This window comes from Pongo abelii, chromosome 1 (genome assembly GCF_028885655.2).
Source record: "Pongo abelii isolate AG06213 chromosome 1, NHGRI_mPonAbe1-v2.0_pri, whole genome shotgun sequence".
NCBI lineage: Eukaryota > Metazoa > Chordata > Mammalia > Primates > Hominidae > Pongo > Pongo abelii.
The window spans coordinates 107,074-177,022 of NC_071985.2; the positions used below are offsets into that span (position 1 = coordinate 107,074).

The 69,949-nt window shown below is 48.1% G+C and overlaps 3 protein-coding genes across 13 annotated transcripts; 2 read left to right on the forward strand and 1 right to left on the reverse strand.

Moving 5' to 3' along the window:
* The first annotated feature begins 2,259 nt into the window (after positions 1-2,259).
* Positions 2,260-11,408, forward strand: ZNF692 (zinc finger protein 692). 6 transcript variants are annotated; one of them, XM_063724147.1, is made up of 12 exons: positions 2,260-2,334; positions 3,027-3,217; positions 3,489-3,520; positions 3,848-4,111; positions 4,803-4,851; positions 4,943-5,074; positions 5,412-5,633; positions 5,723-5,800; positions 5,900-5,978; positions 7,351-7,465; positions 10,634-10,733; positions 10,898-11,408. In XM_063724147.1, the coding sequence occupies exons 2-12, from the start codon at positions 3,039-3,041 to the stop codon at positions 11,202-11,204; spliced, it is 1,557 nt and encodes a 518-aa protein (XP_063580217.1). In that variant the 5' UTR covers positions 2,260-2,334; positions 3,027-3,038; the 3' UTR covers positions 11,205-11,408. The 6 variants fall into 6 exon arrangements, with proteins under 6 accessions (XP_063580217.1, XP_054416463.1, XP_054416456.1 ...); XM_054560481.1 differs by having other exon boundaries at positions 2,270-2,431; positions 2,918-3,217; XM_024246296.2 differs by having other exon boundaries at positions 2,270-2,431; positions 2,929-3,217.
* Positions 11,409-11,892: 484 nt separating this feature from the next.
* Positions 11,893-23,338, reverse strand: ZNF672 (zinc finger protein 672). Its single transcript, XM_002809177.6, has 4 exons — positions 22,970-23,338; positions 16,779-16,932; positions 15,746-15,843; positions 11,893-14,356 (listed from the first exon to the last, which is right to left on the reverse strand). The coding sequence occupies exon 4, from the start codon at positions 14,130-14,132 to the stop codon at positions 12,774-12,776; it is 1,359 nt and encodes a 452-aa protein (XP_002809223.2). The 5' UTR covers positions 14,133-14,356; positions 15,746-15,843; positions 16,779-16,932; positions 22,970-23,338; the 3' UTR covers positions 11,893-12,773.
* An 8,747-nt stretch (positions 23,339-32,085) lies between these two features.
* Positions 32,086-49,662, forward strand: SH3BP5L (SH3 binding domain protein 5 like). Of its 6 annotated transcripts, none has more exons than XM_009241434.4 (7): positions 32,086-34,358; positions 34,828-35,441; positions 43,257-43,319; positions 43,479-43,607; positions 45,538-45,699; positions 46,976-47,149; positions 47,736-49,662. In XM_009241434.4, the coding sequence occupies exons 2-7, from the start codon at positions 35,259-35,261 to the stop codon at positions 48,204-48,206; spliced, it is 1,182 nt and encodes a 393-aa protein (XP_009239709.1). In that variant the 5' UTR covers positions 32,086-34,358; positions 34,828-35,258; the 3' UTR covers positions 48,207-49,662.
* Positions 49,663-69,949: the final 20,287 nt, after the last annotated feature.

Below are 69,949 nucleotides of genomic sequence, written 5' to 3' on the forward strand. Positions count from 1 at the left end.
GCACTTGGCACACTTGAGAAACAGCAAAAAGGTGGGAGGACAAAGTGGGAAAAGTTGGGGGATGATGCCAGAGAAGAAGCCAAGGGCCCAATTAAGTAGGGCCTTGAGGCCATGATAAGGATTTTGGATTGCACCACTCACAGATTTTAAGCAAAAGATTTGATCTTTGAGGAAATTTTCCCTGCTTTGTGAGGGTACAAGTTAAAGTAGGAGGCAGATCCATAGACCAGGTGAGAGATGATAGTGGTATGGTAGGCTTAAAAATAGTCCCAGAAAAGATACCTGTGTCCTAATCCCCAAAACATGTGGAGATTACTTTATTTTATTTTAGATGGAGTCTTGCTCTGTCACTCGGGCTGGTGTGCAGTGGTGCAATTTCGGTTCACTGCAACCTCCTCCTCCTGGGTTCAAGCAATTCTTCTGCCTCAGCCTCCCAAGTAGCTGGGATTATAGGCCCATGCCACCATGCCCAGCTAATTTTTTTTGTATTTTTAGTAGAGACAGGGTTTCACCATGTTGGCCAGGCACATCTCGAACTCCTGACCTCAAGTGATCCACCCGCCTTGGCCTCCCAAAGTGCTGGGATTACGGCGTGAGCCACCGTGTGCAGCCGATTATATGGCAAATACTTTACACAAGTAATTGTTTCAGGATACTGAGATGCAGAGATTATTTGGATTATAAGGATGGACTCTAAATGCATTCACAAGCATCCTTGTAAGAGAGAAGCAGAGGGAGATTTGACACAGAAGGAGGCAATGTGACCTCAGAGACAGAGATTGGAGTGACGTGGCCACAAGTCAGAGAATGCTGGCCACCATTAGAAGCTAGAAGAAGCAAGGAAAGGATTCTCCCCTAGAGCCCTTACATGGCCTGTGGCCCCACCGATGACTTGATCTGGATTTTTGGCCTCCAGAACTGTGAAAAAATAAATTTGAGTAAAGGGAGCAAGTTTGTGGCTGAAAACAACACACAACACAATTTGTTACAACAATTACAGAAAATTAATACCAGTGGCTTGGAGTAGGGTTTCAGCAATTGAGAGGGTCAGAAGTGATTGGATTTAAGATAAATTTTTGGAGACAGGACCAACAAGATTTGCTGATGCATATGGTTTAGGTGTCATAAAAGGCAAAGAATCAAGTCTGATTCCCTTTTTTCTGAGCAAGTGGGTGGATGATGACATCGTTTACTGACATAGGGGAGGGTACAGGCGTTATTGTTATATGTTTGCCATATTTATGTTGGAGAAAATATCAGCTATCATGTGTCAGTGCTCTCTACATGCCAGGCACTGTCCTAAATTCTTTACATGTGTTAGCTCAGTTAACACAGGTAAGTCAAGTGGGCAGTAAGATATATGACTGCAGTTGAAAGAGGGCTAGGCTAGGAGCCATCAGTGTATTTAAAGCCACAGAACTAATTAGATCACCCAGGAGAATATATGCAGACCAGAGAAGATCTGGTTCAAGGCCTGAGCCAGGGCACAGTTCATCTTTTGGCAGAACAGAGGGAATGGATCCAGAAAAAGGAAAGAAGGAGCCAGTGAGGCGGGTGGAAAACCTGGAGCATATGAAGTCACAGAAGTAAAACTGGGGCCCAAAAATGTAGAGGGAGCCATAAGGATGAGGACGAGAGCTACATAGTCGCGCTCTTTCTAGGGCACAGAGGCGGACAGAACTGACAGCTGCTATGTAGCAATATGACCGTCCCAAGTGACCTTGTGAAGCGCCACTGCAGTGGCTGGGTGGGGAGGAAAGGCTCCATCAGAGCCAGTTGAAGAGAAGAGGATGGGAAGTGAGCGTCCACAGAGAATGTAGGCAACTTTTAGGAGGAATTCTGATGGTAATAGAAGTGGGCTGTAGCTGGTGGGACTCTGCGGTCCACAGAGGGCTCTAGCTGGCTTTCAAAGTGACTGATTCTGCATCATGTTTGCGGGTGGCAACTGTGAGGGGGGAAATCGAAGGTGAATACAAAACGGGAACAAGTGAAGAGGCAACGTCCCCATACAGGCCGGGTGGGCTGGGGTTGGAGCACAGGAGGCCTGACCCTGTCTCTTCCACTTTCCCTCAAACCGTTGGTCACCAAGCGCAGACGCTCACCACAGAAGCCACCCAACCACAATCGCCGCGGGGCTCCGCGACACGCGGGGGCGACTTGAGTCGGGGAACCACGATTCCCGGCGGGCGTTGCGCGGGGCACCCAGTGCGCAGGCGCACGCCGTCGGCCTCCGACTCGCCCCTCCCTCTGGGGCGCGGGCCTCAGTTCCCGGCTACAGCAGCCGACGCCGAGAGACACCGTTTCTTCTTAAAAGAGAAACGCTGCGCGCGCGAGGTGGGCCCCTGTCTTCCCCCAGCTCCGGGCCTGCTCGCTAGGCCGGGGAGGCGCAGGCGCAGGCGCAGTGGGGGTGAGGGCGCGTAGGGGCGCACAGGTAAGGCCGGGGTGGGGGTGGGTCGCGACGGGGGCTCTGGGCAGCCTGGGAGCTGCCATTGGGATTGGTCCGCTCCACTCACTGTCAGCATTAAGTGGGGGTGCCCAAGACGGGGTGGAGGGGGGGTGCCCTCCAGACCTCTGACCCCGGCCTCACCGCCACTCGACCCAACTATGAAGAGCGCCCCCATCTGCACGCCAGGACACGACCTTTCCTTCCCCTAGAAACCAGTAAAGGCCGCTGCCCTATTCAAGATGAAATGTGTGGACCCCCCCAGCCCAGTTGAAATTTCCCGTGAAAGTCTCTCGCCCCTTCCCCACAGCTCCACTTCAGTGGACTGGAGGGCGCAGGCCTTTGTTCTGACTGCTTCTGTCTGCCTGCCTCCCACCCGACGACACCCACATGGTAGCGCTGAGCTTCAACACCCTGTATCATAGAAGGACGGGGTTTGGCTCCACACCTGCCACTGCTATTGAAATAGTTTAGTCTTGCCCCAGTTCACTGATGAGGAAACTGAGGCCCTAACGACAGATGGAGCCGGGTCCCCGACCCCCAAGATCGGCAGGGCGCTGAAGACGTCCCTTCCACCCTCCAGCCTCTGGTGCACATGGCTTCCTCCCCGGCGGTGGACGTGTCCTGCAGGCGGCGGGAGAAGCGGCGGCAGCTGGACGCGCGCCGCAGCAAGTGCCGCATCCGCCTGGGCGGCCACATGGAGCAGTGGTGCCTCCTCAAGGAGCGGCTGGGCTTCTCCCTGCACTCGCAGCTCGCCAAGTTCCTGTTGGACCGGTTAGGGGCCGGGAGAAGGGCTTGGGGGAGGGTACCCAGGCAGCAGCCCCTAGCCTCCTCTCCAGGGCCTGTCCTGCTGCTCTTTTCCACCCTCAGGTTTCTCACTTTACCAGGACGGCCTGTGTGACTTGTGGCCTCCGAGGGTCCTGCTCCCCTCCTCATGGTCTCAGCGAATAGCGGCCCTTAGGGCCGGCCCCTTACATGTGTGAGTGCCCAGGGCTGAGGGTGGCTGGCCACCTGAGTCCTGACCTGCCTCTTCTCCTGCTGGCAGGTACACTTCTTCAGGCTGTGTCCTCTGTGCAGGTAGGTAGGGGATGGCAGGGGGTGAGAGCCAGAGGGAAGAGGGACCACAGGGTGACCCAGAAACACCCTCCTTTCAAAGGGAGCCCTGAGTAAGTTTGGGAAGGGTGGGGTAAGTTGGGGAGCACAGGGTAGTTTGATGGAGGCAACCTCTGGGTGGGGAAGGGAGCAATGTCTCAGGATCTAGTGTGTCTAGGTTCTGAAGAATGATAAATTGGACTGGGGCTGAGGTTGCCCTGGGGTTTGAGGGAACGGGGCTCCCTGGGTATGGCTCTCCAGGGTGAGAGGAGACTTCCCAGTTCAGCCTGACTGCTTCCCCCACCCCTCCAGGTCCTGAGCCTTTGCCTCCAAAAGGTCTGCAGTATCTGGTGCTCTTGTCTCATGCCCACAGCCGAGAGTGCAGCCTGGTGCCCGGGCTTCGGGGGCCTGGCGGCCAAGATGGGGGGCTTGTGTGGGAGTGCTCAGCAGGCCATACCTTCTCCTGGGGACCCTCTTTGAGCCCTACACCTTCAGAGGCACCCAAGCCAGCCTCCCTTCCACATACTTCTCGGAGAAGTTGGTGTTCCGAGGCCACAAGTGGGCAGGAGCTTGCAGGTAGGCTGGAAAAAAGCAGAGTTGTGGAGAAAAGGGAAGAAAAAGGTTTCCCATTTTCTGTAGCTCAGAACCCTGTTCTCTAAAAATGATCCTTTTTCAATGGAAAAACTCTATGTTGACAAAGAAATATATCATCAAATACACTGTTGGGCATGAAAAGCAAAACAAAATACAGTGTATGGTATGCTATCATTGGTGAAAAATACAAATAAGGGGAAAGTGAATGTGTGTGTGTGTGTGTGTGTGTGTGTGTGTGTAAGTACTTGCGAATGTATGACATATCTCTGGAAGGCACATAGGAAACCAGGTTGCCTGTGGGAAGAAGTAGGTGATGGGGGACAGTATTGGAAAGGAGGTTTTTGACTGTATAGTTTTGTGAACTATGTGAATATCATCTCTAAAACAGAACAACCCCTCCTACTCCAATAGCCTCTGCTCCCTCCTCCTCCTCCTTAAAAGTCTCTGCCTGGGTGCGGTGGTTCACACCTATAATCCTAGCACTCTGGGAGGCTGAGGCAAGAGGATTGCTTGAGCCCAGGGGTTTGAGACCAGCCTGGGCAACACAGTGAGACCCCGTCTCTATTTAAAAAAAAAAAAGAGGAGTCTCCCATCACTTCAGACCTTAGAACTTTACGTGTCCTCATCCCTTGAGTCCAGAGTTCCTTCTCTTTTGACTTTGCCTGTCCCACAGATTTGGAATCTGAGCATGATGAGCGGACTCAAGAGGCCAGGTTGCCCAGGTGAGGATGTGGGTAGGAGGGAAAAGGCGGAATTGCATAGGTGGGAGGATGAGGGAGCAGGACCTCAGGCTTGCCTTCTTTGGGCCTGCAGGAGGGTGGGACCCCCACCAGAGACCTTTCCACCTCCAGGAGAGGAAGAGGGTGAGGAAGAGGACGATGATGAGGATGAAGAGGAGATGCTCAGTGATGCCAGCTTATGGACCTACAGCTCCTCCCCAGATGAGCAAGTTGGGGTTGAGGGAGAATGAGCAGAGCAAGAGAGGGAGGCAGCTGGCCTGGCAGTTCATGGCTTTGCAGACTAGAGGGAAGGGCTTGTTAGTGTGGAGGGAAGGGTGGGTTTTGGGGAAGGCAAAAAGAACTAGAGGCTTTGAACTGAGAGGGTGAAAAGGGGTGAAGTCAGGTGCAGGGAGATTGAGGGCTGAAAGCAGATATGAATGGGGAGCCTAGGGTGGGGGTAGGGTTGTTTCAAGTTTGAGATCTTTTCAGTTTAGGGGCTAGGGTCGGGCAGGGGATGGCTGACTGCCCAGAAAGTTAATGCCATCTTCCTCTTCTCTTTTCAGTAGTGAGCCTGATACCCCCAGACTACTCCCTTCCCCTGTCACCTGCACACCTAAAGAGGGGGAGACACCACCATCCCCTGCAGCACTCTCTACTCCTCTTGCTGTGCCGTCCTTGTCAGCATCCTCATTGAGTTCCAGAGCTCCTCCACCTGCAGAAGTCAGGGTGCAGCCAGAGCTCGGCAGGACCCCTCAAGCGGCCCAGCAGACTGAGGCCCTGGCCAGGTAACCTGATGGCTGAGACAGAAAGGGCAGGGGCGTCCTGGGATGTGGCCCTCCCTCGAGGCCCTCTGCTCCCTCTTTGCTGCCCATAGCACTGGGAGTCAGGCCCAGTCTGCTCCAACCCCGGCCTGGGATGAGGACACTGCACAGATTGGCCCCAAGAGAATTAGGTAGGACTTGGGGAGATGGGGTTCTGGGGAGGGCCTAGAGGAGGGAGGCAGAGAAGGGCAGGCAGGAGTCATCCTGCTCCTCTCTATTCTTCTCCTCAGGAAAGCTGCCAAAAGAGAGCTGATGCCTTGTGACTTCCCTGGCTGTGGAAGGATCTTCTCCAACCGGCAGTATTTGAATGTGAGGGGCACAGGTTGGGGCCTGTGTGGCTGCTGGGGTGGGGGAAAGGGCTAAAAGAAAAACTGAGGAAAAGGATCTTAAGGCATGGGAGGATTCAGAACCAGGAAGCAGAGGGTACTTGACATGTATAAAGTCTTTTGGTCCTCACAATATCCCCATAGATTAGGTGCTGATATTATTCCCACTTTGCAGACAGAAAGGTTAGGCATTGCTCAAGGCTCTTCAGCTAGTGTGTGTTAGTGCTAGGGTTCTGAGCCTGGTGGCCTGGCTTCAGAGTCCATGCCTGGGCTGCCACATATCCTAGCTTGAGAGGGTAGTTCTAGAGTGAAACAGGCTGGGAGATGGTCCTGTCCCCAATCTCATTTCCTGAGAAATTTGAGGCACAGAAGGCGAAGGGTCCAATCCCTACAGTCAGCCAGAGCACTTGGCACAGCAGGTACCAAGGCTGGGGAGGGCCACAGACTCTGGGATGGTGAGGTGAGGGTAGACAGACAGGGGAGAGTGCTGCCCACAGAAGATGACAGAGAGGAATCAAGTGAAAAGGGAAAATGACCTGGGATGACAGGGAAGCTCTAGGCTGAGAAGAGCATTCGGCAGGGCATGTCAGACATTCTGGAGTCTGTTATGGAGGAGATCAAAGCAGCCCCTAGAAGTTTAACTGTGGAAAAATGGGATTCTAAAGAAGGGGACAGTCCATGCAATTTAGTGAGCCAGGATGCCAACTTAGGTCAGTGAAAAGAGAAATACTTTGATATTTAGGAGTTAAGGTTGAAGAGCCTGTTACCCTTAATAGTGTTCTAGGTTGAGAGCGTGTGTGTGTGTGTGTGTGTGTGTGTGTGTGTGTGTGTGTGTGTGTGTGTGTGTTTCCAAAGCAGATTTAGAAGAAAATCATATTATATATATGCCCATGGTGAACTATTAAAAAGCAAGCAGTTGGGGAGATACTGTTGTACGTGAATACTGACATCAAATAGGATAATCATACTTACCCAAACTGCTTTCCCCTCCGCGGCAGATAGTGCATTCATGATTAGGTGAACCAGGGGTGTCACCCAGAGTGATACTTTGTACAGGGAACATTGCAGGACATTGCAGGGTGAGAGTGTGACAAGGAGGTGAGATAATGGAAGTCAGGCACAGAATTGGGTGACAGGAGAGTTGAGTGGTCAGGCTGGGATGGGTGTGGTGTTCATGGTGTAGGTGAGGACTGAGCCTCAAGGAAACGAGCAGGCCGTGACAGGGAGAACTGCTGGGGCACACGGGCTAGTAAGGGGACAGAGGAGCATGCCTGCTGGGTCAGCTCAGTTGATCTCTCTGGGAAGGTGGCTATCCTTTTGCCTCTTCTCTCCCTAATACCCACTTCCTTCTCTAGCACCACAAAAAGTACCAGCACATCCACCAGAAGTCTTTCTCCTGCCCAGAGCCAGCCTGTGGGAAGTCCTTCAACTTTAAGAAACACCTGAAGGAGCACATGAAGCTGCACAGTGGTGAGTGGTGAGACTCCACCTTCCTCTGTGGGACCTTTTACCTTCCTCCGTGGGTCCCATCACCCCGGGCTCTGTGGATTTCTTCACCTCCCCCTCTACGGGGTCCTGTCACCTCCCGCTCTGTGGGTTTCTTCACCTCCCTCCGAGGGATGTCTCTCCCTCATCCTGTATGCCCTGTGTGTTGAGCACCTGCTTGTTTTAAACTGTTCTGGGTACTGGGTACAGCAGTGAACAGAGCAGGCAGCGCTAACCCTCCTGAGACATCCACTTTAGTGATACAGGGCTATGAAGAAATGTGGAAGCAAGGGAAAGGAGGAGGGCATAAGGAGGAGTTGCTATTGTAGAAAGAGAAGATGCTTTGAGCAAAGACTTAAGTGAAGTGAGGAATGGAGACCTGTACCTTACAGACTACGGACAGCGCCTATGGAAGGGCCCTTAGGTGGTATCTGGGTGACATGTTCCAGGAATAGGGAAGAGGCCAGGAGCTGAGAAAGGAAGAGAAGTCACATAGTTGGTGGAGGCCTCTGAGACCATCCACAGGACAGTTTGACGTCTGCTTTAAGTGAGATGGGTGCCATCGCAGAGTCTTGAATGGCAGAGGGACATGGCTGACTTTTTAAAAGATCATTGTGGCTGCTGTGTGAACAGGGGGACCTCAGATGAGCAGAACCAGGCACTCAACTGTGAGATGACTGCAGAGATGCACAAGAGGGCAAGGTGGTGCCTGGATTTGCTGGTAGCAGCTGAGTCAGTGAGGAATGGATGGAGGCCAGTGTGCAGATGGAGCCAAACGGGCTGCTGTGGGAAGGATGGGTTGGCTACAGTCGAGTCGGCAGGGAGGAGTTGGGTAACTTGGAGAATTCCAGCCTCAGCAACTGGGCAGAAGGTGATGTGATTTTTCTGAAAACAAGGGAGAAATGGGCTTGGGAAGGGAAATTTGATTTGAGACATGCTAATTAAACATCCAGGAGATGTGAATCTGGAGATCGGGGGAGATGTCAGGCAAAAATAGAAATATAAATGCGCGAGTCATGAGCATATGGGTGGCATTTAGAGCCATGAGGCCAGAGTGTCCCTACATAGAGGAAGTGAGCGTCGTGGCACTGTAGCCATCAGAGGGCAGGCCAGGTGAGCAGTGAGGAAGATGAAGAGAGCGGTATTTGAGGAACTGAGTATAGAAAATGCTCCAGGGAGGAAGGGGGATGATTGCCAGTGCGACAGGCCAAATGTGAGCTGAGAATAGCCGACCAGATGTGGCAGTGGTGAAGCCACCAGATGACAAGATGGAACTGACAAGAGGGGCAGTGGAGCTGTGGGGATAGCCGGAACGGAGTGCGTTCAAGGCAGAGTGGAGACAGCAAGTATGGACAACTCTGTTTTGCTGTGAAGATAAGCAGAGAAATGGAGTCCCAGCTGGAAGGCTGTGGGCTCAGGGCATGGAGATGGGAATGATTCCATAGAGAAAGGCTTGCTGCTGATGCTGGAGTGGGGTGGGGGACCTCAAGTGAGAAGGGGTTGGTCTTGAGGGGCACAGTGGAGGGCTCCCAGGGGGGAACAGTTTGAGCAGTTGTTTATATAGGCACAGATGCAAGTTGAATAGTGGATTTGGTGGGCAGAAGATGTGGGTGTTCTAGTTTCTTGGCGACTTTAGAAACAAGAGCACCGCTGAATAAGGCTGGTATGCTGGGGGTGTTGGAGGCTGGTGGAGAAAGGAGGTGGTGTGAAATGTCTTCTGTATTTCTAGAAAGTTGGAAAAGTGAACTGATGAGGGAAATGCAGACACAGTAGGGCAAGAAGGGGGCCTTAAGACTTGTGGTTTTAGATGAAAAGAGTGGCCAAGAGGCAGATTGTGCCCCCTACAGTACACACGTGCAGGCCCGGAGCAGACCAAAAGTTGTGTCTATCCTGAGTTGGGCTTTAATCAAGCAAGTACAGTTGACGGAGAGAGGGACAGGAAGATTGGTAGTGTGAATGAAAGAAGGCAACAAAGATGGCTGTGGAAATGTAGCTGAGCGGGGAAGGGGCTCAGAGGGAAGATGGTGGGGCCAGTGGACTGGCCTGGAATCATGGGATTATCATAGCAAGAGGACAAGATAGGAGGCCCTGGCATAAACCAGGATGTTTGAAATCACAATTTCTTTTTTTCTCCTCCTAACCCACTGTATCTTAGAAGAAATAGCAATTTCTGAAGTGGTGCAGTGCTTGGGTGTGACCTGAGACTGGTGGCTGAGGAGGGTGGGCGATGAGGTCAGTGAGGTCAGGGAACAGAGGGCTGGAGTGCTGACTGACAGCAGGAGTAGTGGCTGACAGGAGTAGAGGGGCTGAACCTAGAGTTGTGTGGATGGAGGGGGAGTAATGGGGCCAAAGGAGGAGGCTGCAGGTGTGTGTTCGTGTGGTCTGATGGTGGGGTCTTCAGAGAGGTGGGGATGTTAGAGGTGGTCTAAAGGGCACCATGAAAAGCAAAGACACCTTTTCTACTGTAGACCCTGAGGTTTGGTGGGTTAGAGAAACCACAGCAGCCTGTGAGAGCTGCTGCCACACAGTGACCATGGGCAATAGGCAGGTGCTATTGGAACAAGCAGGGAGTGCAGGCTCAGGGAAAAAGAGGAGAGGGGACTGGCTGCCTGCAGACAGGTAGTTCCACAGGGCACTGATAGGGTCTGGGACAGGTGGGATATGCAAGCCTGAATAGGTGGTAGATGATTCCAGGTGCCAGGGTCTGTCCTTGGGCCTTGAGCTTCAATACTAATTCCCATCGCTGACTCCAAGCTTCTGCTTGGCTGCTGCCCAGTGCCTTCAATTCATACATAAGGACCCAGCTCTCCATTCCATGTGTCTCCTTTGAGAAAGAACCAGCCTAGACGCTGAGGTGGGGTGGTGCACCTCCATTGGGAGTTCATTGGTTTGAGTGGGATTGGCGGGCAGGGGCTGGGGTGAACAATAATGAAGTCTTTTAGCTGGGTTCGTATCTTACTTGGTTGTCGTGACCCATCAGGTAAGGGAGGTCCAGACGGGCTCCATGATTTGGATAACAACTAATTAGAACCTGAGCCTCCTGACCTCCAATACTGGTGGCACTCCGGTGAGGGATAGTGGGTGGGGTGGGCCGGGCCAAGGAGGGGCCACAGGGTGGGGGCAGCTGCTGGAGTGTCCCTCATATGCCTGCAGACACCCGGGACTACATCTGTGAGTTCTGCGCCCGGTCTTTCCGCACTAGCAGCAACCTTGTCATCCACAGACGTATCCACACTGGAGAAAAACCCCTGCAGTGAGTGCTGGGGTGGGGTCTGAGGGCCAGGGGCCAGAAGGGAGGAGGTGGAGTCTGGAAGCTAGGCATATAGGACACCTAGGTAGTGGGGAGCAGGAGGAACCCCCTAGGGAAGTCATGATGGCCTGAGGCCTGTTCCTTCCCTCTTCTGTCCCTGACTCCAGGTGTGAGATATGCGGGTTTACCTGCCGCCAGAAGGCTTCCCTGAACTGGCACCAGCGCAAGCATGCAGAGACGATGGCTGCCTTGCGCTTCCCCTGTGAATTCTGCGGCAAGCGCTTTGAGAAGCCAGACAGTGTTGCAGCCCACTGTAGCAAAAGTCACCCAGCCCTGCTTTTAGCCCCTCAAGAGTCACCCAGTGGTCCCCTAGAGCCCTGTCCCAGCATCTCTGCCCCTGGGCCTCTGGGATCCAGCGAGGGGTCCAGGCCCTCTGCATCTCCTCAGGCTCCAACCCTGCTTCCTCAGCAATGAGCTCTCCTCCAGCTTTGGCTTTGGGGAGCCAGACTCCAGGGACTGAAAAGGAGCAATGAGGAGAGGGTCTGCTTGAGAAACGCCAGATGCTTGGTCCCCAGGAACTAAGGCGACAGAGTGCAGGGTGGGGGCAAGACTGGGCTGTAGGGGAGCTGGACTACTTTAGTCTTCCTAAAGGACAAAATAAACAGAGTATTTTATGCAGGCATGTGTGGGCAGAGCAAGTGTTTTGGCACCTGAGGTGCAGAAATCCTGGATCCCTTTGAAACCATGTACCAGAATGCAGCTTAGGTGCAGGCCGTTCCTCTCTCTGCAGGTCCTCACCTCTGACCCGTTCCAGACTCACTTTGACAGTTTGCAGCCCTTTCCTGTGGAGTAAGACACCCATCCTTACACTCAAAGCAGGCGGAGATAATCTGGAGAGTGCTGGGTCACTCCTGGCCGACTGGCTGGAGCAGAAATAGAGGCATATGATCCTGAGCCATCTTGTACTTGCCATTAACAGAGAAAACCCAATATGTAGGCCTTGAAGTCTTACCTTTTAGTGTGGAATCAAGTGGTCCTCCATACAAGATTACTGAGCTGCCTTGGGAAGGTACAAGAGACCTTGGAACTGAATGGACCTGCTCTTGGATCACTTCCAAACTCTGGTCAGCAGCCTTAGGTTTGACAAAGGGGGCACTTGGCATCTAGTACTCAAACAACTTTATTTCACTAGCCATGAGCAAAAAGTTGTTGACCAGCTCCAGGGGATTTTCCATCCTGCCCTCTCCCTACTGGTGGCTCCCATGATTTGGAAATAACCTCATGTTCCACTTGGCAGTGCCTGGCTTTGTGGACCCACATGGTTTTGGCCTGGGTCCCAGTGAAAATGTTCCTCACCTGGCTGGGGAACACTGTTCTGAGAGGCCCCTTGATCTGCCCTGGGGACATGTGTGGCCATGCTAAGGGCCCTGCCCACCTTCACGTGACTGGCCACCTCTGTCAGGGTGCAGGCAGCTCCTAGCATGGAGACATCCTTCATAGAAGTGAGCTTTCCCATCTCCATACCCACATTTCTCAGAAGCAGAGTTAACAGGGAACCAAGAGTCAAGAAGCCACAGGGCTGGTAACGTGCCTACAGCCAAATCTGTGACCATTACCTGAAGAGGCAGGACAACAAAAGTAATCAGGAAAGGAGAAGATGTGGGCTGGAATGAGATGGGACAAGAGAAGACAGAACAAAGGCAGGAAAATCAGAAACACCAGAGAGCACAGTAGCATTAAAGGGACACACCAACACCTGGGCTCTTGCACACGGGAGTCTAAGGGTTCCCTGACTCCCTGCACCTACACCTGAGGAGAGAATCCGAGTTATACGAGGACAGGATGGCAAAAGGGCCGACAGGGTAGTAGGTGTAGAGGCGAGGCAGGAGGCCAGGTGAAGGGTTGCCAACAGAAACTGGGAAGGCAGGAGGCCACATCGTCTTTTCCCAAACCTCCATCTACGAGTTGCCTCAACTGTCCCCGTGATACTATATAGGTGCTTGCCCAACCACGTTTAGAGAAGCCTCAGCAAGCCTCCCTCAACTAGGACACAGAGTACCCTGGCTTTTCCTGTTCAGCCGGCCCCTCAAAGACGAGGGCAGTGCCCACTGCGGACTGGATGACAACGGCGGCAGCAGTGCGGGCGCGCGTGTGGGCCCGCTGATGCTGTGACAGCGAGCGGCTGTGGCTGAAGCACTTGCCGCACTCTGCGCACTCCGCTGGCCGTTCGCCCAGGTGCGTCTTGCGGTGCAGTGCAAGCTTGGAGGCGACGCTGAAGGCCTTGCTGCACTCGGGGCATTTGTGTGGCTTGTGGCCAGCATGGTTGCGCCGATGCACGTTGAGATTGGACACGCACGTGAACCGCTTGCCGCACAGTTCGCAGCGGTAGGGCTTCTCGCCCGTGTGCGTGCGCCGGTGCTTGGTAAGGTCTGAACGGTCGCTGAAGCGGCGGCCGCACTCGGTGCACGCGAAGGGCTTCTCGCCCGTGTGGATGCGCTGGTGCACCACCAGGTCGGAGCGCTGCCCGAAACCCTTGCCGCAAGTGGCGCACGCATGTGGCCGCTCGCCCTGATGGCTGCGCCGGTGGCGCAGCAGCGTGGAACTCTCGCTGAAGCAGCGTCCACAGTCGCCACATGCGTACGGCTTCTCGCCCGTGTGTGTGCGCTGGTGGCGCACCAGCGTGGCGCTCTCTAGGAAGCCCTTGCCGCACTCCGGGCACTTGAAGGGTTTCTCCCCCGAGTGCGTCTGCAGGTGTCGCGTCAGCGTAGAGCTCTTGCCAAAACACTTGCCGCACACGCCACACTGGTGGGCGTCTGAGGCACGGGGTTGCATGGGGCTCCGGGATACGTGGATGCGCGCGTGACTCCGCAGCCCGGCACCGCTTCGGAAGGCTCGCGGGCACTGCGCGCAGCGGTGGGGTGGGGCAGCAGGGTCAGAGGTTGTCCCCGAGGGGTGTGCCCGCGCCTGGTGGAAGAGCAGCGCGCTCTGTCGGAAGGTGCGGGCGCACAGCGGGCAGCGGCGGGGCCGCTCTGGGAGATGCTGGCGGCGCCGGTGTAGCAGCAGCGCCGGGAGGTGCGGGAAGCGGCGGCCGCATGTGCGGCAGGAGCAAGTGCGGCATCGCTGCCGGTGTGCGCCCAAGTGTAGGTCAAGGCGGCCGCTGTGGCGGAAGCTTTGTCCGCACTCACTGCAGATGTAGAGGGTCTGGCCAGCATGGGTGCGCCTGTGCGCTCGGAGGTCAGCAGCCCGTGCACAGCGCTCACCGCATTCTAGGCAACGGAAGCGGCCGTCACCGCCGTGAGCTCGTTCATGTCGTAGCAGCACTGAGCTGTAGCAGAAGCTCTTGCCACACTCGCTGCACGAGTAAGGCTTCCCCGCTGCCACTGCCCCAGATGTGGCAAACATGGTGAGGACGGGTTCACAGGGAAGCGTGCCACTCACACTCTGGGGCCCACCTCCTGACGCTGCAGCTAAGTTTTACTTCTCTTAAGGCCTGGAAAGGGCACTGTAACAGAGAGGAAAGGGGGAGGCCACAAAAACTGGTCTGATTTCAGCGTTCTTCTCTAAGGGGCAGACACTGCGGCTGTTCCAGAGGTGAGCTGTGGCCAGGTTCACCCTGCACCGTGAGCCTGTGGGGAGAAGGTCATTGTGAGCCTCTGCAGCAGCTCCTAAGGAATGGAGAGGGGAACACGAACTCCCTATTTGTTATAACTTCTTTAGGTAGTCCATCTCCAGGATTCCCTTCCCCAAGACAAAGTAAAGCCATGGGCATCCCGGAAATACGGAGGGGGTGTTCTTGAACCACTTGGAAGGGGAGGAGGGAAACTACAAGTGTCCTAGAGAACAAACAGGAATGGAGTCAAAGGGGAGCTTGCATTTAGCCTGGGAACCATCAACACTGCTCTGAGGGAAGGAAACGCCAAGCCTGTTTGCTGGCCTTAGATGGGGATCCTTGTCTGTGGATGCATTAGGAAATGACCAAGGCAGGATGGGACAGTGAGAAGTCCCCTGCGTTTAGACTATACCAACGCCTTCCTCCAAAACCCAGCTTTCCTGAGTCACTGACATGAACCCAGCCAGACTTGGGCTGGAAGAACAAAGCGGGTAATGTGATGAAGCACAAACAGGTCCAGCAGCAACAGCCTAGGCAAAGGGCTCAGACCCTGAAGTTACTGAAGGGGCTGGGGCCTGGCCAAAGGAAGGTATTTGAGAAACCCCAAAATATTGTCCCTTGGCTTTGGACAGTACTTGATAAACACACTACCCCATGCCAGTATACAGCCCCAAAGTTGAGAAAGCAACTCAGGACCCAGTAAAGGGGTAAAAACGGGAGCATAGATAATTCACAAAAAACATTATTAAAAGTTGGTGGCATTATCCAAGAACACTTTTCCCATTTTCAGGAAAGGCTGGGGAGAAGGAAGGGGCATCCATTCTATAATAATTGTCAGGATATCCAAGTTGTTTGTGAAGGTCTGAATATGATGAATCTGATCAAGAAAAACATATTGTTTATGAACATTCTGCAGCATTTCCTCACTGTCTCAGCCACAGGAATCTGAGAATCTGGAGTAGCAGAAAAACTCCTTTATGGAGACCACATCTGCTCTATTATCCTATTTGTCTCACATGATATCCCTGAATTCTTCTGACAGGTTGCTCTGGGCAGCTGTCTGGGAACAGGGTCAGCCTTTGTAGTATGTGCACAGAACCTCACATGCCCTCTAGTCAAGAGCACAATGTGTCTGCCCTCCTCACCTGGCCTCAGCACTGACGACTTCTCTCAGGGGCCACGGGTCAGTCTCCAGCCTTGCTGGAGATTAGGTCTAGTTGCTAGTACAGTATAGCCCCTTGTTGCTCAACAGATGCGGGAGAGGACGCAAACAAAATGGTCAGCTGTCACTTTCTTCTTAGCAGATGAAAGTTCATCATAAATACTCAGAACTTTGGTTAAAATACCCCCATAGACAGGGTCCTTATGTTTTGGATACAAATTGGGTAAAGTGAAAATAGCAAACCTGCAAGTCTGGGCTCTGGAGCTTCTGCTGCCCCACCACACTGGGCAGGAGTAGACAGCATGGGATGTCCTCCTCTTGTGCCTCTGGAGTAAGATGTGCTGTGCCCAGTAGAGATGAAGTAAAAGGGAAAATGTGAATTACAACTGAGCAGGGGAAGAAAGGGAGGGAAATGTTTTCTGGAGGAGGGTATTTATTTAATGGACATTTTAAAATACGAAAACCTGAACAGTATCACAGATCAGTCACCATTTTACCATTCTTGTTTCATCCACACCCCCACTCCACTTTTTTTTTTTTTGGTGGTAGGAAGCTCTAGAGTATTTTAAATCCCAGACATCTTATACAAAGAGTATGATTAGTATGATTTTTAAACAAAAAATGCAAGCAGGAGCTCTGGAGTAGACTTTCTGACAGTCTCGCCCTGTCGCCCAGGCTAGAGAGCAGTCACTCCATGTCGGCTCACTGCAACCTCTGCCTTCTGGATTCAAGGATTCTCCTTGCCTCAGCCTCCTGAGTAGCTGGGATTATAGGCACGTGACACTGTGTCTGGCTAATTTTTGTATTTTTAGTAGAGACGGGGTTTCACCATCTTGGCCCGGCTGGTTTTGAACTTCTGACCTCAGGTGATCCACCCGCTTCGGCCTCCCAAAGTGCTGAGATTACAAGCGTAAGCCATCATGCCCAGGCTGGAGTAGACTTTAGAGACAGTTCCTTGGTTCCTCCAGGGGGACTTTCGACCCAGACACTGGCTGCTGATTCTAGTTAGATGTCAGTTCGGAGGAATGTTTGCCCTCCTGAAAATAAAAACTTCCTGGAGACTCAGTGGCTGATCCCAAATGCCACAGAAAGCAATGCTCATGCCCCACTGAGTGCTCTGCCTCCTCCTCGGGTATCTGGAGACCATGGTACCTCTCAAACCATGTGTCTAGGAGCCCACCCTCTCCCAGGCCACTGCCTCCCAGGGCACATGCCCAAGGAAGGCAAATGCACAAATACCAACATGCACACTTAAACGGCATATAAACAACAATACCATTTCCTTCCATTATGGATGCGGAGTAAGACAGTCGCTAGGGTACAGGTTTGGCGCTTGAGTCCCAAGGCACGCTCTTCAAGTCTCTCTTCTGTACCTCACCCCATGCTGGAGCTCATCCCACAGGCAAAAGGGTCACGCTAGAAGTGGAAACCTGAAAGAAAAGTTATTACGGTGCCAAAAAAAAAGACTGACTTCTAGATCATCCTAATCCCCACTCTCCTGATTGAACGTGAGTTTTAAAGTTGCTATATCACCAGATTTCTTTCACTTTGGAAAAAAAGTACAGAAAAGTTTGGAAAGAGGGAAGGGGGAAATTACGTGTGAATTGGTGAAAATTCTCATTGTTGAATAAAGTATGTAAGTACCTTTCAAGCATTTAAAACAAATACTATACATATAACTAAAAAAAACCGAAACAAAACAGATACTAAGAAGGAAGATAAGCTAATGGAAAAACCAACATTTATAATAGGGGCAAGACAAACTTCTGAGTTTCATATGTCATTTTTTTCCTTAATAATAATTGAAAATAAAATAATTGAAAATCCTTATTTTCAATCAGAATAAAGATTTTTCTTCCCTGGTTATCTGTTCTGCCATGCCAGCATTTCTGGGGTGGGACAAAAGACCTCAAAAAGTCATGATTCACAAGAAACAAGTGGTCATCTTGAAGTCAGAGTTGGTAAACCTGGTCTGGGCAGCAGGGAATAGGGCTGAGGGGAACTGTTCCCTGCTATGCTGTCTACTACAGTGGCCCAGAGCCACATGTGGTGACTGAGCACTTGAAACATGGCTGGTTCAAACTGAGTTGATTTGTAAGAGCCAAATACTCTCCTCATTTCCAAGACTTAGTATTAAAAAAGAATGCAAAATACCTCATTAATAATGTTTAGCACTGATTATATGTTGAAATATTTTTGGATATATTAGGTTAAATGAAATATATCAGAATATATTTTACCCATTTTTAAAGAAAATTTAAGATTATAAATGTGGCTTATATTTTATTTTTATTGAATAGTGCTTGTCCAAATGGCCTTTCCAAATCCTGGAACATTTGAAGGGAGGCTGGCCCACCTCAGTCCTTGGAGGGCTTTAGTTGAGAAAAGGTCACTGACCCTGTCTGACCTTCAGAGCTTCAGTAAGCACAGAGGAGAGCTGTTCCTCTCATTTTCCAAGGCCCTAGTTCCTAGCTGCCCTCTCCAGAAAAGTCCACCTGCTGTTTTGGAAACTGGACACCTAAACCTGGTAGGGACTTGGGGTTGTGACTTACGCAAAACCTTCTCTCACTGCAACTCTCAGAAGGTGAAACCATATATACCAGTTGTTACTGCTATTAACACACAAGAACTCTCACATGTTTGTACATGTGTTTCCCTTTCGTCCTCCCAGTAGTCCTTTGAGGTGGGGATTATTAGTAACCCCCATGTGACCTGGGCTTCCTATACAGGCTTGTCCAGTCATCCAGCACAAGTGCACAGGTGGGTCTGGGGACAGGAGTAAGTCAGCAGGCCACGTAGCCCATCTCTCAGTCTCCCTAGGGCAGCCCCGCCCCTTCCTAAAAGCCCCAGGAGGCTTGCAGCAGCTCAGCAACCAGCAGGGACAGACCTGGCTGTGAAATTCACAGGGAAGCACCAGGCAGCCAGGGGACAAGGGGGTAAAATGCCAACCCCAAGAACCAGCACTTGGCGCCCCAGGGAATGCTCTGTGTGCGCTGTGTTAATCGTGGGGCCCTGACCCAGGAATGGAATGGTTTCCATGAGAAGAGGGACAGGAACTGGCGGTGGGAGGGTGGGAGTTGTAGCTGCATCAGGAGAGGTGATTCTTCTGCTGGCTTCTCCTTGTATTCTTACCCCTCAGGATCTGAGTGATGCTGCTGTCTCCAGGATTCTGTGATACCCCTAGACTGCCCTGAAATCCAGATGAGATAGAAGCAAACTATCCATTCCCCACTCTAGATAGGGTGTGGAGTAGAAGTTTCCCTGGCCTTCAGGAGGCAGTTTTGGGGCCTTGCCACTTAGTTCCTTCTACCGGCAAAGCTCTCTCACTCCTTCATTCAGGACTCTCCACCCTTTCTCAGAGAGGCTCCCCCTGCCTCCACACCTCCCTCCTACTCATTGCTCAGCTTTATTCTCCCTGAGCTGGGGTGCTCTGGCCACTCTGGGCTTCAGTGTTGCCCATGTCTCAAAGGGACAGGATAAACTCCTACTATGTATGTTCTCTCCCTGTTCACATCCATACCTTCTGTACACTCCCCAGATTTCACAGGAAAATCTTTGTGAAACCAAAACTTTCAAAAGAATGTATCTGGATCACGATCAGACTTAGGCACTTGGGGTAGGAGCAAACTGTTATTCCTGTTTCCACCAGCTCCTTAGACGTGTCAGACTGAATCTGAAGCTGGAAGGAGCATATATTAATCAGTGAATGTAACAGGAAGCAGGGATTCCTCTCCACTCTGGACAGATTTAAGCCCTATTCTAGGAGGTGCGGATGGGGAATGGAATTCAGAGCACCAGAATTGCCCCTCCTTGCTTCCTTCCCCCATAAAGAAACAAAATCCAATACTTCAAAAGAAGTTGCTCCTTCCAGCTTCAGATTCAGTCTATATCTAAGGAGCTGGTGGAAATAGGAATGACAGTTCGCTCTGAGCCCAAGTGCTCAAGTCTGATCATGAGCCAACACATTCTTTTTATTTTGGAGGCAGAGTCTCGCTCTGTCTCCCAGGCTAAAGTGCAGTGGCGCCATCTCAGTGTGATCTGGGCTCACTGCAACCTCTGCCTCCGAGGTTCAAGTGATTCTTGTGCTTCAGCCTCCCAAGCAGCTGGGATTTCAGGCTCGAGCTACCACGGCTAATTTTTGTATTTTTAGCAGACACAGGGTTTTGCCATGTTGCCCAGGCTGGTCTTGAACTTCTGGCCTCAGTTGATCCTCCTGCTTCAGCCTCCCAAAGTGCTGGCATTACAGGTGTGAGCCACCATGCTGAGCTCAAATACATTCTTTTGAAAGTTTTGGTTTCACAAAGATTTTCCTGTGAAATCTGGGAAGTATAGAGAAGGTATGGATGTAGACAAGGAGAGAACATACATAGTGGGAGCTTGTCCTGTCCTTTTGAGACACAGGCAACACTGAAGCCCAGAGTGGCCAGAGCATCCCAGATCAGAGAGAATGGACTACAAGGTCTTTTGCACCTTCCCTGGGCCTAGCAAGGACTTGGGCACACAGAAGATACTCAGTGCTTTTTAAAAGTGATGTATTAGTCTGGAATCCAATTTTCCCAAATGTTAGGTCCCTGGAGGAAAGGGCCTGACTACAGTCATCATATCCTCCACAGCACTACCCACTGCATATACAAGTACTCTGACTACAGTCATCATATCCTCCACAGCACTACCCACTGCATCATATCCTCCACAGCACTACCCACTGCACATACAAATACTCTGACTACAGTCATCATATCCTCCACAGCACTACCCACTGCACATACAAATACTCTGACTACAGTCATCATATCCTCCACAGCACTACCCCCTGCACATACAAATACTGACTACAGTCATCGTACCCTCCACAGCACTGCCCACTGCACATACAAATACTGACTACAGTCATCGTACCCTCCACAGCACTGCCCACTGCACATACAAATACTCTGACTACAGTCATCGTACCCTCCACAGCACTACCCACTGCACATACAAATACTCTGACTACAGTCATCGTACCCTCCACAGCACTACCCACTGCACATACAAATACTCTGACTACAGTCATCGTACCCTCCACAGCACTACCCACTGCACATACAAATACTCTGACTACAGTCATCGTACCCTCCACAGCACTACCCACTGCACATACAAATACTGACTACAGTCATCGTACCCTCCACAGCACTGCCCACTGCACATACAAATACTCTGACTACAGTCATCATATCCTCCACAGCACTGCCCACTGCACATACAAATACTCTGACTACAGTCATCATATCCTCCACAGCACTACCCACTGCATATGCAAGTACTCTGACTACAGTCATCATATCCTCCACAGCACTACCCACTGCATATACAAATACTCTGACTACAGTCATCATATCCTTCACAGCACTACCCACTGCATATACAAATACTCTGACTACAGTCATCGTATCCTCCACAGCACTGTGCACTGCACATACAAATATTCTGCTTTGGTTTACTAGTTGAGCCTGCAACCTGTGTAGCAGAACCAGAGAGGCAGGCATCCAAATTCTGGTTCCTCCCATTACTAGCTGTCTGATCTTAGACAGTAGACTTGGAGTGTCTGATCCTCCTGGATGGGAAAACTTTAGTAAAGAAAGTTGGCCAGGCACGGTGGCTCACGCCTGTAATCCTAGCACTTTGGGAGGCCGGGGTGGGCAGATCACCTGAGGTCAGGAGTTCGAGACCAGCCTGGCCAACATGGTGAAACCCCATCTCTACTAAAAATACAAAAAATTAGCCAGGCATGGTGGCACACGCCTGTAGTACTGGCTAACTCGGGAGGCTGAGGCAGGAGAATCGCTTGAACCCAAGAAGCAGAGGTTGCAGTGAGCCAAGATCATGCCATTGTACTCCAGCCTGGGCGACAGAGTGAGACTCCATCTCAAAAAATAAATTTAAAAAAAGCTATTATTATAGTGTTTCATATGGAAAGGTCAAAATATTGCTAAATCTTGCCGGGCATGGTGCCTCACGTCTGTAATCCCAGCACTTTGGGAGGCCAAGGCGGGCGGATCACTTGAGGTCAGGAGCTCGAGACCAGCCTGGCCAACATAGTGAAACCCTGTCTCTACGAAAAATACAAAAATCAGCCGGGTGTGGTGGCGCCCGTCTGTAGTCTCAGCTACTGGGAAGGGTGAGGTGGGAGGATCACTTGAGCCCAGGAGGCGGAGGTTGCAGCGAGCCGAGATAGCGCCACTGTACTCCAGCCTGGACGACAGAGCAAGACTCCGTCTCAAATAAATAAATAAATAAATAAATAAATTGCTAACACTGAGAATTGCGGTTTCCCGGTGCTTAGGATTTACTCTGCCTAGGACAGTTCTTCTTGTTGTTGTTGTTTGTTTTTTGAGACAGGGTCTTGCTGTCACCCAGCTTGGAATGCAGTGATTTGATCACTGTCTCACTGCAGCCTCGCCCTCCTGGACTCAAGCAACCCTCCAGCCTCAGCCTCCTGCGAAGCTGGGACTATGAGCAGGTGCTACCACACACGGCTAATTATTATTATTATTATTTTTTTGTAGAGACGAGGGTTCTCACCATGTTGCCCAGGCTGGTCTGGAACTCCCGAGCTCAAGAGAGCCTCCCACTTTGGCCTCCCAAAGTGCTAGGATAACAGGCATGAGCCACTGTGCCCGGCCCTGGACAGTTCTTAAGAGGGACTCCGAGTAAGGGGGCTTAACTCCTGTCTCCACTCCAGGCATCCTAAACGGTCTGCAGCCCTTTTCAGTCCTTCCCCCTCAACCCCTAAGAATCCCTCACATGATTAGAGCAGCACAGCATGGGCCTTCCATAGCTCCACTTGCGCGAACTGTGGGCTCCAAGATGAAAGAAGGGAAGCTGGCTACTCATTTGGGGACTTGGTGCCTGGTACTTAAGAGCGAAGCACAACTAATCGCCGAATGTGGAACACGGCACCTGAACAGGTCGCTTTCCGTGACCCACAGCAGCGCAGCCAATCCTGGGGCGCCTCAGTCGGCGCGCGTCACAAGTTGCTGGGCAAACTTTCTTTGAGGGAGCCCCTTCCCAACCCCGAGCCTACCCTAGCCCCTTGCCCGTGGCGCCAGCCGACTTGGAGGGCGAGACCGGGCACCAAAAACGTAGTGGGGAGCGTTTAACGCTGCCAGAACCCGGTGGCGGCCGTTGCCCCCTTAAGTCGGCTCAGCCTGGCGATGTTTGTCGTGGTGACGCCAGCCCCGAAAAGGTCACCCGGGGAGGACCAGCGAGGACAGGCGGAGGCGAAGGCCTGGGAGGAGCAGGCCGCGCGGATGTGTCCGGCCAATCGCTCGCCCCGCAGTATCTCCGCGTCACTCGTAGCCCGGGCGGCGCTCACGACCGCCGCAGACACCAGTCGCCCGAGGCAGATGGGAGAAGACTAGCCACAGCTGAGGACTGCTGCCCCGAGCCACCCTTGCCTTCCCCTGCCCTTCATTCCCTCACCGGTCGCCGACTGGCTCCTCAGACACCGCGCGGTTCCCCTCAGCCGGCTGCCGACCCCCGCCTCCCGGACTGCGGGACTAGGGCGGGGGAGCGAGGAAGGGGCTAACGGCGCGCGCGGCCTCCAAGTGGGGGGAGCGGGAAGGCGCCCGAGCGTCCGGCCCCTCGGGATGGGGAGGTCACGCTCCTGTCCCTCTCGCCCGCGTCGGCTAGTGGTCAGTCTCGCGCGGGCAGTGTCACCGGTTGCTGGGAAGACTGGGGGGCCAGCGAGCAGCGTAGCGACCGCTCAGCCTCTCCGGCCCCAGCTGGAGCCGGGAAGGAGGCGGGGCTAAAAGAGAAAGCTTGGGGGGACTCCACTCCCGCCTCCCGCGCGGGCCAAGGCCCCACCCTCTCTCCGGGCTTAACCAATTCCTGCCTCCCGCTTTGTCTGTTGGCCCACCCCTGGGCCTCGTCCCGCCCAATCAGAGCAAAGGGCGCCGAGCCCGGCGCGCGCCCCAGCCCCAGCCGCGGAGTCCCGGGAGCTAGGCGGTCCACTGTCTAGTCTTCCAGCAGCTCCTCCCGCGGCCGCTGGCGGGACGCAGACAGGTGTACCCTTCGGTGCTTCCGGCGCGGTAGCCGGTGCCCGGCGCGGACGGGGCCGCGGCAGCCATCCCCGTAGTTAAGTTAGCGCCTTCTTATAAGTGAGGCCAGACTGGATACCTATTATCTCTCAGTCTTCACCACAACCCTGCCAGGGGAAATATGACCATTTATCCTGTATTTTAGGTGAGGACCCCACAAGTTAATGATACGCCCAAAGTCGCAATGCCAGGGATAGGGATTACTCCTGGTCGGCTTGCCAGCTGCCTCTCCATGAGCTTTCTGGTTGAACTGCCTGTCCAAATGTTGACCCTAATGTCTTCTACTAGGAAATGCTACTAGTATTGTTTTCCGGAAATGCATTTTGGGAGCCTGGCCATCCTTTAGTGTGCCTATATCATCAGAACAGACGCCCAGGGATGGCCCTCAAGGTCCTTTACTGCTGTAATCTTCCTTTGGAGGTCACTTAGTACCACTCTTCTGAGCTCTGCTCAGGGGGTCCCCTAATTAGTGTACTTAGACCTGCCATGCTTGGCCTGGAAAACTCTTACCCTCTTCTCTGTTTTAATTTGTAAAAGCTTAGTCAAATGCCATCTCCATAAACCTATGCTAGAATGCCCCTTTTTGTCCTCAGTCCTGGGGACATATCCATGCTGCAGCGCAACCTCCCGCATGTTGATACTGTTGTTATAGTCAGATGAATACTGTTCCCCCATAGCTTAAGGGACAGGCCTTGTCCTACTCATGAACAATTGATCCCTTGAAGCATGAGCACAGGGCCAGCACGCCACAGATGATCAATGAGTGTTTGCTGACCTGCATATGACAACACGGATTAAGGAAGACAGATCTGGTAGCAGCAGGCAAGAAAGCTGAAAAGCAAGACACAGGATGCAGGTCTGGAGTGATCAGGGCCTGAACCAGGAAGGGATAACATTGAGAGAGACATGGAAAATGCGCTTGAAGTATATATATTTTTATTGTAAAGAATCATACACAGATAAGGTAGTATTATATAGAGAATGATTAGTTGAGGATATTTCCAGAGTCTTTAAGCCAGAGAAATGTACTAATTTAGACATTTCTGGACTCATTGCTCAGTACTGATGTCATGTTTTTAAGGACACTGACACACTTGGCTAATCCCAGAGACATGAAGAGGATGGTGACTAGGATGGTCACATAATTAAAGGGGCTGGGGATATTTGATCTAGAAAGAGAAACATTTTTTGTGCACATAATGACTATACACAAATTCTAACAAACTTGCATGTGAAAGAGGAGTGGATTAGATGACTTTCTTCTGTGTAGCTTTGGAGGGAAAAACTCAAACAATGGGGGGAAGAACAGGAAGCTGGATTTAGGTTTCCTATGTTATGGAAATCATCACAGTGGGGGATGATAATTGTAACAGGAAGACGGAGGGTAGTGAAAGAAAGTTCAAGGATGAAGTTATGTGTATATTTGTCAACTAAAAATATCACATCCAAATGGTTTGATTTCTCTACACATCTACATCAATAAATGACAACTCTTAATGTGGTTCTGTAAATATTCAAAATGTTTATGGAAAGTCTATACGCCAGGTAGTATTCTAGACGTTGGAGATAACAGCTATGAACCTACTAGATGAATCTCCCCAAAGTTCTGATTGTATCACATTCCTGCTCAGTAACAGTCAAAAAAGTCTGTACAATCACCAAATGAAGTTTACTCTTCTGGTGTAATATTCAAGACCCTCTTTCACCTATTCCAACCTGTCTTTCCAGTCTGTTCTCTTAAACTCTCCATTAAACTGGATCACTCCCCACCTACCTTCTACATTTCTCTTAGCTTGACATACACTTCTCCTGTTCCTCCACTTTTTCTTGTCTGCCAAAGTCCTACTTATCCTTCAGGCTTCTGTTCAAACACCAACCCACTCTCAAAGTGAAAACTGTATCTTCCTTCTGAAGACCACTAGTATTGTTCATCCAGAAATTCTCTAAGTATTTATTGTCTTTGCAAGCCACAAGATGCATAAGACACTTTCTCTGTTATTTACATCCTTTACCATGTACTTTAATTTAAGATAGAGTCTTGCTCTGTCACGCAGGCAGTGGCATGATCTCGGCCCACTGAAGCCGCTTCCCAGGTTCAAGTGATTCTTGTGTGTCAGCCTCCCAAAGAGCTGGGACTACAGGCATGCACCAACATGCCTGGCTAATTTTTGTAATTTTAGTACACATGGGGTTTCACCATGTTGCCCAGGCTGGTCTTGAACTCCTGGCCTCAAGTGATCTGCTGTGTTTGGCCTCCAAAAGTGCTAGGATTACAGGCAAGAGCCACCATGCCTGGCCACCATGTACTTTAGAATAATGTGCATACTTTATTTCTCCTACTAAATTATAAGCTTGCGGGCAGAGTCAGTCAGAGGCTGGATGCACATTTCTGAACACCTGCTGTGTGCAAAGAAATGGGCTGAGTATTGGAGACAAAATGGAGACTGAGTCCTTTGAGGACATGCTGAGGGATGGCAACCCCCCCACCCCGCCCACAGACCTTGCCATCCCATCATGTGCAAAGTACAAAGTGGTATAAAGGTACAACAGGAAGAATAGGGTAATTCTGCAATAGGGCATCAGTAAACTTCATTGGCTCAGCATGTAGCCAAGATTTTGTATAGGGATCTGTGGATGGAGGTGACAATGATTTTCACCTCCCACCCACACCCCCACTGGCAGATTTCTGCAATATAAGTGATGGGACTGGGTCAGGCAGAGGGATTAGATGAACAGGAAGGGAGTGAGCATGCACTCAATCCAGACTGAGTGAGTCGAGGAGGCTCAGAATCCTGTGGAAGATGCTGAGTGGGGTGGGACAGGAATTCAAGAAGGTAGAGTGGGTGAAGGTATTGGAAGAGGAAATGCAAATAAGTTTTGGGCTAAATCAAGGAATTCCTCCTTTCCACAAGCTTTTATTGAGGACCCACTAAGTCTGCACCTGGCTGGGTAATAGAAATATAGAGATGAATAAATTATGTTCCTTTACAGTATGGAATCTATCCCATACCCAAGGATGTAGGCCTTCCTCAGTGAGAAGAGGAGAAGCCATGGTGTATCAGGATTTGTAAACACTAGGAAGTTAGAGGTGAATACGTGAAGCCATGGGCGTGGATGCCATTTCTAAGAGGCTATAGGTGGATTAGTAGGGGCTGAAGGCACCATACCAGCCTCCAAAAGGAAGCAGCTGCAGAAGGGGAAGCCAGTAAAGGCTTTGGGGAGGAAGAAGGTCAGGACACAGTCATGTTTTAGATTCCCATGTGAGGAAGTGGTGGACAATGTCCAATGCTGAAGTAAGTCAAACAGCATCAAGGTGGTTGTGTTTGGCTAGAGGGCACTGTCAGTGGTTTATGAAGTGAGACAGAAAGGAAGGGAAGTAAAAGTTATAGGCATGCAGAGCAGGCACATAGTACATGGCTTACGTTGCTGTTGGGGGCAACTGAAAGGCAAGTAAGTAGGGCTAAGGTATAGACCACTATTTCAAATCCCTGTCTGAAATGTGAGCCCAGTGGATATTCACAATGCCAAAAATCAGATGCTGAAGGCTTACTGTGTTACTGGGGGTATAAGGACTGAGAAGACTGTTTGAATTTCATTCATCTTATTCCTATATTGCTAAATACAATGTTTTCCATTCTTCAAACATTCTAATTTCAGTTACAATAAAAATATTGGCTTCTAGAGCATGGTAGCTTCCAGTTCTTCCCCGAATAAATCCACAGATGTCAACTGACACAGTTTTCAAATAGAGGAAAGAACCAAGTACAGAAAAGTGAAATCTAACAATTTAGAATAATAAGAACTGGAAAGACTGGCTGACTAAATCCTGAAATGAAGATTTTATTTAGTGTTTAAGGAATAAGGGTTTGTATTAATTTCAAGTTGCAAACATATTGTAAAGCCATATCAAAATGGATTTCAGGAAACAAGAAGATAAGCAAAAACATAAATTGAATCAATAACACACATATTAATCTTAATGGCTTGACACAGAGGATTTAATGTCTTTTAAATTAAACAGTAACCTTAATAGAAAATTATTGGAGTTTGTGCTGCTTACAGTCTGTGGTCAACTTCAAGGACTCAAACACGATTCCATTGGAGAGAATGCTACTTTAATTATTTTTACATTTGTACAGGTAAACTAATTGTGAAGAGCTATAGTAAACTAGATAAAATTGGAATAGCACAAAAGTAGAATATTTGTTGAGAGGATATCTGAAGATCAACTTCCTTTAAAATACAAATTGCTTCCTAGTCCTTAACGACAATTTTATTGTATGTTATATAGAAATTATGTTCAAAATTCACATCTAGGCTCAGTGGTTCACAAAACAAAATACAGAAAATGAGCTTAAAATCACAAAGCAGAACTTTCAGGGGAAAAATCAGTTTCAAAGTAAAATGCAAGGTAGGATACAATCAGTTTTTATAATTGAAACCACTTTAAAGGTTAAGAACAGTAGTATAGAGGCTGGGCGTGGTGGCTCACGCCTGTAATCCCAGCACTTTGGGAGGCCGAGGCGGGCGGATCACAAGGTCAGGAGATCAAGACCATCCTGGCTAACACGGTGAAACCCTGTCTCTACTAAAAAATACAAAAAATTAGCCGGGCGTGGTGGTGGGCACCTGTAGTCCCAGCTACTTGGAAGGCTGAGGCAGGCAAATTGCGTGAACCCGGGAGGTGGAGCTTGCAGTGAGCCCAGATTGTGCCACTGCACTCCAGCCTGGGCAACAGAGCGAGACTCCGTCTCAAAAAAAATAAAATAAAAAAGAACAGTAGTATAAATAATAATGGTATCACATGCAAACCTGTCAGATCTTTAGAAAGTATTTTGATTTTGGTTAACTTCACAAATTAGAGCATTTAAAATGTAAGTAGATACATTTAATATATGATGTGTTGCTATAAATTATTTTTAAAAATCTTAAATACTTTTGTCTGTGTTTAAAGACTGTTTCTACCACTTAGCAGCAGTATGACCTTGGACAAGTTATTTAATCTCCTTGTCTGTCAATTTCTTCAACTGTAAAATGAAGGTACAATTTACTGTAGTTGGTTTTTGTGAGGATCAAATGAATAAATCTGGCAGTGCCAGGTGCAAGGCATACACTGCATAAGTGTTTGCTGTTTTTATTATGACATGTGATGAGCAACTTGGGGAAGTAATTTACCTCTGGAAAACTCAGCAGATTTAACAAGGGTAAAAATAAAGATTTTTAGTAATACAGGTTTAGGGCAAGCGTGGGGGCTCATGTCTGTAATTCTAATGGTTTGGGAGGCTGAGGCAGGAGGACTGTTTGAGGCCAGGAGTTCACAACCAGCCTGAGCAACATAGCAAGACCCAATCTTTACAAAAACAAAAATCAAAACATTATCCAGGCATAGTGAAGGCCTGTAGTCTTTGCTACTTGGGAGGCTGAGGCAAAAGGATTGCTTGAGCCCCGGAGTTTGAGGCTGCAGTGGGCTATTATCAGGCCACTGCACTCCAGCCTGGGTGACCCAACAGGACCCTGTCTCTAAAAAGTTAAATAAACAAATAAGCGTAATACAGGCTGTCCCTTTCGTTAACATTTATTAGTAGATTTTACATTATATATTTCTGGGAGCAAGTTTTCAACTGGATTTTTAAAAAAGTTTTAGGGAGGTATAATTGATACACAAATTACACACTGAAATGTACAGTTTGAAAAGTTCTGACATATATATACCCTCAAGAAAGCCTCACTACACTCAAGATGGAGAACATATCCACTACCCACAAGTTGCTTCATGCCACTTTGTAATCTCTACCACCTCCCCACCAGGCAACCACTGATCTGCTTTCTATTACTACATATTTGTCAACTAATATGTTTAATCAGCAATTAATGGTGGTATTTATTAAATATATAACTGATAGTAGAAAAAAGTTAAGAACTATAAAAAGGTACCTTATGTTGGTAGACAAAACCTAAAAAAGGTAATTTTTAATGATGGAGGCAATTTAGGGTACTTATGTGAGAAAATTAGAAATAAAAATTACAAGTAAAAATTTATGAAAAAATTATTTAACTAAGAAGTAAAGTTGATTTGTGATATTACACAGTAATTGACAGTGTTGCTAACATCTTTATATGGCTTTCATATTTTTACATTTCACTCATAAAGTCAGTCTATAGGGGTTGGTTGGTTGTTTATTAGTGCCAGGAACTAGGAGGGATCCTTGTGGCAGGATCCATATGTGGCTATTTAAACCTGCTCAAGAGCTACACACGACTAGTAGCTACCATATTGGACAGTGCAAATATAGTAACTTCCATCATTGCTTAAGTGCTACTTTAAGCGCTGATTTAGAAGACTTCTGAGGTATGTGATCTATGATGGAAATGAAGAGAGTCTAAGCTGAAGCTATGGCAATGAGATGAACAGAAGGCATCTCTCTGAGATACTTAGTGTGATGAAAAGCAATGTGGGGGGTGCCTTCTAGGTTTTTCCCTAGGGTAAAGAGGTGGACTGTAGAACCGTTTACCAACATTAAATGCCAGAAGAGCAGGATTTAGGAAAGGGGATGAAATCAGATTTGGATCCACTGAGAGAGAGGCAACTCTGGGACAGGCCAGCGGTATCTCAAAAGTTGACGGATCTCAGAGTGTGATCTGTGGAAAGTCTGCGGAGAGACAGCGCTCTAAGGAAGGAACAGTAGCCATGGGTAAGGACTACAGCCACGCACTAGGGTAAGGACACTCCGGGAAAGCAGGCAGCATGAGATGGTCAGAAGCTAACATCAGGGCCTGGGGCACAGTAACACTTAGGACAGGGTTTTCAAACTGTGAACAGGTAATGAAATCAACAAAAGAGATCTCCACCAGCATTTAAAAATAGTATAAAAATATTAATGTGCTCTACATATAATTTGGGTAAAGATCTTTTCCTGTACCTTTTTAATGAATATATTTACACACATATATGTATACTGGGTTGCAAGGTAAAACATATATCTGAGTTGTCTTCCAATTAGTTTGAATCTCACCAGTTTATAAAATGAGAACCATCAGCTGGGCGTGGTGGCTCACACTTGTAATCCCAGCACTTTAGGAGGCTGAGGCAGGTGGATCACTTGAGGTCAGGAGTTGGAGACCAGCCTCACCAACATGGTGAAACCCTGTCTCTACTAAAAACACAAAAAAATTAGCTGGGCGTGGTGGCATGCACCTGTAGTCTCAGCTGCTCAGGAGGCTAAGGCAGGAGAATCACTTGAACCTGGGAGGCAGAGGTTGCAGTGAACTGAGATCGTGCCATTGCACTACAGCCTGGCGACAGAGTGAGACTCCATCTCAAATAAATAAGTAAATAAATAAATAAATAAAAATAAAATAAAATGAGCACCATAGACTATCACCTACATGGGAAGTGAGATAGTGTCCTTTTTCTCATCATTGCCTGAAATTCTGGCACATAATAGGCACTCAGTAAAGACATATTGCATAAAGGAATGAATCAACAAACCAGAGAAGAGGAAACCCAGTACAAGGGTAACTCAGAAGCTAAATGATAAGAAAAAAGAGAGAAATAACCCAGTGTCAGATGTCAGCGATGTGGCAATATTGAGAGCATGGATGACCTTATCTTTGTAATTCCTATGAATTGGCAGCATCCGGAGCCAGACTGTATGGGTGAATGGGAAGGGAGGAAGTGGAGAAAAGACAAATCATAGTGGAGACTGAGAGGCTGTTTGTTTTGTATTGAAGATGTGAAAGTTCAGTATGTATTCTGGAGAAATTATATAGAAAAGGCAGGTTCTAAAAATGTGCTGTCCAGGAAAGGAGACACTAGCTACACAGAGCTATTTAAATTAAAATAACAAATACAACTTCTTAATCACACTAGCTCCATTTCAAGTTCTAAATGGCCACATGTGTCTAGAGACTACCATACTGTGCAGAGCTGATTAACATTTCCTTCTTTGCAGAAAGGTCTTTCAGACAGTGCTGCTCTAGACAAAAGTTTTAATTCATCATGTTTGTGCTGGCTTCAATAAACAAGTTTGGGTTAAATCAATGCACAGCATCGCCCAATCTCTTCCTACCCAAAACATTATCCAAACACAGCAGAAAAACTATTGTGGGATTATATCACAATCTATACATGATAGATTCACATGTGGTCTCAGTGGGTGAGAGTTAACCTTGGAAGAGGCCAGTGGAGACTTTAAAGGGGCTGCTAAAGCTCAGGATGTGATCTAGGGGTCTGGTCATTATATGTATTCATAATGTTTCCCACCAAAGATCTGTGACAAGTAGCAGCAGTTTGTGATTGCTAAGCATTACACAGAGAAAAGGAGCTATGGGATGGGGTATAAGAATGACAGGTATTGGAGCAGTGCTGAATAAGAAAGGTTGGATAATTCAGGCTTGGGTAGACAGAACATCTTGGGTAAAATGAGGTTATTATAGTGAAATTCTAGTTCTACAAAAGTAAAGTGACTGGTAGACAACAAATAAATCATGTTTATCACCTTATATTTAATTTTTATGGTTTTTGTATGGCACCTTAATAATAAAAAGGACTGTGGTAGAAGACTGAGGCGTTATTATCCATCAAAACTGTCCACTTAGACAATGTTACTCAAGGTCCTGCTGACTTATTGAAATTAGAAAAATCACTTTTGTAATTTTAAAAACAAAACTTGCAATTTAATGGAGAAATCTGTTTTCAGTCACCTCTTTTAAAGGAATATATTTTGCTCTGCTCAATTAAAAAAAATCGTTATTCATGGGATGAAGGGATAGAAGAAATGGACTGAGAACTGTAGAACTCTTGGCACATGACTCCATCCAAACCTCTGAGTTACTAAGAGACAAACTTTAGCATGCCTTCTAGCAGTGTAAGATCATGTCCCTAGAACCCCAGCTCCCCCATGAAAATGCCTGCCTGAGAATGCTCAGTGCTACCAGGAGAATTTACTATTTGTTCTAGCCAACACCTCATGATAGGCTCCTGACCTCCCTTTCTCAGGGCGTTTATTAAGGGCTTACCATTATGAATCCTTCCTTCTTCTCTTTAAGGTGTTTATGTGTCTCCTACAACTGAAGAGGTCCTTCTAAACGACCTAAGAGCCATTCCTTTGAAATTGATCATCAGGAAGGGCAGAGCCTCTACCTCCCAATCTTAGTGCAAGAATAGCACGCTAGGCTGGGCGTGGTGGCTTACGCCTGTAATCCTAGCACTTTGGGATGCCCAGGCGGGTGGATCACCTGAGGTCAGGAGTTCGAGACCAGCCTGGCCAACGTGGCGAAACCCCGTCTCTCCTAAAAATAGAAAAATTAGCCAGATGTGTTGGCATGCACCCGTAATCCCAGCTACTCGGGAGGCTGAGGCAGGAGACTCTCTTGTACTCGGGGGTGGGGGTGGGGCGGAGGTTGCAGTGAACCAAGATCGCGCCATTGCACTCCAGCCTGGGCAACAAGAATTAAACTCCATCTCAAAATAAATAAATAAATAAAAAAACACTCTAACTTCTATAGCTGCTAGCTAGCAGACACATCTGGCCTAATCGCATCTATGCCAATCAAATCTGTAATTTTTCACTTCTCTGACACTATTGAGCCCTGATCACCTTCCTTCCTTCATTCTCTCTTTGAAATGCCCAATCACTTATGTACAAATCGGAACAGAGGTCAGTTCTTTTCCTTTCTGTAAGTAGTTACTGAATAAAGTCTTTTTCACTGCTTCAATGTCTAGCTGGGTTGTCTTTGACAGGACCCAAAAAGGAGGGGAATTCAGCCCATTTGCCTTTTCCATCTGCAGGGCAAACTTTCGAGTTGACTTTGAGGAAGTTACGCCTTTTGTAAAAACAAAACATCCAACCCTGAATGAAGCCCTTCCCCTTAGGCCTAGGCCCTCGCCTCACCAAGCGACACCTAGAGGTGACAACCAGGCGCTCGTTCATGGACCTAGGTAACGATACACAATGCCATGTAACAAACTGCTGCTCCTCGAGGGCATCTGACCCTGGGTGCACGAGTGAATTAACTGAGTTAATGTTGACTAAGTTCCTGATTAGTATTCACGGAGTAACTGGTGACCCCACCAAAACGTCGTTCAAGGTGCAAGGTCCAGAGGCCTCGAGGACTGGGATTTACCCATCGGAGCCGTCCGCTCAGACGCCGTTAGTAAAGGTTCCGCCGACTTCACTGGAGTGAGGAAAGTCACTTTTGGAAATCGACTTTGCCTTCGCTGGCGAAGTCCGCCAGTGCCCGGACTCGAGTTGCCCCCGGAGCCACTGCCGGAAGTTTACCAGCTCACTTTCGGCGTCGCGCCCGTCTTCGTGGAGCAGGCCGGAAGTGGCTTTCCGGCAGCCGCCGCAGCTCCGTAAAGCAAGATGGCACTACTCGCTCTGAGGCTATTATCTCCGTTTTATATCTAGTATTCCTCTTCTCATCAGTTACTCTCGATTTCCATCCCGCGCCCTGATTTTCTTCAGCACCACATTCTCATGTTTTTCTTTAATTCAGCCTTGGTGGAGGATGGTCTGGAGGCAACCTACGGCTAGCCTGAGCAACGTGGGGCACCATTTTGTACGGAAACTGAAGGCAGGGCGGGGGCGTGTGAGGCCTCCTGAGGAGCCCCGGCTTGAGAGACAGCGTGGGAGGGAGGGCGTTGTTCACCGATGATATATTTCCGCTTCTGGTCTGCCTAGTCGTTTTTGGTTGGATCGGCTTGTTGCGGGGAGGGAGGGGGGAAGATTGTTTGCAGCCTAGAAGCTCCGCAGACGGGAAGGTAAACTGAGGTAAGGCTGTGAGGGGGGCTTTTGCGCATGGCTGGATAGAATGGACGGAAGTAGGGTCCTTGGGATTGCGGAAGAGTGTGGAATTGGAGACGGGAGGCTTAGATTGTCTCGGGTTGGACAGAGAAGGTGGGGTGTGGCTCGGGGTTACAAGGTGAATCGCAAAGCCGGGCAGGGGTGGAGTGGGACGAGCGGGAGACCACAGGAGATGGAGGAGAGCCTAGGGGTGCAGAGGAAAGTCTCGAAGGCGCTGGTTGAGGAGGGGCTGGGTCGAGAGGAGCTGGGACGGGGGAAGAGTAGAGTCTAAAGTCCTTGAGGGCTAAGGAGAGAAGTTGAGGTAGGGACTGGTCGGAATACATGGGTGGGGGCGTGGTAAGAGTGTAGTTTTTGGGAGGCTATAGAGTTGGAAGGGGCTGGTGGCTGCGGTTTTGATGCTGACATGACCATATACTTGGCCTTTGTTTCTCTGCAGCTCCCCAGAGACGCTCATCCTACAGCCTCAGCTCGGGCCCAGCCTTCTCTCTCCAGCTGCCACCACAGTCTGGAGGCGCCTGCCTCCACCCTCCCGAATGGTGCTCCTCCTAGCAGGCCTCGGCCCAGGATCCAAGCCCCCTTTGCCCCCTGCCTTGGAGCTGTTGCTCCGGGTTTGTCATAGTGGACTCCCTGTGGCGGGAAGGGAAGAACTTTTGCACAGACAAGGCTTCAGCTCTAGGAACCCCACTGACAACTTGAATCTCAACCTCTAACCTAGTGTGAGGTTCTTCCTGTGCCCACCTTTTCTGCCTTTTGAGAAGAGAAACTCTTCTCCTGGCCATCTAGAGCCCAGGAAGCCCCAAGCTGGGGCCCTGGTCCCAGCATGTCAGTCCTCTCTTGTGCATAGGGCTCTGCCCTCCCCCTGTCAGCATGGCTGAGCTCAGACAGGTTCCAGGAGGGCGGGAGACCCCACAGGGGGAGCTGCGGCCTGAAGTTGTAGAGGATGAAGTACCTAGGAGCCCAGTCGCAGAAGAGCCTGGAGGAGGTGGAAGCAGCAGCAGTGAGGCCAAATTGTCCCCAAGAGAGGAAGAAGAACTGGATCCTAGAATACAGGTGAGAGCACTGAGAGCGGGGAGAGGAGAGCCCAGATTCCAGCCTCCCTGAAGAGTGTTGGATGAATGAGGGCTTAGACTTACTCTGTCCCCAGTCTTCTGGGGCAGGAAAGGAGAACAAGTTTGTCAACAAATCATTGCAGGGTAATGTGACAAGTTCCAAAAGAGTTGTGTGTCTAAAGTGCTTATGGAGTGCAGAGAAAGGCCTGGCCTTAGTGCTTGGGAGGCATTGCTGAAAGCTTCACTGAAGGAGCAAAGCGTCACTTGGCAGTAGATGAAGGAGGCACACTTTAGGTCAGTGGAGGGTAGGTGTGTTGTACTTCTTTCCAGATAAGCGGAGGGGCTGCCACCTTAGTTAGGGATGCTGTGTGAGAGGAGATGACTTTGATACTGGGGGACAGTTTTGAGGCTGAGTGAGAGAATCTTTTCCCCTTTCTCACCTTCTCAGCAGTACCTTCCAGGGATATGCAGCCCACATTGCTCTGATAATGTGTTTCACTCTTGTAAACAGTGAGCCCTTTCCAGTGTTATAAAGGTAGCATCAACTTTAGATCTATAAAGAAACCCCATATGTTCAAGTATTCGTAACTTTTGTTGTGGCTAATCCTTAGTAACATACATACCTGGCCCTCAGGATAGTGGGTCTCCTAAAGGAATGGAAGAGCAGTTTATTGCCTTGGAGTGTTTACAGTCTAGTTGGTAGGACAGGCAGATCTTTGTGTAGGAGACCTGGGGGTAGTCAGTGAGGAAGACCAACTCCATGTGGAAGAGATGCCTGGCCAGTCAAACCTGGGTTGCAGTGTTTCAGGGAATTGGCTGAGAATGACTTCCTGAGGAACCTTCTTGGGCAGGTGACGACCAGGATCCTCCTGCATGTTTGGGGCTTGAGTCTGCCATTTGTTCCGGTCACATCTCCAAGACTCTGATGTTGTGGAAGTGACTCTTCTATAGGTGAGCAAGAACATATGAAGGCTCAAATTCCTAGGCTTATCTGTCAGCAAACCTTTATTGGATTACTCCAGTGAGTTGGGAAGAAATCAAAGCCAGTCCTGGCATTCTTCCTTCACTCTCTGTGTGGGTTCCTGGGATATGTGTGTGTGTGTGGGTTCCTCTTCTACTGTGTCCATGCTTATAATGGAGCAGTGGTGAGCCATTTGTTTCTGGCATGAGTCAGTAATTTATTTCTGCTCTGCCTGTCATTGCATTGAAAACAGCCAATTTCTCTTGCTATTTCTACAGATTTATCATCCTCTGAGGAAATCAGCTGTAGTGAAAAAAGCCTTGGGCTAAGTTTCATGCTACCTCCAACCCCATGATTTATGATTTTTATGGAAGTTTCTTTACGTTTCTGAGCCTCAGTTTCTTCATCTGTAAAGTGAGCAGTTGGTCTAGCTGATTTGCACAACTCATTCTTGCTCTGCTCTGACACAAGTCTACAGTTCTTTCTCAAACTCTTTTTGCTTGTTCCTTGGTGATAGTTTGTAGATAGCACTTTGGGAAAGAGCTGTCTCTCTGTTGCTTGCGGAGGAGGGCTGTGTAATGTGCATTATATGCCTCCCTACAGCCTTCCTTGCCCTGCTCCAGAGGTTTCTGCAGAGGAGAATCCACTGTGGTCTATTTACTTGGCCTCTACTGCTCCTGTGTATTTTTCCAGTGTCTGCATAGGCAAATGGTAGTAGTAGGAAGAGTCATACTTGCACTGTGCTGTCTAATAGGGTGGTCTAGCTGCATGTGGCTACTTAAACACAATCAATTAAAATTAACACGTAAAAATGCAGTCCCTCGGCCGGGCATGGTGGCTCACACCTGTAATCCCAGCATGTTGGGAGGCCGAGGCAGGTGGATCACCTGAGGTCAAGAGTTTGAGACCAGCCTGGCCAACATGGTGAAACCCCGTCTCTACTAAAAATAAAAAAAGCTAGCCAAGTCTTGTGGCGGGTGCCTGTAATCCCAGCTACTTGGGGGGTTGAGGCAGGAGAATTGCTTGAACCCAGGAGGCGGAGGTTGCAGTGAGCTGAGATCTGCCACTGCACTCTAGCCTGGGTGACAAGAGTGAAACTCCGTCTCAGAAAAAAAAAAAAAAAAAAAAAGCAGTTCCTCAATGTTATACTGACAGTGCAGAAATAGAATATTCTGTCATTACTGACTCTTCTATCAGATGAGCTCTATGAGAGTTGGAGTACACTGAGGTAGCGTAAGATTTACTTTGCCTCCAGTGAACTTGTGATGTCACTGGTGCAGGAAGGGTAACTAGACCCTAGTCTCTCTTGCTAAACTGCACAGCACGCTGTGGAATGTTGTGGGTTGTATAGGGAGGAAAGGTCTAGTAATAGCTTCCCTCATTTGATGACACAGGTGTGGGTAGGCCAGTGCTCTGACCTCAGCAGGGAGTTAGTGTGAGAGAGGCAGTCTGGCTTGAGGGGCACCCTTCATGGAGGAGGCTGGTGGCATTTTGCCCTTCTGTGGTTGGGCTTTCAAGATGAGGAAGAGATTGGGGTGTTTGTCTTTCAAGGTCCCTTTGAGTGTTGACAGTTCACCAGACCATGCACATTGCTCTGATCATGTGTTTCAGTGCTTTAGGTGGGTATTCATTTCTCTGGATTTTCAGTGGATTTACTGGGTTTCCATCCACAGTCCATAAAAAGCCACCAGGGAGCTTCAAAAATACCCTTACCTGAGCCTTTCCAGACACGTGGATTCTCTTAGTCTGGGTGGGGTGAGAAGGGATTCTGATGTTACAGTCAGAGCCAAATCCACTGGGCCAGGTATATCCCAAAGGTAGAGCACCTGTTTCGGTATTTTCTGAGGCTCCCAGAAATGGCTGTCCTTAGGATGAGGCCCTCTCTGACCTGGGGCTGGAGTTCCTTTGCAGGCAGGCAGCTCCATGGCCATTTATGGTGGGATTCCTCTGGAAGTTGGAAGGAAGTCAGCTGGTGCCTACCTGGAGCGTGCTGTCCCTCCAGGGAAGGCTGCTGGCTGTGTCTCCATGTCATGATCTTAGTGGAGTTCTTTTGAGTCCTCCAGGCTCATCCTCAGCTTTCCGAGAGGGTTCCAGTGGAGGGAAGAGGAAAGGAGCGTGGATCTAGGATGGACCTGGGTCTGTTCTGTGACTTTCTCAGCCTCCTCTTAGTGGTTGCATTCTTTCTTCAGATGTGAGTGCTCTTGTTTACCTGCTCCTTTCCAAACTCTCTAGGGTGACTTTGCAACCTCTGTGACCTCATCTAGAAGTATGGGTTTAGCTTTCACAGGACAGTCATCACCCTGGCCCCAGTTACCATTAGCTTGAGTCTTTTGATGGTCTGCGCTAGGTGGGGTGGGAGCATCTGCAGCCTGAGTCCCCATGCCTTTGATTCAGTGTCCTGGCATCCTGGGAATCTGACTGCTGTGCCCTGGGAAGGTCACCCTCCCTGCTGGCTGCTGGCTCACTGATGGATGATGCATGTTGATTCAGACTTTGTCCTCCCTGAATTCCATTTCAGCTGAGTGCCAGGAGTCCCTGGTGAAGCAGGCCAAATGGAATGTGTTGCTGACTGCCCAAAACCGTCCCAGGTCCTCAGTGGATTCCTGCTCTGCCTTTCCTTGGGTGTCCCCTAGGTGGTTTATCCCCCTCCCTCCTGTGCTGACCTTGCCCTCCAGGCTGCTTTACTCCCCAGGCATCTTCTTGTCCTGTTAGGGAGAGCTTTGTGACTCTGAGGGGACAGATCCCATCAGCAGATGGCTTTCTGTAAATTGCTGGAGGTGCCACTGGGAAGCTAGTTCCCATATAGAAAGATAATGCCCACTCCTGCCACTTGCCAATAGCAACAGCTCTTCTTGTCCTTTTAACAGTAGTAACAACTTATGCTGAGCCATCCAATCCATTGATGATCTCGTCAGGAGCTGGAAGTTGATGACTGAAAGCATTTGAGGCCATGGAATCCAGTGGGGATCCAGTCTTGGTCTTTGATTTGCCACATGAACATTGCAGGGTGGCCTTTAACAACTGACCCCCCATAATCAATGTTTGTTGCATTTCCAATCCCTGTCCTTTTTCTACGTGGGCTGTGGTTTTCCTAGATTACAGCACTTCTTTCTTTACTGAGATGTCCTTCCAGTGGTGTCCTCTGTCCCAGGAGGGTGGCGACAGTGGAAGGAAAGTGAGATCAAAGATCGGTCCTGGATCCAGACCCAAGTCTGTCACTAATTTTCCGCCTGGTTGTTTCTCATCTGTCAAATGCAAAGTTGCTGAGGAAGAATATTCCAGTAGGAGGTGCTGAAAAAACTGGTCACTCGTCTCCCAGATAGCCTAAAAGCCCCTGTAGGCCACGTGAAGCCCCAGGAAGCTGGGCCCCCGGGGAGATAGGTTGCCTTTCACCTTGACAGACATTGCCTTTTTAGGGCCTGTTAGAGTGATCGTGTGAGTTGCTGGTGATGTCTCTGTTAGGAAGGCACTGTGAAACTTGGAGTTCTATGTGTCTGGTAGTGTTGGTGCTGACCCTGTGCCTCCTCTGGGGCCCTGAGCTGTGTTGGCTGCCTGTTCTTCCAGAATGGTTGTTATTTTATGGACACTGGGTTGTGTGACACTGTAGATGCATCTACCCAAATACAACAACTTCTAGACCTTCGCCATCCAACACAGGAGCCACATGCCACTGTCTAGGTTGAGATGTGCCCTAAGAGTCAAGTGCATATGGATTTTGAAGACTTAGTTTAAAAAAGTAAAAGTATGGATAATATTATTTTATGTTGATCACATGTTGAAATATATTTTGGATATATTGGGTTAAATGTATTTTTATAATTTCACTCATTTTACTTTTTTACTTTTAAAAAATGTGGCTTCTAGAATTAAAAATTCCATCTGCAGCTCCTGTTACGTTTCTGTTGAATAAGTCTCTTCGAGAAAGTTTAGAGCAAGTTTGTCCAACCCGTGGCCTGTGGGCCGCATGCAGCCCAGGATGGCATTGAACACGGCCCAATGCAAATTTGTAAACTTTTCTTAAAACATTATGAGATTTTTTTTTGCAATTTTTTTTTTTTTTTTGAGACAGAGTCTTGCTCTCTCACCCAGGCTGGAGTGCAGTGGCACAATCTCAGACCACTGCAACTTCCGTCTCCCAGATTCAGGTGATTCTCCTGCCTCAGCCGTCCCAGTAGCTGGGACTACAGGTGTGTACCACCATACCCAGCTATTTTTTTGTATTTTAGTAGAGATGGGCTTTGCATCATGTTGCCCAGGCTGTTCTCAAACTCCTGAGTTCAGGCAATCTGCCCACCTCGGCCTCCTGAAGTGCTAGGATTACAGGCGTGAGCCACTGCGCCTGCCCACAATTTTTTTTTTTTTTTTTTTAGCTCATCAGCTATAGTTAGTGTTAGTGTATTTTATGTGTGGCCCAGGACAGTTCTTCTTCCAGTGTGTCCCAGGGAAGCAAAAAGATTGGACACCCCTAGTTTAGAGCCAGATTTGTGGCCCTCCTTAGGCAGCGTCTACACTGTTGTAGGTATGTGCATTTTCATATCCTCATTCCTTGTTCCATTACAGGTTTCTACCTTTGTGTTCTTCCTGTTACTGTAATTAACATGTCAAACCATTTCCTGTATTCTTACCTGCTGACCCAGATCTTTTCAGGATCAAGGCAGGGGATGGGGGGAGGATAGAAGGAGTAGAAGGGACTAAAAGGAAGATTGTGCGTGTCAGCCTGACTCCCTCACTGGGTTGCTGAAAGGCCCGAATGAGGTGAGTGGGGGCCAACATCACGGCCATATGAGTGGGAAGTGATTGTGGTGTCACTGCCAAGTGCAAGTTGTGGGTCTGGGCAGCAGGCACATGCTGGGCTGGGTCCCTCTGGCCTGTCCAGCCTGCTGTCCAGAGACAGCAGGGCTGGTGAAGGCAAATCCTATAGCTAGGCACCAGGTATTTCCCGGCACAAGGCCCTTGGCACAGACCAGCACTGCTCCGCAGTAGTGTCCTTAGCTCACCAGGGGCTCTGGGAACTTTTGTGTTTTCTCGGGCAAGGGAGGCCATTACCCCTCTCAGCAATCTGCCATTTCCTGGAAAGCCCTGGATGGTTCTATTGCTTCTCTCTCTAGTCCTTCCAGGGGCCAGGAAGGCACTCAAACCAGCTTGTCCAGCGACTTTTCCCCAGGACTCTCCCTCCCTCCCACAGGATCTGCTCTGTAGGGACCTGCGGTCATGGTCACCCATTGCCATGCAGGCCAAAAGGCTTCTTGGACTCTATACACTTTCTTGATCTTGACCTTAGTCATCCACCAAGCCCCTGTGATTCTGTGTCCTGTGTTTCCTTGGGCTCTGCCCTCTCCTCTGCCACCTGGAATACTATAGACAGCCTCCACCTTTTTTTTTTTTTTTTTTTTTTTTTTGTGATGGAATCTCACTGTGTTGCCTAGGCTGGAGTGCAGTGGCACGATCTGGGCTTACTGCAATCCCTGCCCCCCGGGTTCAAGCCATTTTCGTGCCTCAGCCTCCCAAGTAGCTGAGATTATAGGTGCGTGCCACCACGCCCAGCTAATTTTTGTGTTTTTACTAGAGACAGGGCTTCACCATGTTGGCCAGGCCAGTCTCAAACTCCTGGCCTCAAGTGATTCACCCACCTCTGCCTCCCAAAGTGCTGGGATTACAGGCGTGAGCCACCACGCCCGTCCCAGCCTCCACTTTTGTCTTCCTGGCTCCCCCAGGCTTTCGTTACATTGGCACCAGGCTCTGAGAGACCCTTTTGCCATTGCAGAAAGTCCTCATACTACCTCCCATAGTGCTGTAGCCTTACTGACCTTCTCACCTGCCAACTTGTCTGCCCAGGGTACCTGCTCCCCTTTGGTTCCTTGGCCCTTTGTTCCTCACTGGCACTTTATTTTTTTGAGACAGAGTCTTGCTATGTCACCCAGGCTGTAGTGCAGTGGTGTGATCTTGGCTCACTGCAGCCTCTGCCTCCCAGGTTCAAGTGATTCTCCTGCCTCAGCCTCCCAAGTAGCTGGGACTATAGGTGCACGCTGCCACACCCGGCTAATTTTTGCATTTCTAGTAGAGACAGGGTTTCACCATGTTGCCCTGGCTGGTCTTGAACTCCTGACCTCAGGTGATCTGCCTGCCTCGGCCTCCCAAAGTGCTGGGATTACAGGCGTGAGCCACTTTGCCCAGTCATTCACTGGCACTTTTGTGTCTATGAAGTCCTTCCAGCTGGGGAGCAAGTGTTCCAGGCACCCTACCCTGACCTTCTGCTGCCCCGTTAGGTGACCTTGCTGCCCGGAGAGCACCCACACCCACCCCTCACAAGGCTGCACATGCTGCCCAGGACCTGCTGCTGACTCGCAGCTCTAAGCTGCCACCTCTATGTCCTGAATTCTCAGGTCTCACGGTCCCGAGAGGTGATAAGTGTGCAGTAAACACGTGCTGACTGAGTGGCCCTGCCCTGGCCCAGGTGGCCGTCCTCTCACAGAGAGCAAGCCTTCAGGTCCAAGGAGACTCCCTCAGTTTGAGGAAGTGTTGCAATGTCATGGAGAGAGTGAGGGCTCACCACAACTTCACGTTGTGCATATTAGTGCTGCATTCTCCAAACCTCAATTTCTTCATCCTTGAAACTGGGGTTTTACTACCCAATACAAGGTAGAGTTGTGAGGATTACATGAGATTGTATGTATCAGGTCCCTGACAGACAAGAAAGCATTTGGCAATCTCCATATCTTCTTTCCTTTCCTGAGTGTCTCACCTCATTTCCCTGGGCAAGTGGGGCTCTCTCTCTCTGTGTTGCTCCTGCCTTGCATGGTTCACTCAAGGCTACTTCCTTCCACTGCGCTAATTTGCCACCCCTCTCTGTGGCAGGAGGAGTTGGAGCACCTGAACCAGGCCAGCGAGGAGATCAACCAGGTGGAACTACAGCTGGACGTGAGTGTCCTTTTCCTTATGTGCTTGGGCTGGTCCTTGGAAGTATCTCCATCTGTCTCTTTCCCAGATTGAGGCAGTGGCAGTGGGAGGGGTGTGTCTGAGAAACAAGAGGGGCTGGGACCCAAACATGTGCCTTTCTTCTGCCTTGTTCCTTTCCAGGAGGCCAGGACCACCTATCGGAGGATCCTGCAGGAGTCGGCGAGGAAACTGAATACACAGGGTTCCCACTTGGGGAGCTGCATCGAGAAAGCCCGGCCCTACTATGAGGCTCGGCGGCTGGCTAAGGAGGTATGGCTGGCTGACCACGTTTGAGGAAGGCTACATGCTGAGCCTGGCCCTGGATTCTTCTGTCTCTATGTGGAGTGAGAGACAAAACACCAGACCCTGAGGGCAGAGCCCTGGGCTAGACCTGGCTGGTCGGAACCAGCTCTGTGGGCTCAGGAGGTTCCTTTACCACCGTGGGCTCTGGGCTCATGGTCTATAAAATGGTGAGGGTGGGTGTGGGAGAACATTCAGTTCAGCCCTGCTAATGTTTAAGTGCCTTCTGCGTATCAGGAACCAGGCTTTAGGGTATATCAGATGTCAGTTCTAACATCTTGTTGTTTTCATCTACACCCATTTCCTCTTCCCTTTGGTACATGTCTCTCTTCTGAATCATTTCTTTGCTTACTCCTCACTCTTTTCCCCATCCCACCCCCCCTTTTTTCTGTAACAAATTATTTTTAACAAATAATATGTGTTCACCGTTGGAAGAACATAATAAAACAAGAAGGAAACAAAAATCACCCAAAATCCTACCATGCACATTTCATGCATGTTGTTTCCTGGGATTTGTTGTCATCCTGTATGGTGAGGTGATAGATACAGAGACAACTGCCTTGGAAGAAGAGTTTGTTCCCAAGAGGAGGGGACATACCATGCCATGCAGGGCCACACTGGGAAGCAACCAGGGTCCTTCAGGAGGCAGAATAAGTGAAGGAGAAAGCAAAGCACAGAGCCTTAGTGTGGTTTTTGTGGAAAGGAGTAGGTGAGGCAGGGTAGGCAAGTTTGGATAAGTTTAGAAGTAGATAGTTGGAATAACTTTGCTAGGCCCTGGGCTATAGGGGTGGCCTCTAATTATCTAGTACCTGGCCCTGGGATGACTTAGGGCAGAGGAAATATTGGCTTGGTGGGGGAGCAGTAGGTAAAGGAGTTAGTTGGGGATCCAGGCTTTGGATTATTTGGTTGGTTTGCATATGAAAGGCACACTTACAGGGGAGTTTACTGTCTCTAGGAATTAGCCCTGGAAGGGGCAGTTTGTCCTTGGCCAGCAAGGTCCCCCAAGACATGAAAGTATCATAAAGTATAGAAAATAAAAATATGATTAATACAGCACAGATAACCATGTGTGCTGTATCAATCATATTTCGTGTCCGTGTATATCCAGCCAAAATGGGATTACACAGTATGTGCTATTTTGTTCTTTTATTAGCATTATGACATGGTTCCATGTCAATAACTATACATCCAAGCCGTCATTTTAAAGGACTGATTAATTAATTTTTTATTTTTTTAAGAAATGGGGTCTTGCTCTGTTGCCCAGACTGGAGTGCAATGGTGTGATCATAGCTCACTGTAACCTCAAACTCCTAGGCTCAAGTAATCCTCCTCCCTCAGCCTCACAAGTAGATGGGCTCACAGGCAGAAGCCACTGCGCCCAGCTTATTTTCTTATATTAGATGTACTATTATTTATTTAACCAATATCCTATAACTGAAAAGTTAGGTTTGTTTCGTTTTTTGCTTGGTTGGTATGGCTGTGATGACTGTCTCTGAGCACTTGTCTGATTACTTCCTTCAGCTTGCCTGCTGAACATGGAATTGATGGTCTCAAGGTCATCTTTTCTGTAAGACTCTGTCTATGTTGCTAACCACCTTACACTAAAATGGTTTGTATTCTCCTTTGTTTTCCCTAGGGGAAAAGGCTAGCAGCCTTTGGGAGTGCTGGATTTCACACACCTACCCCCCTCTGGCAAAATTTTTATTTCTTCTAGTCCATATCCTTATGAAATATTCTTTATAGAATGTTGCTTCCTTGGCATTTATCCTCAGCACAGTTTGGGAAATGAAGCCGACATTGCTAGTAGGCCTTCCTCCTCTTATCCTCACGTCTATTATGGGTCTCCATGGGCAGCTGGGGTCCCTCAGGGTTCCCCATCCTGATATCCCTCTCCCCCCAGGCTCAGCAGGAGACACAGAAGGCAGCGCTGCGGTACGAGCGGGCCGTAAGCATGCACAACGCTGCTCGGGAAATGGTGTTTGTGGCTGAGCAGGGCGTCATGGCTGACAAGAACCGACTGGACCCCACGTGGCAGGAGATGCTGAACCATGCTACCTGCAAGGTGAGCTGGGTGGTGCCGGCAGGTCCCCTTCGCTGGTTCTCGTCCATCCTTTGCTATGTCTTTATCACCTCACCTCCTCATTCTTTCCTCCATTGTAGCCTTCTTTCAACTTTGATTCTGTTTCAGGCAAAACCTGTTCCTAGTTTTCTGTTCTGTTTGGCCTTCAGTGCTTCCCATATTCCATTTCCCTCTGACTTAGAATGTCATCCTGGGCTCTTCTTGAATGTTTGCCTCCAGGTGTGGGACAATTCATCCCTGGTGGATACTCAGGATTCAACATTCACATTTTGTTATGTTTAGCTGTGTGACTCCTCGCTTCTGTTTTCAGAATCTGCTCCCTTTCCTGCTTTTGAGCTCTGACAATACACCTCGAATTTTGAAGTATAATTTATGTGTCATTTCCAAGCTCCTGAAAGGGGACTGGGAAGCGGAAGGATCTCTGCCGTTGGCCCTGTCTGCCACCTTCAGCTTGCACAGGGCAGGCGTCAGCTCTTCGAGGGGGTGTTTGTGGCTTGTGATTCTTCATCTGCCCCTCGCACAGAACAGGCACCTCACTTCTACTCTAGAGCTCGTGCAAATGAGAGCACACAGCAGTGGGGGAGGGGTTAGGGGAGAGTGTACAGTCTAGAGCTACACCTGAACAGGGAGCAGGTGAGGGCTCCAGCCACTTTGTCTACCAGGACAAGTGGGCCAACTGTACAACACCCTGAGCAGAAGCACACCAGAGTCCCATCCAACCTTGGCCCACTTGTTGTGGACGATGCCCACATAGGGTGTGGAAACCTGGAGAACCCAGGGCACAGCTGTGGCTCCCCACACAGGCTCTTCTCATTCCCAGATCCCTAACCATTGGCGCTGAGGGCTCCCTGAAGAGAATGGCTGCTGCAGATGTGTGATGTGCTGACAGACATTCCCTTGATGCTCTCAAGTGGTTGAGTGGGCACCAGCATCCCTTTCCTGGCAGCAGTAAAGCTGAGTAGCCAGTGGTGCAGGTGACAGTAGGCAAGAACATGGGGAAGAGGTGGCTCAGAGGCATGTGCCTGTGATGTGGTCCTCGACGGTCAGGCAGCAGATCCAAGAGAGACAGAAATAAGCTGTCTTGAGGCTCATAAACACTGTGTTCCCCTGCGTGTCTCGGGCTCTGTACACAGTTGAGGGTTTGCAGAGGATGTTCCTGTTTGGGTTCCCCCCAGGGCATTGTTCAGATTGGCAGCCTGGGGCAGATGCCAGAGACTGAAGCATGGGTCCTGGCTCAGTGATGTGTCCTCTGGGCCAGGTGAATGAGGCGGAGGAAGAGCGGCTTCGAGGTGAGCGGGAGCACCAGCGAGTGACTCGGCTGTGCCAACAGGCTGAGGCTCGGGTCCAAGCCCTGCAGAAGACCCTCCGGAGGGCCATCGGCAAGAGCCGCCCCTACTTTGAGCTCAAGGCCCAGTTCAGCCAGATCCTGGAGGTAGCTGAGTGGGTGAGGGGGAGGAGGAATGGGTAGGTGGGGGTGCAGGCTGGAGGGGATGCTGGTCGGCCTCTCTGGGCCATCTTGGTGAGGTGGCCAGGGTGAGGCCTCCGGCTAGTGGTGGGGAAGGGTGGTGGCACACATGTTCCAAATGACCTTGCAGGAGTGAGAGGCAGGGATGGGGGCTGGTGACGGGGGCTGGTGACGGGGGCTGGTGATGGTGAGAACGTAGTTGGAAGAAGGGAGGTAAACAAGAGGAAAAGAACTGGTGGAAATCCGGGATGGGGAAGAAGAACCAGCCATTGGGTGAAAGGGAACAGTGGGGAGAGGATGAGGAGCAGGAGCTGGTGGAGAGGAAGGCCTGAGAGGAAGGCTCTGGAAGGTGGGGCTCAGGTCAGGAGCAGGATTGCTGGGGAAGAACAACGCAGAGTGAGTGGAGCAGGGAAGGGTGTTGTGGGTCTGTGGTGGGTGCTGAGCCAGCTGTCCAGGTATTCTGGGAGAGCAGGCCCTCAGACCTCAGTGCAGAGTGCTGAGTAAGGTGGAGACGTGCCCCATGGGTCGCCTTACTCTGTTCTGCCCTCTGCAGGAGCACAAGGCCAAGGTGACAGAACTGGAGCAGCAGGTAGCTCAGGCCAAGACGCGCTACTCCGTGGCCCTTCGTAACCTGGAGCAGATCAGCGAGCAGATTCACGCGCGGCGCCGCGGGGATCTGCCTCCCCACCCGCTGGGCCCTCGGCGCTCCTCCCCCGTGGGGGCTGAAGCAGGACCTGAGGACACAGAGGACGGAGACAGCGGGATTGAGGGGGCCGAGGGTGCGGGGCTGGAGGAGGGCAGCAGCCTGGGGCCCGGCCCCGCCCCCGACACCGATACGCTGAGTCTGCTGAGCCTGCGCACGGTGGCCTCAGACCTGCAGAAGTGCGACTCCGTGGAGCACTTGCGAGGCCTCTCGGACCACGTCAGTCTGGACGGCCAAGAGCTGGGAACCCGGAGTGGAGGGCGCCGGGGCAGCGACGGCGGAGTCCGTGGGGGTCGGCACCAGCGCAGCGTCAGCCTGTAGCCGAGGGGCCAGGGTTCCTGGCTTGAATCTGCTACCACGGGCCGGTTGGGGCCCACAGTCTTCTCACGCCCTCTCCTCTGGGGCCTCGTCTTCCCGAAGGTCCCCTTCTCCAGTGCTTCCCTGGGAGAGGCCAGCTGTGTTCGAGTCCTCTGTGCCTGCCCTGGTGTTCTCACAGCCGCCCCCGTCCCCTCAGCAGGCAGCTCTCTTTGCCTTACCCATTCAGAAGGCTTGCCCTCGGCGCTCTGTCTGCCTCTGCCTGCTGGCTCATCACAATCTGCGGGGCATTGACCCTTTGCTTTCCCTTTCTGCTCCCTCTCTTTCCATCTGTTTGGCTTTTTCCCTCAGGGAACTTGGTCTAGAAGGCACTGGGAAGCTCATCAGAGAAAATGGGTGCTGGGCCTGAGTACTCCCGTCGGAGGGGATGGACAGTCACCCCTCCCGTTGGTTTCCGGCCCCGCCCCCCTTCCCAAGGCAACTCTGGAGGGTACTCTAGGTATGCTGCTGAGCCCTGCACCCCCGTCCTGCTCCAGCCTGCCCGTGTGTAACCTGTAAGATGTACTGTGTGCCTCTGGAAGACACCACCTTTCCCTACAGCATTCCCTTTCATGACCTGAGGCACTCTGCGATGTGTGCCCCAAAGCAGAACTTACAGGACCTGCAGGAAGCTGGTGTCAGGGAGAGAAACCCAACCCTGCTGTCAACATAGGGAGTATCACCAACTCCAGACTGGCTCCTGTGGGTATGGTGTTTCCGCTGGGCTGGGTCCTCAACATTGCCAGGGTGCTAGTGGGTCCTTAACAGGGCCCATGTTGGGGGTGAAGTCATGAGGTCCTGAAGGCTTAGGCCCCTGTCATTCCCACCCTCACTCTTGCTGCACAGTTGTGTTTACCTTTTCTGGGTAGAGGATGCTGAACTGACTCAGCACCCTCCTGCAGGGCAGGGTTAGGGAATTTGGTGCTCAATTGTTCTCCCTTGCTCTTCCCCAAACTGAACAATACCTACTGCAGGATCCCTCGGGGCACACTGAAGCTTGGCTGCCAACCCTCTTACTTCCTTTGCTACAGGGAGGGGTTGGCTTGGGGTGAAAAGTTCTGCCCTCCGCAGGGAGCAGCTCCAGCTGCCTGGCAGTGCTCCCAGTTTGTAGGGAAGCCACACCAGATCTGGGTGCCTTGGGAGAACCGGTCCTTCCTTTTGACCCACCCCAGGATGATGGAGTGCTCTCGTCTAGGCCCATGTTCTGCCAGCGACCGGGATGAGTGGGCAACTAGACTCTGCACGGGGGTCTACAGGTTGAGGGAGGTTGGTCACAATGAGAACCTCGGGGTTTGAGGTGGCCATGGGCAGAGAGCAGAAAGGGAGGGAGGGTGTGGGTGTGCGTATGTGCATGTGCTGGTGTGTAAGGGGGAAAGGGTCTTTCCTGGTTTTATTTAAATAAAGTAGTTTATGTAACAGTTAACATCTACTGTCCTTGCTGGAGGAAGAGAAAAGGGGCAAAGATGAGGCAAGGGTTGGGGGAGGGAAGAGCAGGGTTAGGCGGCAGGCTTTTTAGTTGGTGTGGTCGGAGAAGGGAGGTGAAGGACCAGATTGAGTGAGCTGCGCTATGCATGCTCTTGGGGGGGGTGCAAGGCCCCATGGCCAGGGTGGCCATGTACAGGGCAAGTGTAGAGAAGCAGGGGAGGAGTTGGTGCCTCATGGGGCCATGCTGTGTGAGGTGATGGGTGCCAGGAGAGGGTTTGGTAGAAAGGGGCCTGCAGGGTGGAGTGGACTCTGTCTGAGCTAAGAGGTGAGAGTGCCAGAGGGGTGGGATCTTAGATGTGTCTGGATGTGAGCATGAAGGTAGAGAAGGGACACAAGTAGTGATGCCAGATTTATCAATACAGTGAACCCACTGAAATTTCAGATAGGCAGTATTTTTGTCTGCTGCAGTGTTTAGGACATACTTACATTATGAATTACCCGTTGTTTCTCTGAAATTAAAACCTAGATAAAAGGTGACTTCCAAAGTCAGGGCTTGACTGGCTGGGGGGTGGGAGGGGTTTGAGGGCACTTGAACTCACAGGTGGGAGATCGGATAGGCATGTGAACTCCAGGAGCTTTGAAGAAGAGCAAAAGGCTTTGTTTAGCCTGAGCTGCACTTGGAGTGTACCAGTATTTGGAGTTTTGTTGAGAAGAGGTCAGCCAAGGGAAGAAGAAGGTGCTGGCAGGGAGGAAGACCAGAAACCTTGGGGGTCAAGGGGCAGAGTGAAGGACAAGAATTGGAGGCGCACAATCAGAGCAGTAACCTTGGTGGCTGTGGATGCCATCTGAGGGGCCATCTGGGGCTACTATGTGCTGAGCACTCACTGTGCCTTCGGATGGGTGCTGCCCAGGAGTTTGAGATTGCCTTCCCTGACTCGGCAGATGGGTGTCATAATATTTTATTACTAGAAAAGCTGCTATGAAAATGCATGGCTTATGTTTTTGGGTGAGTGGGCTTTAAATTTTTTAAATTGTATGTCTAGGAGGTGTACAACATGGTATTTTGATGAACATAATGAAATAGGTATCAAATTGGCCTATCATTTTGCACAGTTACCTCCCCCTTTTTTGTTGTAAAACCACCTAAAATCTACTCTCAGCAAATTTTCAGTCTATAATACAGTATTATAGTCCTAATGAGGGGCTTTCTGAGATGACACACAGTGCTGGACTTCCCTACCCAGTCACTGGCAGGCAGGACCTGTGAGGCTCCTGGTACAGAAGAGCCCCAGAAAAGAAGGGCCATGCCATGCACGTGCTGTTTCTCCTTGCAAAATCACCTAGAAGATGCGGCAGGCAGGAAGAGAGACCAGGAAGGTTAGAGCCAATGGTACTTCTAAGGAGAAGAAGACAGAAGCCACAGAGCTCCCTCCCTCCCACCCTCGTCATAGTAACTTGTACTCATCCAGTGCCTTTCACATACCAGGAACACGCCTAATTAATCTCTACAACAATGTTATAGGACAGATAAACACTATGATTTCCTTTCCACAGTAAGAAAATAAGGCACAGTGGGGGTACTCAGCCTTGCTGAAGGTAACGGAGGCGGCTCCCACTAGGCACTTGGACTCTAGAGTCCAAACGCTTGAACCACTGAGCTCACAGGAGCAGGAGGTGAGGAAGTGGAGGTTGTCATCTCTGAGGAAGTTTCGCTGCGAAGAAGAGATGAGAAGTGGGAATACTGTTTCTTAGTTCCTTCTCCCAGCAAAGAGGGTCAAGAAATTTTGTTTAAGGTGAGGAAGAGATGGTCAAGGTGTGGGGGACACACGGCCCCATCCCCCATTCCTGTACTGTGTCGTGTTACAGGTTACATTGGCCTGTTGGTAATGAATTGTTCTGATCTTCATCTTCCTCAAGTGTGGGGCTGGGGCCTCAGTCTACCCAACACCTGACACAGGCTCTCACCAACAGATGCTCAGGAAATGTGCTTTTGCTTCTTGCCCCTTCTCTTAGCCCACAGCTGTATCAGGTGGGTTTATCAGTACAGCAATCCGGAGGTCAGGACCTGGTGATGCACAATCCCAGGATCACTTCTCTATGGGAATTCTCAAATTTCATGACACTTCAATTTTATTGCCTATAAAATGGGAGCATGGAGGCGTGTGTGGCGTGCTGCTACAAGAATCTGAGGTGCAGCGATTCTTGTTAGCACCTCTTCACAGCCTCAGAGTGCTTAACTTACGGAGGCTTCATCCCATCTTGCGCTAGGCAAGTGGACTCTATAAAAGGGTTGTGTTTCCCTCCTCATCGGGATATGATTTTTGACAAGCATGACAACCCCACTGCCTTTTTAAAAATTTAATTTTTAATTTTTATTTTATTATGAGACAGGGTTTTGCGCTGTTGCTCAGATTGGAATGCAGTGGTGCAATCATAACTCACTGCGGTGTGGGACTCCTGGGCTCGAGCAATCTTTCTGCCTCAGCTTCCCTAGTAGCTACGACCACAGATGCACACCACCATACCCTGCTAATTTGTAACTTAATTTTTTTTTTTTCTGTAGAGATGTATTGCAATGTTGCCCAAAATGGCTTTGAACTCTTGGACTTAAGCAGTCCTCCCTCCTTGACCTCCTAAAGTTCTGGGATTACAGGCTTGAACCACTGCTCTTTGCCTTTTTTTTTTTTTTTTTTTTTTTTTTTTTTGGTGACACTCGTTCTAGCCCAGGCTGGAGTGCAGTGACGTGATCTCAGCTCACTGCAACCTTGACCTTCCCGGCTCAAGAGATCCTCCCACCTCAGCCTACCAAGTAGCTGGGACTACAGGTGTGTCCCACCATGCCCAGCTAATTTTTGGATTATTTTGGAGGCGGGGTTTTCCTGTGTTGCCCAGGGTGTTCTTAAACTCCTGGGCTCAAACGATCCCCCTACCTCGGCCTCCCAAATTGCTGGGATTACAGGCATGAGCCACCATGCCTGGTTATGCTTGCAGCCTTTAGACATCTTTTTAAATTGACAGATTGTAATTGTACCTATTTATGGGGTGTGGAATCAACCCATCTGTGGATGCTCCTACTCTGCCTGGCGAAAGAGCGGAGATGGCCTTCTTGGGCTGTCAAGGTCTTGCTATGTCAGCAGGGGGCAGCAGCTACCAGAAAGTGCGCAGAGCCTGTGCTCTGCATTTCCCTGCGCGCACTGCATGTTGACCCTCCAAGCCTGCGTGGTCAGCCTCATGGGCACTTTGCAGAAGGGCCTGAAAAACTGCACATAGAAGGGGGGGGTGTGTATACATCAGAATGGAACCCCATCTGTACTTCTCATGGGCCTCTTGCATTCCCGTGTGTCCTCGGAATCACCTGCTGCGTGTGAGAGCTGGCTCAAGTCTGCAGCGCAGCTGGTCTTAGGAGGTAAGATGTTCGATATCTGTAGATGTGCCCTGTTCTCCTCAGAGCTCACCTCCTTCCTTGGCCTCCCTAGTGTCTTTTCCCTCTCCCTTTCCACAGCCTCTTCATAAATTTCTCCACCCATGCCTGCTCACCATTCCTGAGCCCCAGGCTGCAACACATTGCTCATGCCCTGGGATAAGGGAACCAGGAGACCGTACACTGGCTGGCAAATGGATATGTGTAGTTTACTAAGAAATGTTCACCAGGATCTTTCAGTGTACAAACACTGTGGTAGGCCTTGTTAGGAACACTATAAACTATAATACCATGGGTGGGTCTTCCAGGTAAGGAATGCAGGTGTGCACAGGTGGTGCAGGGCAGTAAAAAATAGATAACCAGGCCAGGAGCAATGGTTCACAGCTGTAATCCCAATGCTTTGGAAGGCCAAGGTGGGAGGATCACTTGAGGACCAAGTTTGAGGCCAGCCTCAGCATCATAGTGAGAACCCGACTCTACAAAAAGTAAAAGAATTAGCCATGCGTGGTGGCATGCATCTGTAGTCCTAGCTACTCCTGAGGCTGGTGGGAGGATCTCCTGAGCCCAGGAGTTTGAGGCTGCAGTGAGCTATGATCACACCACTATTTCAGAATGGGTGACAGAGGGACAACCTATTTCTAAAAATAAGTAAATAAATAACTAATGAGGGCTGCAGTCAAGGAAAAATCTGGGAGGTTACAGCTGGGCATTGCTCTCCGAAGCTCTGAACCAGCCCCTTGGTCTCAGACTGGAGAGGTGGACCCTGGCTCCCAAGCCTCACTCTTCCCAAATCTGTCTTGAGCTCCCAGGGCCTGTGTCTCACCCATCTGGGTGTTCTCAGGACCTGGAATGTGGAAATTTTCACCAAACAGCTGTCTACTGACACTTCTGCTTGTGCTACCCTTGGCACAAGTTTCCTCCCTTCTCAACCTGTCAAACTGCTGCCTGTGGTTTGAGGACCAGATCATGTGGTCAAAAGTCCACGTGAGCTGGGATTCAACCACAAGCACCTCTCTAGCCCAGTCTGAATTAATCCTTATCAGTCTCAAGTTCCCCATGGCTCTTTTGACTTACTGAAGAATGGGCTGGATGTTGTAGACATGTCTCTTGTTGGTCCTAAGTCCTCAGAAGAAGGGGTCAGTATCATCCCTGACTCCATCTCACTCAACACATAACACAATAGACATATGTACAGGGACCATACGTGATGTCTAGTTTAAATTGGGACAGCTGAGTGTGAAAGGGGGTAGGTGTAGCCTGGGACTGGCTTGGGTGATCTAGGACATATGGTCACCCGCATTCTAGGTACTCAGTAAACATTAGTTCTTTTGAGAGCTTAGGTGTTAAAAACACTGACCACACTATTCAGAGAGGGTTGTCCTTGGCCTGCCCCTGCCACAAGGGGTTATGTGCACAGGGACAGTTCACTCAGCTCCTCTGGGCCTCAGTGTTCCAATCTGCCGGAAGTGTGGACAGACTCAGTAGATAACCTCTAAGGTTATCTAAAGCACTAAAATTATACAGCTGGCAGTGGAGGCTGGGCCATGCGAAGAGTTTTGATGGATGATGTGAAATGGTGCATGTGTTTGCAGAGAGGGTTAGGGGTTGGAGCATGAGAAACCTGAGCAAGTCCCGAGTTGGTTAGGACCCAGCCCGGAGGCAGCAGAGGGCTGCTGGATGTTTCTGCTTGGGTGTGAGATGACGATCATCCACTGAGGTCGAAGAGCTCAGAGTGCTGGGCAGTAGTTTCTCTTTCTCCAGGCAGGCAGGTGGCTTTCACTGCACAGTGCAGATAAACTTGTTGATTTATTTAAATGTAGGAGGAAGGGAGTGTCAAATGAGTTTCTTCCCTGTTTAGGAAAGAGGAGCCTTCTTGGTCTAGGGTAGAGTGGAGGAGCAGAGCTGCCTTCTTCCTCAGCTGCTGCTTCATCTTACATGCTGCTTCCAGGCCACCCCATCCTGGTTCCTCTCTATGATTTCTGCAATAACATGCAGAAGAGCTGGATCCTCTTCACATCGACACAAGGAAATCTCAGTTGTGCCAGGGCCTGCTTTTTTCCAGCAGGAATTCTTAAGGGCCTGGGGGCCTGGGGCAGCAATGAAGGCTGGAGGAAGCTCATGGAGCTGTACAGGTTCTCAGGGGCTGCTGTGGTTTAGGGAAGAAGGAGAGGATGTTGCTTAATGTCACCTCCCTTGTGTGCTAACCTCAGTGTTGCTATGGTTTCAGCCTCCCACTCCACTTGGAAAGAGTGGCCAGGAGCCCACCTGCCTCTGCAGCCCACCTGCCTCTGCAGCCCAGGGTGGGAATATAACAGTTGCTGCTGTACTCACATCTGACCTTCCTTCAGCTGATCTTCGCCCCTTTTACCAGATCTCCTCTTTCACTTTACAATTTCAGAAGCCTCAGATTACAATCCTCTCCATTCCCTCAAACAGTTGCATTTGGCAATAGCGACCATGGCTGCCCCATTGGAAGGGACTGTTAACAGAAAAGGGCATGAGGCCTTAGGATGGTCCCCCTTAGGAGGAGGGGAGCTACTTCTTCATAACACTAATGAAAACAAACCCAAGGTTAAATAAAGTGAACCAGGTATTTAGTTCACCTGCCACCTGGTATATATTTTTTAATTTTTTGTGAGTTGGTTAAAAATATATTTAGGGCCAGGCACGGTGGCTCATGCCTGTAATCCCAGCACTTTGGGAGGCTGAGGCAGGCGGGTTGCCTGAGCTCAGGAGTTGGCAACCAGCCTGGGCAACATGGCAAAACCCCTTCTCCACTAAAATACAAGAAATTAGCCAGGCATGGTGGCGTCCACCTATAGTCCCAGCTACTTAGGAGGCTGAGGGAGGAGAATGGCGTGAACCCGGGAGGCGGAGCTTGCAGTGAGCTGAGATCACACCACTGCTCTCCAGTCTGGGTGACAGAGCGAGACTCCATCTCAAAAAACAAAAAAAAAGTATATATATATATATATTTTTAACGACACATTCAGAGAGAATGTGACAGAGATAAAGTCTGAATAAGGACAGGAAAACTGATCTGGAAGCATAAATGATGAGGATAAGAGAAAACATCTGCAGCTAGACAAACTGAACAGACTTGGAGAAAGTGACAAAAGTGAAGCAGCAGAGACGAGGAGAGACGTGAAAATACACGCTGGAGGGAGGGACATCAGAGACGAGAAGAGGAAAGCCTCGTAGGTGACCGGACTGGTAGCACAAATGATACTCATACGTGCCAGGACTGTAGCTGAGCCCGAGTTAGATTTACAGCCCTCCTTATCTTGACCTGTCTCCAAGTTCCTAGGTGAAGTGGCTGTTCCCAGTGCTGCCTGAATCCTTCAGCTGACTGCAGGCCAGAGGTTTATGGCTCTGATCAGGAAGATCACTGATGAGTCTTGTTTCAGACACGTCCCACCCTCTGTTGGCTCCAACAGTGTTTGATATCCAACAATAGGAAACCAGATTCTGTGAGTGAACTCAAGCCATAGGCAGGACCCGTGGAAAGCACAGGGGAAAGGAGTTGTCTTCCCAGGAAATCTTGGATTTCCCCCTGGAAGTAGGTATCTATGTACCAGGTGGGAGAGGACTGAGGAGAATGTGCCTTAGGACATGGCTGAGAGCCTCTCTACAGCTCTGCACCATTAATTCCGTGGGGATTTGTGTACCTGGAGCCCAGGGAAAACTAAAGCCACTCTAATCAAAATGGTATTTCTTTCTCGAGGTCCTGCTGGTTGTGAGAGATTTATGCTTCTGTGTGGGATATGTTCTTTCACCTATAAACATCAAAATCCCACAGTGAAATGGGAACAGAAAAATGTTTATTCTCCACCCAACCTTCATCTTAAACATGGTTCAATAGGAAGGTATCACTCAGAGACCCTGGCCCAGAGAGGATGCTTCTATGACTCTAGTTCCTAAAATGTGTTCTCTAGATCAGCAATATAAACATCACCTGAAACTTGTTAGACATGCAAATTCTCAGCCCCCTACCTCCACTCCTCTGCCCACAGCAATACTGCATTAGAAATGCTGGGAGTGGACCCCAGCATCTTTTAACAAACCCCTAGAGTGATTCTAGTGTACCCTGGAGTTTGGGAACCTCATCTTTCAGGCAGGTGGAAGGGATGTGGCAAACAGTGCACAGGGCTCCTAAGACTTGTCCCTTCACTCACCTTTCACTGGCCAAAGCAAGTCACCTGGCCTTGCTCCCCCATTGCCTTCTGCCATGATTGGAAGCTTCCTGAGGCCTCCCCAGAAGCAGAAACCACTATGCTTCCTGTACAGCCTGCAGAACTGTGAGCCAATTAAAATTCTTTTCTTTATAAATGACCCAGTCTCAGGTATTTCTTTATAGCAATGTGAGAACAGACTGGTACAATGTGCAAAAAAATTGAAAACAGGCTCTTGAAATATTTGCACACCCATATTGAAGCAGTATTATTCACAATAGTTAAGAGGTAAAAGCAACCCAAATGTCAATTGACAGATAAATGGACAAACAAAATATGGTATATACAATTGACTATTATTTAACGTTAAAAAGGAAGGAAATTCTGACATATGCTACAACATAGACTATCCTTGAGGACATTTTGCTAAGTGAAACAAGCCAGTCACAAAAGAACAAATACTGTATGATTACACTTACATAAGGTATCTAGAATAGTCAAACTTACAAAAGCAGAAAGTAGAACGGTGGTAACTAGGGAATTTGGGGAGAGGAAAATGTGGTGTTGTTGTTTAATGGGTAAAAATTTCCAGTTCTACGAGATAAAAACTTTTGGAGATTGGTTGCATAGCAATGTAAATATTTTTAGCAAAACTGAATGGTAGCTGGGTGTGGTGGTTCATGCCTGTAATCCCAGCACTTTGGGAGGCTGAGGCAGGCGGATCACGAGGTCAGGAGTTCGAGACCAGCCTGACCAACACGATGAAACCCCGTCTCTACTAAAGATATAAAAATTAGCCAGGCGTGGTGGTGCATGCCTGTAATCCCAGCTACTCGGGAGGCTGAGAGAGGAGAATCGCTTGAACTTGGGAGGTGGAGATGGCAGTGAGCCGAGATCATGCCACTTCACTACAGCTTGGGTGACAGAGCAAGACCCTGTCTCAAAAACAAAAAAAAAAAAACCCAAAACAAAAAAAAAAAAACCAGAATGGTAAGCTTTAAAATGCTTAAGATGGTAAATTTTGTGTTATCCACTTTTTTTTTACCATAATAAAAATAGTATCTTGACAAAATTAATAGAAATCATACAAAGTATGTTTTCTGACCATAGTGGGATTAAACCAGAAATCAATAACAGAAAGCTGGAAGATTACAATATATTCAGAAATGAAACAAAAACTGTTCTAAATAAACAAGGAATCAAGAAGTCTAAAGAAAAATTTTTATACATTTAGGACAAATGAAAATGAAAATGCCACTTGTCAAAATGTGTGGGATGCAGCAAGAGTGCATAGTGGGAAATTTTTAGTAACATGCCTATATTAAAAAACAAAATGAGCTAAAATCAATAACCCAGCGTTCCACCTTAGGAAACCAGAGAAAGACAAACAAATTAAGCCTGTAGGAAGCAGAAGAAAAGGGATAATAAGAATTAGAGCAGAAATGAATGAATTTGAAGACAAGAAACAATAGAGAAAAATTAATAAAATCAAAAGCTGATTCTTTGAAAAGACTGGTAAAATTAATAATTCAGGCTAACCAAGAAAAACAGAGAGGAGACAAATTATCAATTTTATAAATGAAAGAATGTTAATCATCCCTTGGACATTAGAATGATAATAAAAAGATAATATGAATAAATCCATGCTCACAAATTGGATGATTTTGATGAAAGGACTGATTCCTTGAAAAATACAAATTGCCGAAGTTCACAAAGAAGAAATAGATCAGCTGAACAGTTCTATATATTAAATAAATTAAATCATTAATTATTAACCTTCCATAAAAGAAAACATCAGGTCCAGGTGGTTTCAGTGGTAAATTATATCAAACATTGAAGGAATGACTGGTACTAGTTTTCCACAATTTCTTCCATAACATAGAAGCAGTGGAACACTTCCTAGCATAGTCTATGAGGCCAGCATTATCCTAGTCAAAATCAGATAAAGACACCAAAGAAAGGAAAACAATGGACCAGTATTTTTCATGAGCATAAATGTAAAAATTATCAACAAAATATTAGCAAATCAAAGCAAACCATGTGTAAAAAAATTTTACACCATGACCAAGTGGAATTTATTTCAGGTACGTAAGGCTGATTTAACTTTCTTTCTTTCTTTTTTTTCTTGAGACGGAGTTTTGCTCTTGTTGCCCAGGCTGGAGTGCAATGGCACGATCTCGTCTCACCGCAACCTCTGCCTCCCAGGTTCAAGCAATTCTCCTGCCTCGGCCTCCCGAGTAGCTGGGATTACAGGCATGCACCACTACGCCCGGCTAATTTTGTATTTTTAGTAGAGCTGGGGGTTTCTCCATGTTGAGGCTGGTCTTGAACTCCTGACTTCGGGTGATTCGCCCACCTCGGCCTCCCAAAGTGCTGGGATTACAGGCGTGAGCCACCGCGCCCAGCTGACTGATTCAGCTTTCTAAATTGAGCGATATAATTTATCACATCAGCAGACTAAAGAAGAAAAGCCATATGATTATATTGATTCAGAAAAAAAATTTGACAAAATCAAACACCCATTTATGATAAAAATTCTCAGCAAATTATGAATTAGTAAAACTTCTTTAACATATAATTGCTACAGAAAACATACAGCTAACATCACACAGAATGATGAAAATGGCATGTTCTTCTGAGCTTGGAAACAAAGCAGGGTTGTCCTCTATTACCACTCCTATTCAACACTGTATTGGAAATCTTAGGTAGTGCAATAACACAAGAATGAGAAAAAAGTTACAGGTTAGAAAGGAAAAAATTAAACTCTATTTGCAGAAGCTACAATTTTCTATGTAGAAAATCTCAAAGAATTGACAAACAAAACAAACCAATTTATGGAAGTAAGTTAGCATTGCAAGGTCATGGGATACAAGACTAACAATAAGAAGTCAATGACTAACTTGAGGAAGTTATGCTAAGTGAAATGTGCCAGCCACAAAAGACAAATATTGTATGATTCAACTTACATGAGATACCTAGAAGACAAATTCATAGAGGCAGAAAGTAGAATGATGGTTACCAGGGGAAAAAGGTGAAATGGGAAAGTCTTGTTTAGTGGGTATAAAATTTCAGTTTTGCAAAATAAAAACGTTCTGTAGTTTGGTTGCGTGCTAATGAGAATATATTTAACATCACTTACTGAACACTTAAAAATAGCTAAGATGGTAAATTTGGTGTAATGTGTATTTTACCATAATTAAAAATAATTTTTAAAATGGAATACAGATTTTCCCTGGCTTTTTTCAATGCAGTCCCAATCAAAATCCCAGAAGGTTATTGTAGATAGCAACAAACTAATTCTAAACTTTATATGAAAAGGCAGAAGATCTAGAGTAGCCAACACAATATTAAAGAAGAAGAACAAATTTGGAGGAATGACACTACCCAATTTCATATCTTATTATACAGCTATGGTAATCAAGACAGTATATTATTAATTGAAGATAGTCACACAGATCAGTGAAACAGAATATAGAGAAGAGAAATAGATCCACATAAATATAGTCAACTGAACTTTGATGACGGGGCAAAGACAATTTAATGGAGAGAAGATAGCCTTCAGTAAAAAGTGCTGGATAAATTGAACAACTGTATGCAAAAAAATGAACCTAGACAGAAACATTACACTTTATACAAAAGTTAACTTAAAATAGACATAAACATAAAGTGCCAAACTATAAAGCTACTTGAAAAAAAATAGGAGAAAATCTACGTGACTTTGGGTTTGATGATGTGTTTTTCAATCGCACTATCCATGGAATAAAAAATTAACAAGTTGGACTTGCTAAAATTGAAAACCTCTGATCTGCTAAAGACATGGTTCAAAGGAAGGAAAGATAAACCACAGACTGTGAGAAAAATTTGAACAATAGACATCTGATAATATCAAAATATACAAATAACTTGTATTTAAAATATACAGAGAGCTCTTACAACTCAACAAGAAAACAACCCAGTTTAAAAATGGGCAAAAGATTTGAACAGACACCTTAAAAAAAGATATACAGATGGAAAATAAAAATATGAAACGGTGCTCAACATAATATGTCAGTAGGGGATTGAAAATTAAAATGGCAGTGAGATACCACTACACACTTATTAGAATATTCAAAATGCAAATAACTGATAATACTGACTGCTGAAAAGTTTGCAGAGCAAAATAAACTCACATTCATAGGTAGTGGGAATGTAAAATGGTACAACCACTTTGGGAGATAATTTGACACTTTCTTGCAAAACTAAACATAATCTTACCATGTAATCCAGCAATCACGTTCCTAAATACTTACCCAACTGATTTGAAAATGTATGTCCACTCAAAAACCTGCATGTGAATATTTGTAACAGATTGATTCATAATCATCCACGACTGGGAGCAAGGAAGATGTCTTTTAATAGGTGAACAGATAAACTGTGTTGCATCCGTACAATGGAATAGCTTCTTATCAATAAAAAGAAATGAGATATCAAATTATGAAAATAAAAGAATCTTAAATGCATATTATGAAGTGAAAGAAGCCAGCTAGAAAAAAAGCTGTATAATATATGCTTCCAATTATATGACATTCTGGGAAAGATAAAACGTAAAAGACCTTAAACACATTAGTAGATGCCAGAGGTTCTGGGGAAGGAAGTAAAGGTTAAATAGGTGAGGCACAGGAAAATTTATAGGGCAGTGAAACTTCTGTGTGATAATGTAATGGTGAATACAAAACGTTAAGTATTTGTCAAATTCTATAGAGTTTTAGAGCACAAAGAATTACCTTAATGTATGTGAAATTTAAAAAATCATTTATGAGGTGGGGAGAATCACAAGAAGAAATGAACACTGTGACAAAGTAATCTAAACGTTTAATGAGGCAACCTCACTCAAGGGGCTGGAGGAGTAAGATGCTGACCTACCTAAGCTATTTTTTGTTTTGTTTTTTTGAGACAGGGTCTCATTCTGTTGCTCAGGTTGGAGTGCAGTGGTGCAATCTCAGCTTACTGCAGTCTCAACCTCCTGGGCTCAACAATTTTTTTTTTTTTTTGAGATGAAGTCTTGCTTTGTCACCAGGCTGGAGTGCAGTGGCACAATCTTGGCTCACTGCAACCTCCAACTCCCGGGTTCAAGCGATTCTCCTGCCTCAGCCTCCCAAGTAGCTGGGATTACAGGCGCACACCACCACGTCCAGCTAATTTTTGTATTTTTAGTAGAGACAGGGTTTCACCATGTTGGCCAGGTTGGTCTTGATCTCTTGACCTCGTGATTCGCCTGCCTTGGCCTCCCAAAGTGCTGAGATTACAGGCGTGAGCCACCGTGCCTGGCCAGGCTCAACAAATTCTCCCGCTTCAGCCTTTTGAGTGTCTGGGATTACAGGCATGTGCCACCATGTCTGGCTAATTTTTCTTGTATTTTTTTGTAGAGATGGGGTTTCACCAAGTGGCTGAAGCTGGTCTCAAATTCCTGGGCTCAAGCAATCCTCCTGCCTTGGCCTCTCAAAGTGCTGGGATTACAGGTGTGATCACTGCACCTGACCCCTAAGCAACTTTGGAAATTAGAATCTGTAAGACAAAAGGCAAAAGAAACTGTTCATAAGCACTGAACTCCAGTAAATAAAGTTGTTTCCCATGGAGGTAACAATTCTGATACTGCTATACATGTATGCTAGAATTCAACAATTAAGTAAATGGATGGCAGATAGTGAAAGCCAGGTTTCTCTGTTGGACTGGGAGGTTACAGATAAACAAGGGGAGGGGGCTAGAAGAACTCACATGTTAATGGATTAAAATTGGATACAGTGGTATGAATTAATGGTTAGCTTAATATGGATAGAGAGTTACATATAAAAATATTTATAAATATGTGTGTGCATAAGTGTTAATACACACTCATATATCTCCTTGATCAGTAAGCTGAGAGGGTTTAGACGCAATGACACCCTGGTATCAGTAAAGCAGAGTCACTCATCAGTGAAACTCCAGACTTTGACATGCAGCTTCTGATACATTGGCTACTCCTGGGGTATAGGATGTAGAACTTAACATATGCCCCCACAGAAGACCGCTTGTCACAACCTGTTTTCTCCTCCACCTTCTGCAGCAAGCTCTCTGCCCTCAAAGCCAGTCACATGTAGTGAACTTCTACACCCATTGCTTTACAAGGGAAACTCCTGCTTAGATACCTGGTCATTAGCTTACAGAGAAATTCTGGGAAAAGGCAGTAAGAAAGGCCCTCTCACCAACTCACACAGTGCCACCCTAATAGGAGAAGGGGACTACTCAATGAGAGTTTCTTTACTCATTTTCCCTGAAGCAACCATTGTAGCAGCTGTCACAGAACAAAGAACTTAGAAGTCTCAGGTTTGCTGATGTAGAAAACTTCTAATAGTATTTAAGTAACATTTTCTAACATCTACCAGTTAAGGTTAGAGGAAATCTTAGGGTGAAGTTTTTGCAGGCTACCCATCATAAACATTCTGCAAAGAGCTCCAAACTATTGATTTTTAAAAAAATTTGTAATAATATTCCAAACTCCAAAATGTGTAGGGTAGACCAGCAGTTTGGAAACCCAAGTAAGAGATAGTTTGTTGAGAGAGTTTCCTGTATATGTAATGTTTTTCAATAAATTTAGGAAGTTTTTAGTCATTATTTCTTTGAATATTTTTTGCTGCTTCTTTCTCTTCCTTCTCTGTCTCTCTTTTTTTCTTTTGGTACTTCCCCCCTGTTGCTCTGTTCATTTTTTTACCCTTTATTCTGCCAGTTATTAAGATTGTAAAATCTCTATCAGTCAATCTTCAAGTTTGTTCTTTCTTCTGCAAATTCAAGTCTAATGTTGAACTCTGATAAATTTTTTATTTCAGCTATTGTACTTTTCAACTTCAGAATTTACATTTAAAAAATAATTTCTATCTATTGATATTCTCTATCTGATGTGATATTATCATCATACCTTCCTTTAGTTGTTTAATCAAGTTTCCTTTAGTTGTTTAATCAAGTTTCCTTTAGTTCTTTGAACTACTTTTGAAGACTTTTTTTTTTTTTTTTGAGATGGAGTTTCACAATCTTTTCCCAAGCTGGAGTACAATGATGTGATCTCGGCTCACGGCAACCTCTGCCTCCTGGGTTCAAGCGATTCTCCTGCTTCAGCCTCCTGAGTAGCTGGGATTACAGGCATGGGCCACCACACCTGGCTAAATTTTGTATTTTTAATAGAGACGGTTTCTTCATGTTGGCCAGACTGTTCTCGAACTCCCGACCTCAGGTGATCCACTCTCCTTGGCCTCCCAAAGTGTTGGGATTACAGGTGTAAGCCATGAAAACTTTGTTAAATCTGACATCTGGTCACTTGTGAAGGTGAATTTTATGTGTCAACTTAGGCCACATGGTATCCAAATATTTTGTCAAATATTATTCTAGAAATTTCTGTGAAGTTATATATTGGATGAGACTAATATTTAAATCTGTAGACTGAGTACAGCAGATTACCCATTATGATATGGGTGGGCATCATTAAATCAGCTGAAAGCCTTTATAGAAAAAGACTAACCTCCTTGGAAGAAGGAAGAATTTTGCCAGAAGACTGCCTTTGGACTCAAATTACAAGTCTTCCCTGGGTTTTCAGCCCTGCCAGCCTACCCTGCACATTTGAACTTGCCAAGCCTCCACAACTGCATGAAGAAATCCTTTAAAATGAACCTCTCTCTATCTCTCTCCCTCTGTCTCTAAACATCCTGCTGATTCTGTTTTCCTGGACAATCCTGACTAATATATCATTCATATAGGCAGTTTCTGTTTCCTGATTTTTCTTTAGTTTAGGGGCCATATTTTGTTTCTTTGCATGTCTCATAACGTTTGTTGGAAACTGGACATTTTAGATCACGTACTGAAGCAACTCTGGGTATGCCTGCCACCTCAGGTGGGCTTGTTATTGTTATCTGCCTGCTTATTTGTGTAGTGATTAGCTGGATTATTTTCCTGAAGCCTATTGTCCCACTACCACCCTCATTCTTCCCCACCCCCTGCAGTGGGAAGCCTCTAATGTTCCTCCTCACAGGACACAACCTTTGGTATGCCCACAGGCATTGTGGGATGATAGTGGTTTTGGCAGATTTCTTTTTGACTATCTATTCCTGACCTTACTCAGCTGTTAAGCTCTCTAATTGGAGGCTGATTGCTCAGCTGTTTTCAACAATGCTCTGGGCATCCATTGCCCTATAGGCTTAGCTAATCAAATTCAGGCTCCTTTGTAGGGACGGTTACCAAAGTCATTGAAATATGTTCTGACTCCGGGAGGGCTCTTTGTAGTTGTCCTGTGTCTTGTTTCTCTCTGGCAAACTAGCCGGCCTACAGTTTAGCCTATATTTCTGTCTTAGTCAGCTTGGTGTGCTATTACAAAATATTATGAACTAGGTGGCTTATAGACAAAAGAAATTTATTTCTCACGGTTCTGGACACTGAAAGTCCAAGATCAGGATGCCAGCATGGTCAGGTTCTGGTGAAGGCCCTCTTCAGGTTGCAGACTGTTGACTTCTCATTGTATCTTCACATGGTGGAAAGAAGGTGAACTCTCTGGGGTCCCTTTTATAAGGTCACTAATTCCATTCATGAGGGCTCCGCCCTCATGATCTAATGACCTTCCAAAGGCCCCATCTCCTAATATCATCACATTGGGGGTTATAATTTCAACATATGAATTTTGGGGGAACACAAGCATTCAGTCCATAGCAATCTTCAATGAATCTACTAATTGCTTCCCAATTGCCTTTCACCGCAACCGCCACTGTTTTATTTCCCCTATATTTAGAGGACTCTTAGACTTGAACTTCACACTCAGTTATAAGTGAGGTCTGTTCCTTTGAGTAGAAAGCTGGAGCTCTCTGTTCTATGCCTGCTTCTGCCCCTGGGTAAAATCTCTGAGCCATGGCTCTGGAGACAATGGCATGCTTCTCCTGAGTGACGCCTCTACTTTAGGAGCTGAGCACTTGGTAGAATGGTGTGCAGCAGCCCTAGAATTTCTCAGGTTGGCCTTTATTGGCATGGGACTGCTGCCAGTGAACTAGGGCAATGGTGACTGGGGCCTCAGTATTTGCAGTATGTGCAGTATTCTCAAGGTTGAGCCTCTATCCCATGACTAGCAGCGGCGAGGAAGAAGGGAGTCTTCACCTGTCAGCCATACTCACCTGGAATTTATTATCCTCAGTAGGAAGAAACTGGGAGTAGGATGAGACATGCTAACTTTCTGCTTCAGAAAGTGTGAAAGTTATCAGAATCAAAACAAGTCCCTTGTTAACAAAGCTCCGACAAAAAGAGCCAGAAAAGGCCGTGAACAGAGGGTTCTCATGCACAAATGCCTGATAACAAGAACTATCACAAAAAGCTCTGCAAAAACCACAGCCTTGCAGAAAGACCATCACAGCCTTACACAAAAATATAATTCTGCGAGGACATCTGCCCAGCAACTGCTTGTCCAACCTCAGACTGGCACCACCTTTATTATTTGATTCTTATAGCCAAGGACAGTTATCTCAAAACAATTATGTAATCCTCCTCATTTTTCCTTTAAAAACCACTGTCTTCTGTTACCTCCCTGAATACACACATAGTTTTCTATGGCACATATATTCCCATTGCAATTGTATTCCTAAATAAACATCATTTTCGTTAGAGAGTCTCCTTCTCTGTCAATGTAGGTTGACAGAAGTTTGTCCCCTGACTGGGAGCATTGGGGAGAGGAAGCCATGTGTTCTTGGCTGTAACAGTCTAGAGTAGAGTTTCCATCTTGCCGAGTTGGGCGGGGTGCAGGGCATGGATCTTGGTTCCCCTGAGGAGCCATTTCCTGGGAGGTTGCAAGGATGATGGCTGCCCTGAAAGAGCAGAGTCACCTGCAGGGATCCCTGCTGGACAACACAATGCTCGGCACGTTTCTGAGCACTTCTTATACATCTGCCATTTTACCGATGCATTCACCATTCCAGGCCCAACTTAAATAATAAAGTTGCTAAGGCCCCTCTCAATCAGAGATTCAGCTTAGATCAGAATCTCTGAGGATAAACTGGACATGGATATACGTGTAAAGGTCCACAGATGATGATGTTAATTCATACTGAGGGCTGATATCGACAGCTATGGCTCCAGACAGTTAATTCCCAATAACTCCTCTATATCAGCTATACCAAGGATATGTCTTGGAGCCGTTTGTGTTCTGCTAAACACATGGCACCAATAAATGAACTATTCTAAGATAAGAGGGTGTGCAGATTGCTCAGAAAAGGCTGTCTAAACCTCTCTTTCAGGTTTCAGGACCCAACACTAACCTTTGCCCCTGGGCCATTCTTTAACCAGAAGAGTCTGAATACCTTTTATTGATCTCTCGCCTTGCCCAGTGTGAGGCCCTGCTGCCATCTAGGCCTTGGGGTTGACAGAGATACTGGAGCCATTCCACTTGTTCTCTTTATTTAACACACATTCCCTTTATTTAATTCTCATCGAATAAAATTTATAGGAGGCCATTGGTTTAGACTGAGCCCCTGCCACTGAGCCCAATAGACCAAACCAAAGTGAAGTCACTCATGCTCAAGGTCCACAATACCAACCTCAAACTAAGCTGTTTATCTGACTTGCCAGGAAATCAAGAGAGAGAGGTAATAGATCCTCAAACAAGCCAATTTTAGCTGACATGATAAGAAAGTACCCTTTGCTGTAACTTTTACAAGGAAACTAACTTTGAAATGACCAATTCTTTTTTAGTTCTCTCTTCTGCTTCCCGGAGCCCTTTTCCGTTTATAAAGCTGTAAGCCAAAAATAAAATTCTAAGCCCCCAACCAACTGAACAGACCCCTCCTCTTGGATAAGGGCGTTCTGAAGTTAACCTGAAAAACTAGTTCAGGCCATCATGGGAAGTGGAGGTTGGACATGCCTCATTATAACATACTCTCTTTGGAATTCAGGCACAACTGACCAGCATTAACATTAAAACAGAGACCTGAAGACCGACATAGTAGCTCTTTATAGCAATAACATACCAACATAACAGCAGGCCCTGAAAGAAATCAAATTATTTTACCCCAAAATATGTATCTTTGACATATTTTAAAAAGGCCCTGTATAGCTATTTTTTTGTAGGGAAAATCTACATTCTGTTGAGAATCTCCTACCTGGAGATTTTATCTGTATGATAAAAATCTTGGTCTTCATAACCCCTTGTCTTTTTTTTTTTTTTTTTTGAGATGGTGTCTTGCCCTGTTGCCCAGGCTGGAGTGCAGTGGCGTGATCTCAGCTCACTGAAGCCTCTGCCTCCTGGGTTCAAGTGATTCTCCTGCCTCAGCCTCCCAAGTAGCTGAAATACAGGCATGCACCACCATGCCCAGCTAATTTTTTGTATCTTTAGTAGAGATGGGGTTTCACCATGTCGGCCAAGCTGGTCTTGAACTCCTGACCTCGTGACCCGCCCACCTCAGCCTCCCAAAGTGCTGGGATTATAGGTGTGAGCCATACATACGCCCGGACCATAACCCCTTGTCTTATCCCAGGGACTCCTTCCTGTTGATTCCAGGTCTTTAAACAACTTAACTCTTTCAATCAATTGCTAATCAGAAAATCTTCGAATCCATCTATGACCTGTAAACTACTCCTACCCCTACTCTTCTCCCCCAACCCCACCTCCCGCCCCACTTCGAGTTTTCCACCTTTCTGGACTAAACCAATGTATATCTTACATGTATCGATTGGTGTCTTACGTCTTCCTAAGACATATAAAACCAAGTTGTAGCCCAACCACCTTGGGCAAATGTTCTCAGGGCTCCCTGGGGCTGTGTCATGGGTTATATTTCTTATATTTGGCTCAGAATAAATCTTTTTAAATATTTTACAGAGTTTAACTCTTTTCATCAACAAAGCCAATCTCCTGAGGTGTTGCCTATTTTAGAATTGCAAATAGGTTGCAGGGAGCAGCTCATGCCTGTAATTCTAGGACTTTGGGAGGGAGAGGCGGGAGGATTGCTTGAGGCCAGGAGTTTGAGACCAGCTGAGCAACACAGCAAGAACCTGTCTGTACAACAACAACAACAAAATTAGCCAGGTGTGGTGGTGCACACCTATAGTCCCAGCTACTCAGGAGACTGAGGTGGGAGAACTGCTGGAGCCCAAGGACTTCAAGGCTGCAGTGAGCCATAATTGCATCACTGCACTCCAGCCTGGGCAACAGAGTGAGACCCTGTCTCAATAAAATGAAATAAAATTATAATTGCAATTAATAGCCAATTGAGATCTTCAGACTAATGTGTTGTAGTTCTCATTTCTGGCTAAGCAAATGTAGGCCTCAGGATGACACCTCATCCCTGGTCCTCCAAGTTGGGGCTGTTCAGTTCCTACCTCTTGAGCTAAACCAAAAAAAAGCTGGGACTCAGGTTTGAGATCCTCATGCTTGGTCTGGTGGCTTCTCCACACACAACATCTGCCTCTTCCTTTTTCCTCCGGGCTCCTGGAAGAGGGAGTTCCATAGACCAGGGGCTCTTAGCCCCATCTGAATTTCACTCATTTTTCAAGTCTCAGGTTTGGACTATCCCTAACATGTCAGTGCTTCTGGCTACAAGCTCTATGGAAGTGATGGGTGGGAGCATCGTAGCAGCAGCAGCTGACACTTATTCAGAACCAGTCATGCCACATACTGTTCTAGGTGCTTAGAGTTCAGGCACTTTGGCTTTAGAATCTAC

Coding starts and splice junctions, on each gene's coding strand:
- ZNF692 (XM_063724147.1), top strand. CDS start 3,039: ATGGCTTCCTCCCCGGCGGTGGACGTGTCCTGCAGGCGGCGGGAGAAG. Junction 3,521..3,847: donor AGGCTGTGTCCTCTGTGCAG/GTAGGTAGGGGA, acceptor CCACCCCTCCAG/GTCCTGAGCCTTTGCCTCCA. Junction 4,852..4,942: donor CAAGAGGCCAGGTTGCCCAG/GTGAGGATGTGG, acceptor TTGGGCCTGCAG/GAGGGTGGGACCCCCACCAG.
- ZNF672 (XM_002809177.6), bottom strand. CDS start 14,132: ATGTTTGCCACATCTGGGGCAGTGGCAGCGGGGAAGCCTTACTCGTGC.
- SH3BP5L (XM_009241434.4), top strand. CDS start 35,259: ATGGCTGAGCTCAGACAGGTTCCAGGAGGGCGGGAGACCCCACAGGGG. Junction 43,608..45,537: donor CTCGGCGGCTGGCTAAGGAG/GTATGGCTGGCT, acceptor CTCTCCCCCCAG/GCTCAGCAGGAGACACAGAA. Junction 47,150..47,735: donor AGTTCAGCCAGATCCTGGAG/GTAGCTGAGTGG, acceptor TGCCCTCTGCAG/GAGCACAAGGCCAAGGTGAC.